Source organism: Euphorbia lathyris, chromosome 4, assembly GCF_963576675.1.
Source record: "Euphorbia lathyris chromosome 4, ddEupLath1.1, whole genome shotgun sequence".
NCBI classification, from domain to species: domain Eukaryota; kingdom Viridiplantae; phylum Streptophyta; class Magnoliopsida; order Malpighiales; family Euphorbiaceae; genus Euphorbia; species Euphorbia lathyris.
This window is the reverse complement of record NC_088913.1, coordinates 56,795,478-56,867,566: the sequence shown is the minus strand read 5'-3', so window position 1 is coordinate 56,867,566 and position 72,089 is coordinate 56,795,478. Positions and strand designations below refer to the sequence as shown.

At 36.8% G+C, this 72,089-nt stretch overlaps 3 protein-coding genes across 11 annotated transcripts; 1 reads left to right on the top strand and 2 right to left on the bottom strand.

The window, feature by feature from the left end:
- Window positions 1-35,274: 35,274 nt before the first annotated feature.
- Window positions 35,275-42,605, bottom strand: LOC136226332 (pentatricopeptide repeat-containing protein At1g26900, mitochondrial). 9 transcript variants are annotated; one of them, XM_066014768.1, is made up of 9 exons: window positions 42,475-42,605; window positions 41,682-41,817; window positions 39,401-41,112; window positions 38,864-39,072; window positions 38,379-38,527; window positions 37,562-37,661; window positions 36,049-36,129; window positions 35,785-35,933; window positions 35,275-35,688 (listed from the first exon to the last, which is right to left on the bottom strand). In XM_066014768.1, the coding sequence occupies exons 2-4, from the start codon at window positions 41,796-41,798 to the stop codon at window positions 39,048-39,050; spliced, it is 1,854 nt and encodes a 617-aa protein (XP_065870840.1). In that variant the 5' UTR covers window positions 41,799-41,817; window positions 42,475-42,605; the 3' UTR covers window positions 35,275-35,688; window positions 35,785-35,933; window positions 36,049-36,129; window positions 37,562-37,661; window positions 38,379-38,527; window positions 38,864-39,047. The 9 variants fall into 9 exon arrangements, with proteins under 9 accessions (XP_065870840.1, XP_065870839.1, XP_065870838.1 ...); XM_066014767.1 differs by having other exon boundaries at window positions 35,785-36,129; window positions 38,311-38,527; XM_066014766.1 differs by having other exon boundaries at window positions 35,785-36,129.
- Window positions 42,606-54,860: 12,255 nt separating this feature from the next.
- LOC136225960 (NAC domain-containing protein 78) lies at window positions 54,861-59,255 on the top strand. Its single transcript, XM_066014179.1, has 6 exons — window positions 54,861-55,325; window positions 55,474-55,751; window positions 55,837-56,040; window positions 57,487-58,005; window positions 58,098-58,218; window positions 58,566-59,255. The coding sequence occupies exons 1-6, from the start codon at window positions 55,154-55,156 to the stop codon at window positions 58,958-58,960; spliced, it is 1,689 nt and encodes a 562-aa protein (XP_065870251.1). The 5' UTR covers window positions 54,861-55,153; the 3' UTR covers window positions 58,961-59,255.
- Window positions 59,256-61,156: 1,901 nt separating this feature from the next.
- On the bottom strand, window positions 61,157-65,011 carry LOC136227395 (malate dehydrogenase [NADP], chloroplastic). Its single transcript, XM_066016045.1, has 14 exons — window positions 64,728-65,011; window positions 64,544-64,634; window positions 64,217-64,303; window positions 64,026-64,110; window positions 63,208-63,389; window positions 63,055-63,125; window positions 62,869-62,959; window positions 62,722-62,796; window positions 62,539-62,640; window positions 62,310-62,432; window positions 62,063-62,131; window positions 61,912-61,980; window positions 61,604-61,657; window positions 61,157-61,404 (listed from the first exon to the last, which is right to left on the bottom strand). Exons 1-14 carry the CDS (start codon window positions 64,895-64,897, stop codon window positions 61,351-61,353), a joined length of 1,323 nt encoding a protein of 440 aa, XP_065872117.1. The 5' UTR covers window positions 64,898-65,011; the 3' UTR covers window positions 61,157-61,350.
- Between the last annotated feature and the right edge of the window lie 7,078 nt (window positions 65,012-72,089).

Sequence of the window (72,089 nt, the reverse complement as noted above, 5' to 3'; positions counted from 1 at the left end):
CGGGGCGTACTCCCATCCACGTTGGGCGTGCCATGTGAAACCTGCATTTGCAATATGAAATCTTATTTGTAACTTGTGTATTTACGATTTTACCCTCGAACTTGATGTGTATAAATAAGAGTGATTAGCACTCATTTTATTCATGCAGATTTTATATGACAAAACTCTACCACCTTGAGAGCTTGTACAATTATTCCGCCACTCCGTCGAAGTTCTGTCCATCCTCTTCCACCAAGCTCGAGAGTTCCGCCTCCAAGACCTACGAGACGGCCTTGAGTCCGGTTAGCTAGTTCCAATGGATGATTCCTCTTCCCTTCTTACTTGCTAATTAGCTTGCACTCTTCCTATGTACTAGGCATGGTTGTATTCCGCATTTACGCGTTCCACATTTATAATATATGATCTGCAATTTCCGTTTCTCTATACGTGTTGATATTTATTGCTTGTTTTGATATTCGTAATTGATTATTGTGTAGGGGGACGCGATTCACGATACCTTTTGGGAGCCATATAGGTGCTGCCTTACCGGAATTGACACACCGAAAACCATAGGAATTGACAAGCCACGAAACTTACGGGCCCTAGTTTCTGATCCCTCGCATTAGACACGCCTTTAGGAGGAACCACATAGTCTAAGTACTTCATGGGTCGGTCGGCTACACGTAGTCGTCTTTGCAAGAGTAAATTATCAATCGTATATGTTCGGAGTTATTGTTATTATATTTATAACTTATCGTCACCCGTATCACTTCTTTGGAGTTTTGATTATATAAATCTGTCTCACCATAGTTTAGGAGTAGTTTGTAGTTGTCACCCAAACCAAGCTAAAGTATTCACCGCTTAGATAACGAATAAAACCGAGTAGTTTAATACTTGTGGTTATAAATCCTGCGGATTCGATACCCGGTCTTAACCGGATTATTATTTGATACGACGGGGTACACTTGCCCCTACGTAGTAGCGTCTAGTAGAGTTAAAGCATGTAGAAAGACCTTAATAATAGTAACACACACCATACTACTAGGCGCTGCATCCATCATGTCACTATTTAAATAAATGACGTAGTTCTACATTTTCATATATCAACAACAATTGATTACTTAAACTTGGCTCTCTACTATTACATACATAATAAGTGTAAGTTTTATCATCTTCAACTTTAACCCGAAAAGCTGAAGGCGATTTCCCGTGTGAGAAGGCAAATATTATATCCATCTAACATGCTCTTAAGATAAATATATACACAACCAATATACACATATATATCTTCAATGTATGTTCTAAAATTAATGAATAATATTAAAGCATGCCCAGATTACATTGTAGATATATGGTTAAACATGATTATTTCTTTCTACTTCAAGATATAGTACCATTATTCAGCAAGAAAATATATCCAAAAGTGAAATTTCTTTCCTCTGGATCTCTTCCATGATCAACATAGGTGAAATCGTCAAATAAAAATTATTTCCTCGATAGCACAATGGATAATCAGTTGTCCCTTTGAGATATCTCAATATCATTTTCACTACTTTCCAATGAGTTTGACATGGATTAGACTGCTACCTGCTTGTTATTCCAACAACATAGTAAATATCCAGTCTAGTACATGTCATTGCATACATCATGCTTCAAATTGCACTTGAATAAGGTTTCTTACTCATTTGTTCCTTTTCTTGTGGAGTCTTAGGACATAGTTTCTGGCTTAAAGGATCACCTTTTCCCATAGAGGTGTCAATGGGTTTTCAATCACACATGTTAAACTGCTCGATGAGCGATCCCTCTCCAATGATATATGCAACTTCACCCATAGCTTTCATTTCAAAATGAGATAACAATCATCCCTTAATTTCATTCACATACCTCTTTTTATTTTTCGTTATAAGAATTTCATCCACATATAACGGTGAGATCACAAACTTATCTTTTGATCTTTTTATATATACACAGTGATCTTGTTCGGTCATAGTAAAATTAAATGACATTGATGCATTATGGAACCGTATGTGTCGTTGTCTTGAAGACTTCTTAAGACCATAAATTGATTTCAAAAGTTTACACACCTTTTGTTTTTAGCCTTTTTTTTATGAAGCATATTGGTTGTTCCATGTAGATTTCTTTTACCAATTATGCATTGAGAACATCAGTATTTACATCCATTCGATGTAATTCAAGATCCTTACTTGCAATTGTAGCTAGAATTAGCCTGATAGAGGTAAACCTTACAACAAGAGAAAAAATGTCCTCATAATCTATTCCTTCTTGTTGTGTATATATCTATTAGCAACTAAACGGGCTTTCTACCTTTTGATACTTATATCATATTTACGCTTGATTTTAAGAGCCCATTTGTTGCCAATGGATTTATGTCCTTTTTGTAAATCAACCAATTCCCAAACTTGGTTTGATTCCATATACTTCATCTATTCTTCCATTGTTTTTATCCAGTTTTATTTCAAAGGGCATTCGAGAGCCTCATTTACATTCCTTTACTCTTCTTCATCTCGTGGAGTAACTAGAAAAGTTTCACCTTCAATCTCAAAATGACGAATGGGAATGTCTTCCCTATTTATTCATCGTAATTGAGATTCATCTATGTTACTCTCACTCAAACCAACAATCATAGTAAAATCCACTGTAGCAAGCTCTTATATTTTCGTTGAAACATCGTTATTATTTTCTGTAATGCTCCCACTAATAAAAGAAGGACCTACTTGATCATTAGAAATAATATTCTGCTCCAGAGTTTCATACAGAGACATATTTTTACCTATCTCCTCATTTATAGGAAAATCATTCTCTAAGAATGTAACATCTCGTTATTCAAATTCTATAGTGTGACCACCATCTTGTGTTCCTATAAACACATAACCTTTAGAAATTTCAAAATAGCGTATAAAAACACATTTCTTCTCCCTTAGACCCAGTTTTCCATATTTGTAAGAATATTCATGAACAAATACAGCAAAACCCTATGAGTTTAGAAAAGTTATGTTGGGCTTACGATTAGTCCATAACTCATATGGAGTAATGATAATAGAATTTGAGGATACTCAATTGAGGATACATGTGGCAGTCAAAGCATCACCCTAAACATAATTGGTAAATTAGCTTGTTCCAACATTGATCTCATCATCTCGATTAATGTCTTATTCCTTCATTCTACAACACGATTTTTTTATAGTATTGCCATAATAGATAATTGACATTGTATCCCCATTTCATCACAAAATTTTCTAAACTCATCAAAAAGATATTCACAACATTGGCCAGTTTGTACAGCTTCAATTTTTCTGTTTATTTGATTCTCTACTAAGTTTTTATATTTTCTGAAGCAAGTCAAAGCTTTAGATTTATGAAAAATGAAAAAGACATCCAAATTGAGTAAAGGCGTCTATAAAAGTAATGAAATAGTTAGCACATGTTTAGCTCTCACATTCATTGGACCACATGTCATAATGGTTACTTGCAATGAAAGATCGACCCTTTTGGTTTTTCCAAGTGGTTTTAGGATTGTTTTTCTAGCTAGACAATGTTCATAAGTAGATAAATCTACTTTTTATAGTTTTTCTAATAAACCTACTTCAGTAAGAAGTTTTATTCGTTGTTGGCCAATATGGCAAAGTTTAGCAGGCCGAATATTTACATCATTTTCAATATTATTATGAGAAGGTGTAAATAAGGAAAAACACATATTTATAGCAGTATGTTCCAAAACCATAATTACTTTTATCCAAGTACAACTTCACACCACACTTATTGAAATTCAAATGAAATCCAAGCTTTGATAAATCTAAGCTCAGAGTCCTCACATGAACTTTCATCACTCTAATTAGCTTTTAGTCCTGTGGACTTGAGCTTTTTGACACCATTTCCTTTTAATTTACGGATGTCATTTTAATCTCATATATAAATAGAGATCCAAGAAATTCATCATAAGAATATTTCGAGAGATCTCTAATTTCATCTATAGTAGTTAATTTCGGATCCCAATTAGAGGGCATAGTTCTTATTAACTTTTTAATAAGCTCCTCATCTGAAAATGATGGATTATCTAGATAACTACATCGGTATAGAGGTTCTCTTTAATCCAAAGGCCCCTTTTCATAATTCGCAATCGCGTATCCCGTAACCACATATTGCTTCAATTTCACGAGATCCTTTGAGAAAGCCTAATTTGGAGGTGCAGGGAAGGTCATTTGCGAAGGTCCTTGCTGGGAATCTGGATCCGACTCCTTGCTCGTCTGCTGTGATTTTTGATATTGGCGGTCTTCGGTCGGTTAGAATTTCTCAATCTGCCTATGATAGGCGTGCGGCCCTTTGCTCCTCATCTCTGATTGGCAGGTTAATCTTAAACAAAGGACATGCCCCATGGAAGGTTCTTTCTCTTAAGGAAACTTTAACAAAGGTTTGGGGTTTGAAGGATTCTTGGCGACTGATATCTATCGGGAGAGGCTTTTTTCATGTGGTTTTGGGATCCCAGGAGATCAAGAATCAGTTGCTAGCACGGGGCATTATCAATACTAAGCCAGGTACTTTCCGTTTGCAACCATGGGTTCCGGACTTTGACCCCTATGCCGAGAAGTCTACAAATGCTCAGGTTTGGGTTAGATTATATTCTCTTCCATGGGAGTATTGGGATCCTCAAATTCTTTCAGATATTTCAAAGGGTATTGGAGGGCTTATACGATTTGATAATACCACTCTTGAAGGTGAGTTTGGTCATTATGCTAGAATGTTAATTGATGTGGATTTGATGAATGAGCTTCCTGTTAAAATGGGTATTGAGAGAGAAGGAAAACAAATTTGGATAGATGTGGTGTATGAGAGATTACCAAGCTTCTGTAAAGTTTGTTCAAACATTGGCCACATGGCTTATGACTGCAGGAAAAATAAAAAACCATTGGAAAAGGTTCTAGAGGCTCCGGTTATTGAAAGAAAACATACAATGGTTTCACAGGAGAGGAAGTTTGTGAAAAAGTCTAATGCAATTCAGACCGAGGTGCCTATTCAACATGCCACTTCACGGATTGTTTTTTATCTTAGGCCTCCTACTGATACTGGTTGTGTGGTGGAGGTTGTTCTACCTGGAAGCCCGCAACTTAGGAAGGAGGATGAATACAGTTGTGATAAAACTGATAGGCCAGATTCACCTGGAATGGACAATATTCTCACTAGATATGAGGGAGCTGATTCAGCATCTGAATCATCATCCCATACTAAATCCTGGGCTTATATGGCAGAGGAGGATGACAATAGTTGGAACACAGTTAGCACTAAGAAAGTAAGGCGGATGGAAAAAATTATGACAACAACGGAGAATTTACCAGCTCGAAACAAACGAGCCAGTAAACCTCCGGTCCGTTTTAAATGATCTTTCTTTACTGGAATTGTAGGGGTATTCTTAATAGGGATACTCAGGGTTACTTGCATCGTTTGTGTTCTCTTCATAAACTGGATTTTCTTTGTTTAGCTGAGCCTATGGTGGAGTTCAGTTCTGTTAATGAGGCCTTTTGGAGAAGGCTTGGTTTGTCATTAATTGCTATGAACAATAAGGAGCTTCCAACTCTATGGGTTTTTGCAAAGATTAATTCTTCCATGGTTACCAATATTTGTTTCAGACATGAACAGTTTGTTATTCTGAGTTTGTCTAATTTAAATACTTTGTCTGCTTTGTTTACGGGAGCGTTTGGGAAAATAGACGGGTCACTATGTTTGATGATATTTTGGCTCATCAAAATAGGTTGAATGGGCATTGGGTGCTTCTTGGAGATTTTAATTCTGTCCTTGGATCTCATGAGAAATCGAGACGGGCTCCTGCTTTGCGTCCTTATAGGGAGTTTCGTGATTTTATTGATTCTGGTTCTTTTGTTGATGGTCCTACTCACGGGGCCTTCTTTACTTGGTCTAATGGCAGGTCTGGCTATGTGTGGGTTGAATGTCGGCTGGATAGAGTTTTATTATCTGCTTTATTCTCGCACTTCTGGGAATCGATTTGCAGTTTGGCTTTGCCGCGGCATCACTCTGACCATTGCCCTTTGATGTTTAGCTACTCCAAGGGGAATCGCCCTATCTCTAGATTCAGATTTCAGTCTATGTGGATTCTGCATCTGGGGATTAGGGAGGTGATTGCTGATTTTTGAAATGGAATGCATCCTAGCTTACCTCCTATGCAAGCTTTATGCGATAAACTTAGGCGACTTCGCCCGGTGCTCCGTCACTGGAATAAAGTGGTTTTTGGTAACATTGATATGTGTCTCACTGATGCTGAGATGGATCTGGCCCGTGTGCAGGCAGAAATCTCTGAGAATGGGTTTACTTCTGAACTACATCATAAGGAGATGAATGCTCATGCACATTTGGATAATATTTTGCATAGAAAGGAGGTCTTTTTGCGTGACAAGAGCAGAGTTAGATGGCTTAAGGAGGGAGATTGAAATACCAGCTTCTTCCATCGTATGGCATCTATTCGAGCTACTGCCTCTGGGATTTCGATGCTTCAAATTGAGGATGAGCCGGTCTTTAATTCGAATCAAATTGGGACACATATTGTTGAATTTCATTCAAGTCTTTTTAAAAATGATGAGGTGTTGCCACATAATTATGATCTAGTTTATGAGGTTGTTCCACATCTTGTCTCTGACTTGGATAATGATTTGCTTACTCGTTGCCTAGATATGAATGAAGTTCGTATGGCATTCTTTGCAATGGATAGCAGTAGTTCTTCTAGACCTGATGGGTTTTCTAGGGTCTTTGTTCAGTCTTTCTGGGATATTGTTGGTGCTGATGTGTTTGCTGTTGTCAAAAGCTTCTTTATGAGTGGCATGATACATCCTGGCCTGTGCTCCAGTATTATGGTCCTTATCCCGAAGGTGGAGGGTGCGATATCTCTTATCAGTATAGGCGTATTGCAATGAGAAACTTTAGTTATAAAATAATTGCAAAAATTTTGGCTGATAGACTCACTTCTATTGCATCTCGCATTGTTTCTCAGAATCAATTTGGATTTATTCCTGGACGAAGTATTCACCAATGCATTTCGCTTGCTTCTGAAGGAACTAATATGCTTCGTAAAAAGTGTTTTGGAGGGAACTTAGCCTTGAAGGTTGACATCAAGAAAGCTTTTGACACTTTAAATTGGAATTTTTTACTTGCCGTGATGGACGCTTTTGTTGGTCCCTTATAACGTTACAAGTATAGTTCTAAGGGGGGGTTAGGAACTATTTAAACTTTTTTACAGTTTAGGGCAGACTTCTTTTCCTAAGAGAAAAGGTTTTAACAGCGGCGCTGAGTAAACAGCAAGATACTGGCTTAGTCAACTGGTGACTAGGTCAGTTTCTTAACTTGAGTCGGGAGATAGCACTTAGAGTCTATTCCTGAGCTCAGGTGTTCGATGCGCACAACTCAGCTTGACCTCTTTACTTGGTCAGTTTTTGGTTATTTAAGCAAGCAATATATATAAGGAGTTTAAGGTAAGAAATGCGTTACTCAGCAGATTTATCCAGGTTCGGCTTCTAAGCCTACGTCCTATCCCCGAAACACGTTCCGAGCTTTCGAATCCTCTACTGAGCTCTTTAAAGGTAGAGCCTCAAACCTTTTACAATCTTAGCAACTGAGTATAACAAGAGTACCTTCCTCTATACCTATACTCAATCATAATCTCTCGCTGAGTACTATAACCGAGTACTCAGCCTCTCCTTTCTAATCTCTAGAAATGATAAGTGTTTGTCCTAAACAATGATTGCTAAGACACCTTAGATGATTGAATAATCACTCTAGACTTTTACACAAAAGATATGAAATTTAGTGTAAGATTGCTTTGCTTTTTGCTTGCAGAACTTGCGTAGAAATTTGGTCAGCGTAATGGCTTGATCAAGTTCTGTTTTGAATGAAGCTTCTGATGGCACTATTTATAGAAACGTCTGGACATCAGTCATTTCGAATTTCGAAATAACCGTTGGAGGGAAACGGCTTCCTGTCGTTGTCATCCTGTCTTGCTCAGAGCTCTTGGCCAATCAGATTTGAGTATCTTCTGTCCTCGGTCAGCTTTTGGTCAGCTCGGCAGAGTGTCTCTCCTTTTATGGTAAAGTCAACTGGACAGCATACTGTGTCGTCTGAACTTTACCCAAAGTGGAAACACTTTGTCTGGAAGTTTTCCTTAGTCAGCTGCTGTCTTGTACGCTTTGTCGAATCAACTCAGCAGCTTCGTTCCGAAGTTGTTCCCTGAAGGTCTTCTAGATCCTTCTTCCGCTGAGTTGCGTTTTGTCCATAACGACAACGGTTTGACATTCGCGGGCCGAGTTGTCTTGAATCGTTTGACTTGGGCTTTGACTCTTGTATTGGGCTTGGGCCTTTTAATCCTTATGTCTTATAAGCAATTTTTAACTCAACATTGATCAAACACATTAGTAGAATAAATCAAAGCATTTAAACTTAGTGTGTTTAGAATATTATATTTAAACAATTTTGTCAAATCAAAATTATGTGGAAAGGTGTTTCAACAAACTCCCCCATTTTGATGTTGGCAAAACTATTCAGCGAAGAACTCAGTATTGAGCTCCCCCATGATAGTTGACCTAATATTCTTAGCAAACTCCCCCGTAAGGGTTGAGCTACTGACTTAGTTTTACTCTAAACATTTAAAGGTTTAATCGAGTAAGTCTAAGGTCAGTTTTCAGATATAGGTCAGCTCATGGAACATATTCTATTTTACTCAATGTTAAGCGGAAGGTTTTAACATTCAGAGGGCTCATGGAACAACTGAGTAATTTGTTGTTCAATGAGTTTTATAAGACAATGTTACAAGTCAATGTCAAACATGTTATCAGCATTGGGTTCAATCAATAAATTTTATAAGCCTTTAAATATAGCTGATTTAATTGAAGATACATAATGACATAATACACAGCATCGTATAAAAATAATTCATAACTCAGGGTTTGAACAGAAGATGCAAGTATTGATATTTAATATAGGTAGTCAGCGTTTACAAACAAAAGTTCAAGACAGGCATAGAGACTACATACTTAGCCTATACTGAGCTAGCCTATATCTATTTCTTTCTCTTCTGTTTGGACTGACTAGACTCATGCTGTGTTCTCGCTTGTTCTTTCTCCCCCGTTTTGTCAGCATCGGGAGGAGGAATCCTAAAGGCGTCAGTTAAGACGGCTCTAGTCAGTTCTGTGGACAGCGCTTTAAGTCTATCGGCGCTTTCATTGACACCATCAAAGATAGCCACTCCATTATCTAAGACCTCGGAGGGTATATTAAGCTCAGCAGCGCTGATCATGCTGACTATGAAAGCTTGAGATTTACCTACCCAAGTAAGTGCATCAGTCAGACCAGCAACGACTTGATGGAATGTTTTGAGTAAGGAGGTGTCATAGTATTGACGCTGAACATTGCTGTGACGTATGTGGTTGAAGGTTTGTCTGGTGATAGATAGTATTTGATTTTGCTTCATAGCGTCAGTATCCATCTCTTGCTTGTTCAGATTCAGCAATCGAACGGCCTCACCAATTTGCTCCACTGAGCACTGAGAATAGGAGACCATTTGCTCGTTGGTTTTGATTTGCTCGGTGTGAAGCTAAGCAAAGAGCATTTTAACTTCATCAGAAGTAGCATAGCGTGTGTTCGCAGCTGACAGAGTCTGAATTTGTTCTTGAAGCGCGTTGAGATGTTGAACTGTTGTCAGCTGGATCTCAGCCAGCTTTGCGATGGAATCCTGCTTAGCTTGCTGTGCTTGAAAGGTAATGATGATACTCAGCAAGTCCTTGAATCCCTTAACTTTGTTGAGAAGCTGAGTTACTTGGGAGAGCTGAGTAGTCTCAACAGTAGAGGACCCAGCAGTAGGAGGAGTAGTTTGTTGAAGGTCTTTGATCAATGTCTGTACTGAGTCGATGATTCGTTTACCAGACTCAGTGACATTTATGTAGCTTTGAGAGCCTTCATTAAGTTGTCCAGTGACATCAGTATGACCGATTGGAAGAGGATTGAGTGGGATGACCTGGTCAGTGACTGGAGTTGTGTTTTCAATCTGCACTTGGTTAGATTGGGAAAGAGTTTGATCGGCAGAGATGTTGAGTGGAGAGGAAGTAATCCGGATGCTGTCGGTGCTAACTGAGACAGGAATGTTCTGAGTCAGCACAGTGCTTGGATTGACAGCATCGACGGGAATTGATTCCACTTGACTCGTAGAATTTGCGGAAGCATTCAAGTCGGCATGTTCCTTTAGTGAAGAAACAGAGGCTTGCTTTTCTAGAGAGGATGGTTGCTTTCTGAAAAATTTCAGCTTAAGTGCAGAAGGGTCCTTGGTTGGCTTCTGAATAACAAAGTTAGGAAGGGTTGGTTGTTGAACAGGAATGTCACTGACTGTCTTCTGACTTGCCTTAACCAATCTTCTTCTGCGAGGATGAGGGTCAGCTTGAATAGACTCTCCTGAGTGAGATGGAGAAGTTTCTTCTTGATCAGCTTCTTGATCAGCATTAAGCTGGTCAGCTTATTTTTGTACTTGATCAACATTGTGTTGGTCATGTTCTTGTTCTTCTCCAGTAGCCAACTCAGTATTGGCTTGCTCAGCTTCAATCTCACTAGCTGTCTCCTCGGAGTCAGCTTCATCACTGTTTTCTTCTCCCTGTTCCTCATCTTCTTCATCCTCCCCATCCAATTCTTCCTCAACTTGTGCAATGAACTGATCGTCCAGATGCACCTCATCTTCTTGATGCTCAGCTACAGTTCCTAGACACTGTGTGTGTTGGGGTTTAGTGTCCTATAGATAATTATTGCAGGTAGGGGTGCACACAAAAATCCGTAAAACCGAAAAACCGAAAAACCAAACCGAAACCAAACCGAAAATAAGGTTAACCGAAACCGATGGACTAGTGTACGGTTTTTAATTTTAAAAATAGTGGTTAATGGTTACGGTTACGGTTTTCATATTCTAAAAACCGCGGTTAACCGAAACCAACCGAATTCAATTAAATATATAAAAATATATTTATTTATATTTATATTTATACATATAATTATACTTTATCCCACTTAAAATAAATATACAGATCAATAGCAAAATTTAATAAGAAACACTAATTATTTTCGGTGATTAAGACTCAATAATAGAATATTTCATCCCAAATGTTGTGTACTATCAAATTTGTCATAAAGTAGATAATTAGTGAAATTAATATAAATGGATAGGGCTTAGTTGGTAAAGCACGGATGATAAGAATTCTAGTTCAAAAAACATAGTAATTTAATGCTTTAAAGAGTTGTTGTAAGGGAAAAATCCAGTGTCCAATCCATAGTCCACACGTACATAATGCACACATATCTCTCTATGTTGTTAATCTCTTCAACTCGCCATTAACCCGTCGTTCCACTCACAATAAAAATTAAAAAATTTATTATTATTATTATTTTATTTACTAATGGTTAGAAACCGAAATAAAAGGTTAACCGACCGAAATAATTGGTTAACCGATTAGTGGTTAACCGAATTTAGTGGACTAGTGTATGGTTAGTGTTTTCAAAAAACCGATAAAATGGTTAACCGACCGAATTAATCTTAATGGACTGGTTGTGCACCCCTAGTTGCAGGATACAAACTTAATGTAAATGAATTGTTCTTTATATCATTTGTTTTAATGAGATATATGTTTTATAACTATATAAAGGCAATCCCTTTTAAGCACTAAATAAAGTCTAATAAAAGGAAATTCGTAAGTTTGTTTAAAGTGATTATAAAGTGTTCATACAAGCATGAAGTGAGACAAAACTTTATAATAAACTAATAAACTTAAAACCACCCCAAGTCAAGTGATATGTTTAGGATTGATATATCACTGTTGAGACTTGTATGTAACAATGTCTTCTGTCCGACAGAAAGCTGATCTCACAAGCTTCATATATATAAATATCTGGACAGTTACATAGATCTGATGAAACATCGTTCATTAGGATTGGGGATCCGATTTGAGATAACAGGATGGGTAGATTCATCCTTGTCACCTGTTCATCTCATTGGTATTAATAGGTATAACTAATCCTCAGACTCAAAGGAATGTTAATTGGTCATCCTGAATTACTGAATGTGAGACTTTGATCCTGCGGTCCCACGATCATTAACAGAGATGACTCTGGGGTGTGAACTGCAAAGGTTGGGTGTCACAGGAGGTAATGTCAGGGTAGTTATACATTGGATTGAGCATTTATCACTCCCAATTAATGGGAGATACATCCAAGGATCGCTTGTGGAAGACTCGACTCTAAATCCTTCCAAGGTGATAGCTTAAGAGTAAGAAATACATATTTCACTTAACCTATCTTTTTGAGTTGACTCGGCCTGTACAAGTAAAACGAACGTCTCGCTATATGTGACTTGACATCATCCATAGTCATAAGATTCAGTTCAAGGATGTAGTTGATAAAGGATCGAATTATACTGTAACTAATACGGAAGGGTTAACGACAGAATCAACCTGTCTTCTTAACGGACTCTGGGGGAATGATTACAGACTTGCCAATAACATACTCAGTACATCATTCCGTTATGCAAGGATTAAATATAATTCTTGAAGAAATTAATTTAATAGTTGCATACGGCCAGAAGTAGTAAGAACCTAATGGATCACACATAAGACTTGGAACCAAAAGAGAGATGGATGTAATTAATAGATGGAAGCCCAATTGAGCCCAGTAAGGCCCATTTAAATGGAGGGGGCCGAAATTTATATATAATAAATAAAGGAATTATTTTAATTCCATTAATCCTAATTTGATTAGGATTATGAATTAAATTAATTAAGAGATAATTAAGTTAGGAGTTTTAATTAGATTAATATACTCCTATTATTATCCAATTAGGTTATTTATTATTATCCTAGATATATTAGATATATTATAAGATAATAATTGGGAATCCTATTCCGAATTGAATTCCTATTAAGTAACCTATTCCTATCTAACTAGGGTTTAGATACAAGTGATTATATATACTCCCTCTTCATGTGAATTTCGACCAAGCCCTAACCCTCCCCTCTATGTGATTTTCGAAACCTACATCTAGAGAGAGAAAAAGAATTTGCATCCCCTAGTTCGTGGACAAGAATTCATACGGCTTCCGTCGATTGATTAATTTCATTCATCTCCTTTTCTCTTTGATCTTGTGTTGGTTAATTAGAGGCAATCTATTTTGGTTGCATCTCATAAGGGTTGATTCTATCTTAACCTCACCGTGTTATATTTCGTGCTTGGGAATTCGGAGAAGAATTGTGGGCTCTTCTTTAACAACGGTAGATTGTTCTTCAAAAGGTATTCCTTCTTATCCCTCTTTATATGAAATAACGATTAACGGATCCTATGGTTAAAAGGAAATAGGCTAAAATTTTTATATTTCCGCTGTTATACCTTAGCCTCAATTTCCTTCAGTGTGTAGTGAGAATCACCAGGCACAACAATGTCAGTAGGGATAGCATCAATGGGAGTTAGTGTAGAAGACTTCTGCTTCTTTTGAGGCTGCACATCAGCATCTGTTCTTTCCTCAGTTTCAGGCTCATCTTGCCTGCTCCTTTTCTCAGCTGACTTAGGTCTCTCCTGACCTGGTTCAGCAACTGACTTAGGCTTCTTTGCCTTAGGCTCAGCCTTCTTTGAAGGAGTTAATGCGCCCTCACCTAAGTTGGGATGAAGACTCACTAAGGGATAAGTGTACCCCGTCGTTATCAAGTAATAAATTTCTGGTTAAGTCCAGGTTATCGTCCACAGGATTTATTTCTGCAAGTATCGAGCTACTTGGTTTCAGGAGTTATCTAGGCTTATGGGGGTTTGAGTTTGTTTGATTAAGTTAATCTACTCCTAGGTTGAATTATACTAATCCTAACTAAGTTATCTGATTCTAACTAAGTTATTCTATGCCTAATTAAGCTACTCTACCCCTAATTAAGTTAAACTACTCCTAATTGATCTTTCACTAGATGCAATTACCCGAAGGAACATGGTATGAACGATAATAATGAAGATAGATTGTTAGGTCTATTGAGTAAAAACCTAATCTGAGTCACTTAAATTCAAGGCGATTAACCCTACTTACCCTCCTGAGGTTCCTAGCGCGTGATTCCCTAAGGCCGAAACTAGGTTTAAGGCTCAGTAAATTGGCTCTTAATCAACTAAGAGGTTGTCAATCTCCTAGGCTCTGACTAGGTCAGATTCAGCTCGCAATATGTGCCTACTAGATTTTGGGGCTTTTGAATGAGTTAAACCAATTGAATAAAGCGTAAGACAGAGATTAGACAAATAATCATAGAACAAAATAAGAGCTAAATTATTATTAAAGGCGAAGAACAATGTCACAAGATACAATAAGCTAGGTTCGGCAACTGTATCAAAGAGTACAAACAAGGAAAGATAAAAGGAGATACAAAAATCCCTTTCAGGGAACCTGTTTACTCTGCAGCCGGCGACCTAATCTTAAGGACGAACCTTGATAATTCCTCGAGAAAAGCTTTGAAGGAGCTTCAATGGAGGTTTGAAGGAGATGGAGAGGAATTACAAGGGGAAAGCTAAAGTAATTTACAAATAAATGAAAGATACTAATTTACATTGGAAAAACTCTATTTATAGGCGTGGCTCGGCCCTCTTTTTGACCTATTTTCGTGTCCTTATGCAGGTAAGAAGTCGTGGGGTCCGTCGTGGCATCGTGGGGGCGGAATTGGTCTTTTTGACCAATTCCCGCAGGTCTGCTCGCCGAGCAGGCATGGCCTACGGAGGCCCGCTCGACGAGCATTCTTGCCCGGTATGCCCCCGCGTGCTTGCCGACTGCCGTCGATGCCTTTTTCGTCCGAACTTATACCTGCGCATGTACAGAAACTCCAGATAACATTAGTCCAAAGGCTAAATTGACCCGCCAATCGCTTATTTTGAGCAAACGCTTCGTTTGGTGCGACTTTTGACGGACCAATTAGCTTCAAAAGATAACGGAATTATACTATGCATGCTATTTTGGCCGTAATTGCCTAAATTGGTCATAAAACGAGCCTAAACAACGAAAAATAAATAAAACGTTTCCAATTCCTAACTAACTCACACAAAAGCATTTAAATGCGAGAATTGCTCGCTTATTAACTAAATAACGCTAAAAACCGTTCTAAAACCGTACCCAAAGATAGGGGTTTTTGACCCCTATCAGGAGTCTCAACAGCTTTTCTCTTACGGGCAGCTGGAGCCTTTGTCCTTCTTCTTTGCTTGGGAGCTGTTCCCTCAGCTTGTTGTTCACCAGCAGCAGCGGCTTTTGCTTTTTTTAGGGGCTGATTGAACTTTAACGCCCTCAGCGAAGCAGCTGTGATCTCAGATCCTCTAGCTTTAACTTCATCAGTCACGTCTATTTGATGATCAATGAGGATCCTGGTGATGAGCGAGCCCAGTTTGAGAGTTCCAGTGCTCCGTAGGAACCCAGCAATTAGAAATACTGGCATGTTGATCGGTTTGTATGTCAGCATATGCCATATGAAGCATTGCTCAAAATTTGTTGCTGAGGTGGTGCAGTTGATCTTGGGATAAATGAAGTAGGTCAGCAGATAGTGAGCCATCTTTTGGTGCTGACCCATAGAGGAACTGGAGACTTCTCCTGAGTGGCCTTCAGGTTTAAAGAAGGTGACTTCGTACCCAGTACCGTCATGATCTCCAGATCTTCTCAGCTTTGCTCCCTCATTTTTTAACTTCAGCAAATTCACCAGATAGTTAGGGTTGATGAATATGGTCTTTTCTCTTACCACAGTTGCCAGATAGTCCTGGTTATCATCAGCAGCTTGGAGATTGTTGTAGAACTCCCTTACGAGGTCAGGATAGGTGTGATCCCTAATGGAGAATAGCTCTGTCCATCCATTCTTTGATATCCATTCGCAGAAGGGTTGCTCGGATGTCACAAAGTCCTCAGAAACCCATCGGGAGAAATCCACTTTCCATTCGCTAATGTTATCAAAAACCTTGGTATAGGTCCTGGCCTTTGTCGGTTTTCCTTTGGAGGAGGCAGCTTGCCCAGCTTTGCCTTTGCTCGGCGTAGTGACCTTGGTAGTTTCAGGCACAGAAGTTTTCCTAGAGGATTCATCGGAGCTGGTCTTAGGGTGACCGGCACCGGAGATGTTGACGGAAACTTTAGTCATAGTTTCAAAACAAGTTTGGGAAGCTTTGAGAGTTTTTAGAGAGAAAGCTTTGCCTTAGAATTCGGTAGGTGTAAAGAAAATAAAGAATGGGGATTTACCCATTATTTATAGCGGTGAAGAGTGGATCTTATCGAATCCATATGTCAGTTTTGCCTTGGGATTGTCAACCGACAAAGATCCTGGCTTTTATGACACATTCGGCGCATACGTCATCCTAGGTGGCTATATGCGTGCTTTTGCATTTAATGCAACGGATCTAATACTCAGCGTTTAGGATACTAAGCGTTTTGGATTCTGAGTGGTCAGTAGTATATGAAAGGATGATTTCTCAGTTTAAGATTACTACTCGGTGTGCATATTGACTCAGTATTGATGTGTATTTTGTGTTAAGTACTCAGCATAACAATCACTCAGCATGCATTTGCATAAATCATTCAGCATAGAAATTCACTCAGCATAAATTTACATTTTAGAATAGGAATTTACTGAAGAGGATTAAACATACTAATGGCTTCTCTCAGTATGCTGAACTATTCATGAGCCAGTGGCTTTGTGAAGATATCCGCAAGCTGCTCATCCGTTGGGACGTAGGTCAGCTTTATCTCACCTTTGAGTACATGGTCTCTAATGAAGTGATGCCTTATACTGACATGCTGCTGTGTTGAATTGGGTTCTTTGATAGATCAATTGCACTTTTGTTGTCGCATTTGACCTCAATTGTCTTTGTTTGAACACCATAGTCTTCAAGCTGTTGCTTAATCCATAGGACTTGAGCAACACAATGACCAGCAGCAATGTACTCAGCTTCAGTGGTAGACAAGGCTACTGACGCCTGCTTCTTGCTGAACCAAGATACAAGACAGCTTCCTAAGAAATGACATCCTCTAGAGGTGCTTTTTCGTTCTAGCTTGTCTTGACCATAGTCAGCGTCAGTGTATCCAACGAGTGTAAAGCCATGAGTGTTGGGATACCATAAACCTGCATTCACTGAGCTTTGCAAGTATCTAAGGATTCTTTTTACAGCTATGTAATGAGATTCCTTAGGGTTAGATTGATATCTAGCACAGTAGCATACTGAGAACTGAATGTCCGGTCTACTGGCTGTTAAGTAAAGTAGAGAGCCTATCATACCTCGATACAATTTGCTGTCTACTGACTTACCATTCTCGTCAGCGCAGAGGACAGTGTCAGTGCCCATAGGAGTGGATATTGGCTTGCAATTTTCCAAGTCATATTTCTTTAATATCTCCTTGGCATATTTAGCTTGACTGATGAAGATGCCATTCTTTCCTTGTTTTATTTGAAGTCCGAGGAAGAAGTTGAGTTCTCCCATCATCGACATTTCAAACTCAGTCTGCATTTGTTTGCTAAATTCTTTGCACATTGATTCGTTAGTTGCACCAAATATTATATCATCAACATAAATTTGAGCCAGCAGGGTATCTTTACCCTTCCTCTTAATGAATAAGGTTGTATCAGCTTTGCCCCTGACATAATTTCTAGTCAGCAGGAAACTGGTCAGCCTCTCATACCAAGCACGTGGTGCTTGCTTGAGGCCGTACAGAGCCTTTTTGAGTCTATAAACATGGTTTGGGAATTTAGAATCCTCAAACCCTGGAGGTTGATTAACATAAACTTCCTCGTTTATAACTCCATTTAGAAATGCACTCTTGACATCCATTTGGAATAATTTAAAGTTCATGTAAGATGCATATGCACATAAGATCCTAATAGCTTCTAGCCTTGCCACTGGGGCAAAGGTCTCACCATAGTCAATACCTTCTTACTGACTGTAGCCCTAAGCTACAAGCCTTGCTTTGTTCCTGACTACATTTCCTTGCTCATCCAGTTTGTTGCGGAAGACCCATCTTGTTCCAATGGTCTTCTGACTCCTTGGATGTGGCACTAGCTCCCATACATCGTTTCTTCTGAATTGGTCGAGTTCCTCTTGCATTTCGCTCATCCAGAATTCATCTTCCTCAGCATCAGCGAAGTTCTTAGGTTCCTGAACTGAGACGAAGGCTACATTGCTGAGGTATCTCCTGAGTTGATTCCTCGTCATCAGGGTATTCCCAGCAGAATCAAGGATTGCACTCTCTGAGTGCCCTCTTGGAATCCTTATCTCTTTAGGTAGATTGATGTCTTGTGCTGTCTGTGTTTCAACAATCTCTGCAGAAGTAGACTGGTCAGTGAAAACAATCTTAGGTTCACTCTTACTCTTGGTCAGCCTTTTAGTGAATGACTCAGCAGCTGGTTCTTGATCAGCGGTTGCTGAGTGTGGATCATCCTCGGGCAGTGGCTGGTATCTACCTGCATGGTTAGTCTCGTCGAACTCAACATGTACTGACTCTTCTAGAACTTGAGTTCGTTTATTGAAAACTCTATATGCTTTGTTATTTGTTGAGTAGCCTAAAAAGATAGTCTCATCAGCTTTTGAGTCAAACTTTGCTAAGCTATCTTTGGTATTCAAAATAAAACATTTACAGCCAAAGGCACGAAAGTATCCAATGTTAGGCTTTCGTCCTTTCCAAAGTTCATAGGGGGTTTTCTTTAATATAGGTCTAACTAGAGCCCTATTAAGAATATAGCACGCTGTGTTAGCAGCCTCTCCCCAAAAATACTTTGGAAGCCTATGCTCATCCAGCATTGTCCTGGCTATTTCAACCAGAGTTCTGTTCTTCCTTTCAACAACCCCATTTTGTTGAGGTGTTCTAGGAGCAGAGAAATTGTGGTCAATGCTGCTGGCTTCACAGAATTCAACAAACTTTTGGTTTTTGAATTCTCCACCATTATCACTTCGGATGTGAGCCAATTTTAGGTCTTTATCATTTTCAAGTTTTCTAACCAAGTTTGAAAATGTCTCAAAGGTCTCATCCTTGCTACTCAGAACAACCCCATTTTGTTGAGGTCTTCTAGGAGCAGAGAAATTGTGGTCAATGCTGCTGGCTTCACAGAATTCAACAAACTTTTGGTTTTTGAATTCTCCACCATTATCACTTCGGATGTGAGCCAATTTTAGGTCTTTATCATTTTCAAGTTTTCTAACCAAGTTTGAAAATGTCTCAAAGGTCTCATCATTGCTACTCAGCAGGATCACCCAAGTGTATCGAGAGAAGTCATCTACAATGACCAAGGAAAATCTTCTTCCACCCAGACTCAGCGGCTGGACTGGACCGAAGAGATCCAAGTGTAGTAACTCTAACGGTCGCTTAGTTGAGACAATGTTTTTGCTGGGAAAACATTGTTTGGTTTGTTTTCCAGCTTGGCAAGCGTGGCATAATTGATCTTTTTCAAATTTAAGTTCAGGCAGTCCCTCAACCAATTTCTTTCTTGCTAATTTGGCTAGGAGGTCCATGCTTACATGACCAAGTCTCCTGTGCCATAGCCAGGAATTTTCTTCCTTTGATACTAAGCATACAGTTTTTGAAAACTTTTTCTCTAAGTCTAGCATAAAGACATTATCTATGCGAGGGGCAGTTAAAATTAACTCATTTGATTTACCCTCGTATATTTTATATCCAGTATCATCAAATATAACTTTTCTCCCATTGTCACATAGCTGAGCTACGCTGAGTAAGTTATATTTGAGTCCGCTGACTAAGGAGACAGATTCAATAGTAGGATTACCTCCAATGGTTCCTGAACCTACTATCTTACCCTTCTTGTTGTCTCCAAAACTTACGCTTCCTCCTCGTTTACGCTCAAACGTGATGAATTGAGTTTCATCACCAGTCATATGCCTCGAGCATGCGCTGTCAATATACCACATCTTTGACTTCTCAGCACACCTCAGGCTTACCTGCATTGTAACTAGTTGCTTTTAGGTACCCAATTCTTTTTGGGTCCTGGCTTGTTAGGTTTAACAGGTAAAACATCATATTTTATTTTATGGCGGCATACTTTGATAGTATGGCCATTCTTTCCACAAAAGTCACAGCTGACCTTCTGTTTAGGTTGTCTCACTGACTGGTCAGCACCCCAGTGCTGAGCATGCTAGCACACCTTTGTGGTGTGACCTTTCTTCCCACAGAAGTCACACTAGACATTCCGCTGGGGATTCCATCTCTGCTGAGTACCTTGGTACTGAGTTCTCAGAGGAATGTTTCTTTTATTTGGAACCTTTAATTGGTTCTGGATAGTTGTGACGTCCTTTCTCAGTTTCTTTAAAACTGATTGGACTTCAGAAAAAGACTCATGTATGATTTTCATGTTATCATGCAAAGTTGAGTTGTCCTGAAGAAGGTATCTGAGGTCACTCAGCTTGACCTCTTCAACCTCGTCACAGCGCCTGCTGAGTGCTCTAATTTTCTTATTACACTTTTTGACAAGTGTATAGAGATCACTCAGGGCATTACCCATTTCATTTCTGAGCTGGGAAAGTGGTATTACCTCATTTGATTGCTCCTCATCGTCAGATGCAACGGAGGGGACAGCATGCTCAGAGACGCACGGCTCAGCAAGTTCGTCAGCCATGAAGCATATCTTCATTGACTCGGTGGCCTCAGCTTCTGTTGACGAAGACTCATCACTGTCGCTCCATGTAGCCACCATTGCCTTTTTGCCGTTCTTCTTATCTTTCCTCAGCGTGGGGCAGCTTGACTTTATATGGCCAGTTTGATGACATTCAAAGCATGTAATGGGCTTTGAGTTGTCTTTCTTGTATTTGCTGTCGCTGGACTCAGCTTTATACTTATCAAACTTTCTGTAAGGCTTCTTGGAATATTTGTCATTTTTCCTGAACAGCCTTTTCATCTTCCTTGTGAACATAGCCATCTCTTCATCATCTGTTGTGCTCCCATCAGTGGAGTCAGCTTTCATGACAAGAGATTTCTGCTTCTTGTCTTCAGACTTTTCCTTCACCTCGAAGTTTTTCATTGATATCTCATGGGTCAGCAACGAGCCGATGAGTTCATCATATTTGTAGGTGGTTAAGTCTTGAGCTTCCTCAACATCGATCTTCTTTGCTTGCCAGTCTTTAGGAAGACTCCTGAGTATCTTTTTGACTTGTTCTTCCTCAGTGAAGATCTTTCCAAGTCTCTTGAGCTCATTTATGATGTTGGTAAACCTTGCATTCATGTCAGATATGCCCTCATCATTGTTTATCTCGAACAGCTCGTATAGTCTCATATGCTGGTTCACTTTGGACTCCTTTACTTTATTGGTTCCTTCTTAGGTGACCTCCAGCTTCTTCCAGATCTCTTGCGCCGACTCACAACCTGAAATTTTATTATATTCTGCAGCATCGAGCGCACAGTGAAGCATATTAATAGCCGAAGCGTGATTTTGAAGCTTCTTGAGATCATCCTCTGTCCATTTGGCCTCAGCTTTTACAACTGTTTGGCCAGCCACAACTTCGACAGGTACAAATGGGCCTTGTACTATAGATAGCCAGGCACTCATATTTGTAGCCTGAATGAAATTTTTCATCCTATTCTTCCAGAAGGTATAGTTAGACCCGAAGAATAGGGCAGGCCGAGTGATGGACAGCCCCTCAGGCAATATCTGAGTTGTTTGGTTTCCTGGGAGAAACCGAGTACTGTTTTCGCCCATAGTGGGGATCAGCTCAAGGTTGTTAAACCTTTTACAGTGAGCTTTTAGGCTCTGATACCACTTGATGGTCCCTTATAACGTTACAAGTATAGTTCTAAGGGGGGGTTAGGAACTATTTAAACTTTTTTACAGTTTAGGGCAGACTTCTTTTCTTAAGAGAAAAGGTTTTAACAGCGGCGCTGAGTAAACATCAAGATACTGGCTTAGTCAAGTGGTGACTAGGTCAGTTTCGTAACTTGAGTCAGGAGATAGCACTTAGAGTCTATTCCTGAGCTCAGATGTTCGATGCGCACAACTCAGCTTGACCTCTTTACTTGGTCAGTTTTTGGTTATTTAAGCAAGCAATATATAAGGAGTTTAAGGTAAGAAATGCGTTACTCAGCAGATTTATCCAGGTTCGGCTTCTGAGCCTACGTCCTGTCCCCAGAACACGTTCCGAGCTTTCGAATCCTCTACTGAGCTCTTTAAAGGTAGAGCCTCAAACCTTTTACAATCTTAGTAACTGAGTATAACAAGAGTACCTTCCTCTATACCTCTACTCAATCCTAATCTCTCGCTGAGTACTATAACCGAGTACTCAGCCTCTCCTTTCTAATCTCTAGAAATGATAAGTGTTTGTCCTAAACAATGATTGCTAAGACACCTTAGATGATTGAATAATCACTCTAGACTTTTACACAAAAGATATGAAATTTAGTGTAAGATTGCTTTGCTTTTTGCTTGCAGAACTTGCGTGGAAATTTGGTCAGCGTAATGGCTTGATCAAGTTCTGTTTTGAATGAAGCTTCTGATGGCACTATTTATAGAGACGTCTGGACATCGGTCATTTCGAATTTCGAAATAACCGTTGGAGGGAAACGGCTTCCTGTCGTTGTCTTGCTCAGAGCTCTCGGCCAATCAGATTTGAGTATCTTCTGTCCTCGGTCAGCTTTTGGTCAGCTCGGCAGAGTGTCTCTCCTTTTATGGTAAAGTCAACTGGACAGCATACTGTGTCGTCTGAACTTTACCCAAAGTGGAAACACTTTGTCTGGAAGTTTTCCTTAGTCAGCTGTTGTCTTGTACGCTTTGTCGAATCAACTCAGCAGCTCGTTCCAAAGTTGTTCCCTGAAGGTCTTCTAGATCCTTCTTCCGCTGAGTTGCGTTTTGTCCATAACGACAACGTTTTGACATTCGCGGGACGAGTTGTCTTGAATCGTTTGACTTGGGCTTTGACTCTTGTATTGGGCTTGGGCCTTTTAATCCTTATGTCTTATAAGCAATTTTTAACTCAACATTGAACAAACACATTAGTAGAATAAATCAAAGCATTTAGACTTAGTGTGTTTAGAATATTATATTTAAACAATTTTGTCAAATCAAAATTATGTGGAAAGGTGTTTCAACAGCTTTTGGTTTCTCTATTCAATTCAGAGACTGGATTCTGAATTTTTTATCTGCATCTCGGATTTCGATTTTGAACAATGGAGCCATTAGTGGATATTTCAGATGTTCAAGAGGGGTTCGACAAGGCGATCCGCTGTCTCCTATTTTGTTTGGTATTGTCGAGGACTTTCTTAGCCGTTGGTTGCTTCACCTCGTGGATACTGGGCGACTTGCTCCAATGCAATATACTTCTGCAAAGGTGTTTCCGACTCATTTATTTTATGCTGATGACATTCTTCTATTCTGCAGGGCCTCTTCAGGTAATCTAGCTGTTATTAAGGGTGTATTTAAGTTGTATGGATCTATCTCGGGTCAGTGTGTTAGTTGGAACAAATCTGAATTATTTCTGGGCTCCTTTGTTTCTTCTGGACGTGGCAATCGTCTTGCTGATATTATTGGTATTCGTCAAGGGTCTGTTCCATTTCGCTATCTTGGAGTCCCTTTGTTTTTTGGTTTACCAAAGACACGACATCTGACTAGTTTGATGGATAGGGTGCTTGCTCACTTTGCTAAATGGAAAGGGCATTGTTTGTTTATGGCTGGGAGAGTGGCTCTGGTAAATTCCGTAATTACTGGTAGCTTCATTCACTCTTTTAGCATTTATAAGTGGCCCTCTACGTTGCTTACATGTATGACTAGGCATGTAAGGAATTTTATTTGGTCTGGGTCCATTAATTGCAAAAAGCTTGTCACTGTCCCTTGGAAAATTTGTTTTCAAAACTTCAAGGATGGAGGTCTTGGAATCAAGAATATGTCTATTCTAAACAAGGCATTGAATGGAAAGATGGCTTGGGGTCTTCTTCAAGAAAAGTCTCTCTGCTTTAACTTACTTAGAACTCATTTTCTCAATAAAGCGGGACAGTCACGACATTATATCATGAATTCTTCTATTTGGGACTCGATAAAATCCATTTATTCTGAAGTTGAGCATCACTGTTTTTGGTGGATTGGTCAGCACTCTGAACTTAATTTTTGGAATGGAGCCTGGATGTGTCCTTCACTGGCTGCATATGTTGGCCTATCTGCTAGTCAACAGTGTCGTTGTTTTGATTTGGTGGAGGATTATTTGGATGGTAATAATTGGCATAATCTGCCTGTGTTACCTGCGGATGTGGAGAATAGATTGCGGAATATTAGGCGGGGTAGGGACGATGTTGATATTTGTGTTTGGAAGCCTGCTACGAGTGGGGTTTTAACTATTAAGCGCATGTACGCTTAGCTTAGATCTCCTCCTATCAACAGCCTTGGAGTCGTTTTTTAAGGTGTTAGAATGTTCCTCCTGCACACTCGCTTATTGGATGGCGGGCTTATCTTGGGTATTTGCCAACACATGATCAGCTTCAGTTGCGTGGCTGTCAAGTTATTTCTCGTTGCATTTTGTGCTCGTTAGATTCTGAAACGTTGGACCACCTTTTTGTCTCTTGTCGGTTTTCCAAATTTATTTGGCATGATGTTAGCTCATTGTTTAGAAGACGAATTTGTTAGTCCCGTGTGATTAGTTCCAAGGGGGGGGTTAGGAACTAATATAACTTTTTTTCAAATTTAATTATGCTGACTTAATATAATTTCTTGAGTTTATTAACTCAGCTTTGGTCAACACAGCCAATTGTAGCGTAAGACAGCTTTAGTCAGATGTTGACTAGAACTGTTTTACATATGAGTTGAGAATTGACACTTTTGTGGTCAGCTTCCAACTCAGCACTCTTATTTACTCAGTGTTAGTTTAAATAATTTATATGCTGAGTAAATATAACAAGCAACACATACAGATATATATATATATATATATATATATATATATATATATATATATATATATTGAGAGAGAGTTAGAGATTACTCAGTACAACTTATCCTGGTTCGGCCTCTCCGCCTACGTCCAGTCCCTAGAGTCCCTCCGGGCTTTTTAAATCCAATACTGAGCTCTTTAAAGGTAGAGCACAAACCGTTTACAAGGCAGTTGAATATGCAAGAGTACCTTCCTCTATTCGTCTACTCAACCCCTACTAATTGCTATAACCGAACACTTAGATTTCTCTACCACTGAGTATTTAAAACCAAACACTCAGCACAACACTCTCAATTTACAATTGATACAAGTTTGTTCTTTTCAGATGAAGAACACCTTAGATGATTACAAAAATCAATCTAGCTTTTACACAAGTATAGAAAATTGGTGTAAGATCTCTTTTTGTTTTGATGTGCTTTTGTTTGTATATTTTCTCTTGTTATGAAGCGGCATATGATCCAAGAATGATCATGTCCTTTTATAGTTGAGGTTTGAAGCATAAATGATTTGAATCTCGAATTTGTCCGTTGAATCCAAATGGTTCCTTTTTGAGACAAGGCTCTGGTCACCTTCAGTTTTGCAGGCCAATCCTGTCGTCTGAAATTCACAGTCGTCAGGTTTGTCTTCTTCTTGCAGGTTTCGTCTTTTTATGCCAGTTTGTCTTTTAGCAAAAGAACAGTTGACCCATGCATCTTGAAATTGGCTTTTGCGTAATTCCAAGGTTTCTATTATTGGTGCAGACAGTTGTCGGATCTTGTCTTTTAGCAAACGGATCATTCGCACTGTCCTGAAGATTACTCAGCTTGATCTTCGATTGTTGCTAATACAAATACTGAGTTCTCTTTTACTCAGCTTCTATGATCAGCTTCGTTCTGCAAGACTTAGTTCTCAAGAAGACTTTTCTACTTTTAATACTGAGTTCTGTTCCACTCAGCTTCGTTGATTAGCTTGATCTTTAAGCTTCTGTTCTGAAGATGACTTATCTTCTGTCACGCTGAGTTACATTCCACTCAGCTTGTGCTGTTTTCTTATGATGTCTTCGTCCTGTCTTATTTTTTTTATTCCTATTTCCATTTATATTTATGCTCAACATTGAACAAACATATTAGTACAATTAAATCAAAGCACTTAAATTTAAGGGTAAATTCAAAAAAAAAACCCTGTGGTTTGGCCGATTTCCAAAAAACCCTTGTGGTTTGTTAATACAAAAAAAAGACTGTGATTTGCGCCGTTACAACAATTACGGAAAATCAGAAAACGCCATTTAACTTAGTGACGTGGCAAATGGTAGATTTGTCCGAAATTGTTGGGGGACCTATATAAACTGCTTTTCGTTCTCTTCTTCCCCCAATTCAGACTTCTTCCCAATTTCTTCTTTCAATCAAAAACCTAAAATCGAAATTCTTTCAAATCATGTTGATTAATTAACTTGTTTGTGATTCTATTGAAGTTTCGAATGTAAACCCCAAGATTTGGAGTTCCAATTTCGCCAAAATCGTGTGGAATTTACAGAACCCTAAAAGCGTGAAGGTATGAGTTCATCGAATTCATCAAATTCGCAAATTTCATTCGGGCAGTGGCATGAATCTAACTGCTACTGTGGGATTAGAGCTCCAATCCGCCGAGCATCAACAAAGTTGAACAATGGAAGGAGGTTCGTTGGTTGTGCGAAATATCCCGATCGAGTTGCTTGTCGTTATTTTGAGTGGATTGATACTGATGATTTAGAAGTTTGTCGTGCTCGTGTGGATGAACTCGAAATGGAGTTACGGACCACTTCTGAGTGTAAGCAAAAGCTAGAGATGGAACTGTTGCAGGAGAAGGAAGTAAATGGAAGACTGAGAATTGAACTGTTGTAAGAGAATGAAGAAAATAGAAGATTGAAATCGGAAAATGGGTGTTTAAGGAAGAAATTAATTGTTATTGTGATTGTAGTGTTAATGTGGTTGCTTTTAATGACGATTTCCGGTATAGATAATGATAGTAGGATAGATGGCAAATTTGGGTTGCCTTAGTAGGATAGATGGTAGATGGTAAACTACACTGTGTAGTTCTTATTGTACTGCCAGTTACATGTTTGTTTAAATGCTTATGTGAAAGATGAATATGGAATGAAATTACTCACATTGGCTTGTGTTAATTGTGATTTGTAATTGTGTGAAACTAATTGGCTTTTAATCTTGTGCAACATATTGGCATGTCATTTTGTGCAAGTAATTAGCTTGTAAATTAGTGCAATTTTGTGCAACCAATTGGCTTGTGCAATATGTTGGCTTGTAATTTAGTGCAACATACACTATTGTAATTTAGTGCAATTTTGTGCAACTTATCCTTAGTAATGTTACTTGTGCACAATATACCTACAAATGTTAACAAGTTCATGTCACAGTATCTGTAAATTGCAAAAAATATTAATTGCATTCACATCCTTAATTGTCACAAAAGTTTTACATATAAGTCATGGGAAATATACCCATGAAGCCAAACAAAAAGTAATGTATCCATAAAGGTCATAGGTTGTGATTACCCTATACACAAAGTGGTATACCCATAAAGGTCACAATTCACAAAATATACACAAAATGGGTAACAAAAAGTATTGTGCCAAAATTCCAATCAAGCTTCTTAGTAATCTTCAACATTTCCAGTGAAATGGCCATGCCTCTTGGCTAACTCAGCAAGGTTTACAGCTCTTCTTGGTCTTTTTGGGACACTTGTCTCTGCTACATTTGGGTTGGCTCTTTTCTTGGATGTAGAAATTATTGGTGCCATGAAATTTCTGCCCCCTACCCCTACCTCTGCCCCTGCCTGACACCACTGGTTGCCTTTGTCCTACTATTGTTGGCTGTGTTGGGGGTGGCTGTGAGGCACTTCCTCTAGTAACATTTGTTGTTGGCTGTGATGGGGGTGGCTGTGAGGCACTTCCAACTACATGTCCTTGCTGCATCATATGACATCAAAAAATCATATAACTAAGTTAAACTATTTTTCCAAACTCATAACACAAACAACAAAATCCACAGATTTTCCAACTTACACTAGGTTGTGTAGGATTGGCATTGGTTGCATTAGTGACTTTTTTAGGTCTGCCTACCTTTCTAGGTGGACTACCCTGCAAAACAAAAGGAAATAAGAATTTGCCTCAAACATCCCGAATCGCTCTCTAATGTTGATTATACAAACATTATGAACTTACTTGAACTTGTTTACCACTCCTTTTGTTGGCTAATTTGCACTGCCTTCTTTGCCATGGGGTTTCACCTGTAATTCCAGCCTTGCAACCCCTAGCATTATGTCCAAGCCGTTGACACAGGCCACACTTAACACCACCACCTATTCTCGAAGCCTTATGAGGGTCCCTTGGCTCATCAGCCCTCATATTCCTTCGCTTCTTTGGTCTTCCAGGTGGTTTAAGTACAATGCCAGCATGGATGTCAGGTAGTGTTTTCCGTTCCCACTCCTCTTGCGATGGCACAGGCTTGAACACATGTTGATATACTGCCAAAAACATTGTCTTCAAAAAATATTCATGCACATATCGCTCTGGTTGCTCTCTCTGATAAATGATGGCAGCCACTGCATGCTTACAAGGGATACCAGAAATATCCCACATCCTACATGTGTAGGTCTTCTCCTTAAGATCAACAGCAACACTTCTTCCATAGTTATCAACTTCATACAATTGATCACCTGCTCGAGTGCAGAAACAGTTTCTACTCTCCACTTTTAACTTCTCAAGCATTGTCTGGTAATTTGGGAACACATTGCCATTGTAGTTCTTAATACCTATGAACTTGGTATACTGTCTCGCCATGAAGGCTTTCCTCATCCAAGTCAGGAGCAGCCTCATTGAAAGCAAATTCTACATCCTCATTGTCCATTTCTCTATTATGGACATTACATGTACCTTCATTTGGAACTTCATTGAACAAATTTCCCTCACTGTCTAAAGACACATCCTCACTGTCTGAGTTCTCAAAGCCTGAAATAACTTCAAACTCACTGTCTTCACCACTTTCCTCACTATCATTGTCCTCCTCATTGTCACCACTTTCCTCATCACTTTCCTCATCATTGTCATCACTTTCCTCCCCACTTTCCTCATCATTCTCCTCACCCCTATTTTCTTCACCAATATCCTCACCATCATTCTCCTCACCCCTATTTTCTTCACCCCTATCCTCACCCATATCCTCTTCAACCCTATCTTCTCCCCTATATTCACTTCTATCTTCACCTCTACCTTCACCACTAAAATTACCCATATAATTGTTAACAAAACAGTCTTCAACTTCTAGTTCATCCCAATCCATCTCTATGTCCAACCCTATTGCATCATCAACTACTTCCCCAACTGTTTCTACCCTATCCACAAATGGTTCTACCCCCTCCACAAATGGTTCTACCCCCTCCACAATTGGTTTTACCACATCCACAACTGGTTCTACCCCCTCCACAATTGGTTCTACCCCTCCACAAATGGTTCTTCTATATTCACAACTCCTTCATGAACTCTTTCTCCTTCAGACACAGTTACACCCTCAAATGGGTCTACACCTACATCTCCATCAACAACTGGTTCATCTCCATCCACACCTACATCTCCATCCACAACTGGTTTATCTCCATCCACACATACTTCCTCGGCTATTTGTACTCCAACCCTATCAGACATTACAGTTAAATCCTCTATCTCCCCTACCATCACCAACTCAAGACCACCAACTCTTGAGCACAGGTTATTATCTGAGTTGGATGCATTTGACTCAACAGGTGAATGTTCATCAACCAGATTGACAAAAACATCCCCCCTGATCATTGACACATGTTTAGGTAGAGATTCAAAATAAACATCCCAAGTATCCCATTTACTATTAACATCTGCCACACTAAAACATGATTTATCATCTGATATCTCCCAATAACTCCACTCACATGTAAGTCCTATCACATGCATCCACATCCTACACCCACCCGTATACTTTAGCTGCCTATAATAGTCCAACAATCTATAATAACCCAAGTAATCTTTATCTAATGTAATCTCAGCTTCATCTCCCCCTACATACTTCATGGAGTCATCAAATGAAGACCATTTGCCTCCATGATGAAATACCAGGGTGACATATCCAGCCATCTGCACCCATATCCAACATACCAACACAAACAAACAAACACCAATAAATATCTATCAAATAACTCAAATTGTATATGAAACCAGCAAAACCAACAAAACAACATTAATCGATAACTAAAAACAGAGAAATGCATAAGATGATCAATCGATAAAATACAATAACTTTTCAAACAAAAACCAAAACCAAGAAAGCAAGTTATATTGAACGAAAACACTATTACATGCAATATAACTAGTGCCGATTCATATACCCAAACAAAAACTCAAAAATCCCGATTATTAATCGCAAAAACGGTAAACCCTAACTTAGTCAAACAAAACCCGAAACCAAAAACGCATGTTACAGATGAAAAAATCGAAATTTCCATGGATATGGTTCACTTACCTTGGCTGACATGTAACCCCTTCGAAAACCTTCTACTGTTGTTGCGCTACCACTTCGAACAGGCACTTCCTACTTCTATCTACCTTCGTCGCTCCAGAAAACACTAAATTTCAGTAGTATAAATGATGATGGAAGTGTTCTTGAGACGAGTTCTTTGTCTTGCCACTTCGAATTCCGATTTTGGAAACGTTGAACCCCAACAGAAATATGAGAAGTCACTAAGCTAAACACAGTTAATGAACGAAAGGCAGTTTATATAGGTCCCCCAACAATTTCGGACAAATCTACCCTTTGCCACGTCACTAAGTTAAACGACGTTTTCTGATTTCCCGTAATTGTTGTAACGGCGCAAATCACAGTCCTTTTTTTTGTATTAACAAACCACAAGGCTTTTTTTGGAAATCGGCCAAACCACAGGGATTTTTTTTTGAATTTACCCTAAATTTAATTGCCCCTTAATCATGGATTAACTTAAATAATTTTGTCAAATCAAAATTATGTGGAAAGGTGTTTCAACAGAATTAACATAGACTCGACTCTTAAGAATCTGGTTGATCATGCTGTTATTCAACGTTTTAGTACTCAAATCGCTGATTTGTGGGCGACAGCAATTGTTAATACAATTTGGGCTATATGGCTTGCTCGTAATAGGTCCATTTTTGAGGATGAGAGGGTTGATACTTCCGTCACGCTGAGATGGATTTGGTGAGCTGTTCGTGAATCTGGTCACACTGGATGAGGCTCCGTTTGGAATTCGCTAGTTGAACTTCAAATCTTAGGTGAGCTCGGGATTGAAAAGCGTCTTGCTAAGGCTCTACACATTACTCCGATTTTTTGGCAACCACCTCCGAGGGATTGGATTAAGATCAATACTGATGCGTCTGTCACGGGTGCTCCTGGTCCTGCGGGTTGTGGAGGTATTTATCGTTCGCATACTGGCATGTGCCTTGGTGCGTTTGCCTTTCCGATTGAAAGTTCCTTTGCTTATCTTGCTGAACTATCTGCTGCTATTTTCACCATTGACATGGCTATCAGCAAAGGTTGGCAGAAAATATGGCTTGAAAGCGACTCAATGTATGTTGTGCAGATGTTCAAATCTAAATCTTGTTCGGTTCCTTGGTTGCTTAGACAAAAATGGTTCAATTGTTTAAATCAGATCGATTCTGTGGCTTTTGTGGTGTCTCATATTTTTCGTGAAGGAAATCATGTTGCGGATTCGCTTGCAAATTATGGACGGACGGCAACAGCTTCGACTTGGTGGGATGTTGTCCCGGATTTTTGTGGATCAGTCTTTTTTCATGATCGTGTAGGACGTTGCGTTTATCGCTTTTCCTAATTCTTTGGCTTCATTTTATTCTTTATTCTTTTTGTATTATGACATTTATTTACTCTTTTAATAAATTTGGTTCGGGGCTTTTTTTGGGTCTGTGGTGGGGGTGCCAGCATAGCTGGGATGTCCGCCGCTTACCCTCCCTCGCTAACCAATCTTTAATCAAAAAACTTACCTAGAGTTTTAAGACTATTTACAGCAGTGGTAAACCTTGTTTCATTTCGGAAATATTTTCGTTTACCTCCATTTTAAATAACTCATACTCTCTCATGTAAAGTTTCACTCTCAAATCTTTTTGTTTCTTAGTGTCTTCATATGTGACCTCTAGGTTGTCCTATATTTCTTTTGCATTGGTGCACCCTGAAACACGATGATATTCGTTAATATCTAAAGCACAATGTAAAACATTAATAGCTTTAGCATTTAATTACAAATATTTCCAATCATCGTTTGTAAATTCGTTTTTCTTTTTATCAATTGTTATTCTGTCAACAATTTTCAATGGAGTTTTGGATCATCCTTAATAATTTTTCAAACAAATATATCAATAGATTGAATGAAGTTTCTCATTCGATTTTTCCAAAATGTATAATTTGTTCCTACAAATAATGGAGGACTTGTGATTGATAAACCTTTAGGAATAAGTTGTGTAGACATATTCCCGGATAAATTTATATTAGTCATATAGAGCTTTCTTAGTACTCAAACTTTGAGTAAAAAGAGATCGACCCTGATACCACTTGTTGGCTCAATATGACAATATAAATGCTAGAGGGGGTGAATAGTATTTATTAGCCTTTTAAAAATTATATCTTTTGCTTATTAAAAAATATGCTCAATAGTATTAATTTGCACCCTTATACAAATATTTACGGAATAAATAAATGTGCAAACTACGTAATTTTTAATAAAATATATTAGTTATTGTCTTTTAAACCTTTTTAAGCAACTATGATACAATCTATCTCAATGAAATATTTGCACACGGAATATAAAGACAGTAAATAAAGAGAGTAGGGATAGAAAAGCTTAACCATACAATTTATCCAGGTTCGGCAACTACGACCTATATCTTATCTCTGAGAGAACCTCTCGAGATTTTCCAGTGTGATTCTTTTAACGGGTAAGAATCAAACATGCGGGCTTTTTACAACTTAAAAGCTACCCAAGTGAATATCTACTCGATATCCACTTCTCTCAAAACTTACTGAGTGTTTGAGAAACTCTCCTCTCAATTTTTAACAAGCTATACTGAGAAAAAAATCGCATCTCAATTTTACAGAGCTTAATTGAGAAACTCTTACAATCTTAAGCTTCCAGGTGCTTAAGAACCTAACACATTTTTACTACGAGATAGTAAGAACATAATCAAGACTCAAGCTACACACTTGATCTCTCACAAATATGAAAGAATGTATATTTGTATTCTAACACTCTTATCCTTTTTATCTCACTAGGAAGGAAAGAAGAATGAATGGAAGATAAGCAACGGTTTTGCACAATAATGGAGTTTTTCTTTCTTCACCAACAATTTTGAATTCTTTCCCCAACCTTCATATGAGAAGTGCCTCTCTATCTATAGGCAAATGGAGGGTGGTGATGTAGCATTTTTGCCAAGGATCCAAAGTGTAATTTATAATCATTTTTATTCGAAAATATCAGTTTTGGTCCCTACAATTTTGCACAATTAGATTCTGGCCATACAAAACAATAGGAAGATATCATTTTTTAATGCCATCTCCTCTTCTAACCCCTTCAATTCAACCTGCTTCCCATCCTTCTGCACCAACAACCTATTGTTACCAAAATCAAACATTACAGGGGTGTGCCTCCTCATCCAATCAGCCCCAAGGATGATATCATAATCTACTAACTCCAATGCCCTTAAAATAAAGTTAAATCTAACATTCTGCATAGACCAATTGCAATCATTGCATTTGGATGTAACTATGAGGTGTCTACCATAAGCCACAATCACAGGGGATGGTTTCACATTCACCAGTGGTAATTTAACCTCTCCTGCCAGTTTGATATCAACAAAGTTGTGGGTACTCTCACTATCAATCAAAATTAAAATAGGTTTCCTATTTAAGGTACCTTTAAGCTTCATGGTTGTTTCTGTGAGTCCGCCATCCAAGGCGTTGATAGAAACTAGAATATGTTCCTCCTCCGCCTGATCTTCACTCAACTCCTCAACAATCTCAAGGGTAGCCTCTGCTACTTCTTCTTCTTCTAGCTCCCCTTTAATGGAGATGGCTAGTAATTTCTTTGTGTTACATTGGTAGCCTAGAAAATAGCGCTCATGCACCAAGAGTTCTCTTAAGATTAGAGTTATATGCAGTCGATTTTATCGATTGATTTAGTGGGAATGGTGGTAGAAGAATTGGTTATGGATGGGTTCCAAGGTTTAGTGGTAGAAATTGGTGATCTGAAAATAGGTTTGGGCTTGACCACCTCTAGGATATCCTTGAGATGGTTTTCTTGGTGCTTAGCCTATTTAATGGCAGTCTAAACATCTGTGGGCTCATAAGATCGCACAGCTCATCTTAGTTCCGATTTCAGGCCTGCTATGAAAATTAAAGTGAAAAATGTTTCTGACATCTCAGGATGTACCTTTTCTAGCTTTTTGCTTCTTCAAAGAGATCTTGATAAGCCATAGCTATAGTTGTATGCCTCAACTGCGTGATTTGCTCAACTGCATCCACAATAGTAGTTTCTTGAACTCGTCTTTCCACCTCCTTCACAAACTCGCTCCAATTGAGTCTTGGGTGTGCAGGAGCCCAATTTTTATACCATTTATCAGCTCTACCATTCATACAAAGCCCAGGTAGCTCCACCTTCTTGACCTCTGGTACATCAAATAATTGGAAAGACTTGGAGCTCTTGTTGATCCAAGTTTCCACTTCAAAGGATGGCAGTTCACATTTGGGTAAAAGCTTGTTGAAATATGGGGCTTTCTAGTTGGATGGTTCTCCTACATGAGATCCCATGGGAGAGCTATCTGACAGACCTTTTTCTAGATTGGAGAGTGAGATGGGGTTCTGTTAAGGAAGGGTCCTGATTTGTTTGGATGAGCTTAGCAAGGGAGTTAAAGGGATTTGTGGAAGAGATCCTCTAAGGACTAATGAGAATTGAGTTGTTCTTTCCTCATCAAGGACTGCTCTAGAAGAATGGCTTCTATGCGGTTCTATTGAGCAGTTTGAACATCCTGGAACTAGCCATGCATCTTTTCCAAGCACTCCGCCATGGCCTCCGACCATTAGTAAAACTTTGCGGTGAGTTCCTTGAGCTGTTGGTCTAGAGCGTCCATGGTTGCTTGAGCTTTTCGCTGCTCTAGTTTTCTTAATATAATTACTTACCATTCACAGAATGGCTAGAGGAATGAAATCTCTAATACCATATCAGGGTAGTGCACTTACATGATAGAAATAGAATTGTTTAAGAAGGAAGAAGTTGAAAACAGAAGAGAGGCATAGAAAGAGAGAGAGGTTTGAAGAAAGAAAAGGGAAACTTGATAATTCTCATTGATACCTTTACGGTTACAAAACCATGACTTTATAAAAGAATAAAAGTGTTGCTGAATTTACAGCTAATATTACCTTTACAGCTGTAAAGTGTAACTTCCAAAATTAACAAAAATAATTAATTAATTCTGTAAAATGGGATAATTTACATATCTATTCTTAAACTTCTTATTCTTACGCTGATATGTGGCATGTGAGTCCGGTCGTGTCCCCAGCGAGTCGCCCACTGCGAATCCGACCCCAGAAGAGTCTGTGCTTCATAGGATACAACATATTTTAAGCCTTTTTGCTTTACTAGAAAGATGCTCAATATCTACAATTAAATTCCTTCAAAGAACCGGACATGGTCTTCAAATGTCTCCCCGTGCCGAATCTTGGAAATTGACCCATCGTCTTCAACCTATAAAATGAAACTGATGCAAATTAAACTTGGTGATGAGGTATGCAAATCATCAAGCTAAAGCCACAAACTTCTAAGGAAAAGAATCCTCCGTACCATATTTTACCAATAAGGGGACTTTCAAAAAAATCACAAGTTAATCCATACCCAGTATCCAGGTGGGCGCATCTTCAGATTGTATGTCGATGCCATACTCATGCAGTAAGCTCCAGCATGATGGACTACCGAACCTGTCACACCCGACCCTAAACGACCTCAATCGACATCGGGTGTGAAATAGAAAGATCATAATCAATACTTAGAAGTCTCCAATTTATCCAAAATATCATTATATTACAATTGCAAGACCAAAGTTCTAACCCTAATTCTAACAATAAGCAGCCAACTTCCAAACCTCGCCTAATCGGTCGATAGCCTTCTCTATATCCTGTACTTTCTCACCTAAAAACATTAAAATATTTAAAAACGTGAGACAAAAAGCTCAGTAAGAAACTATCAGCTATAAAAACCAACTTTACTTAACATAGCTACATATATACGTTTATAAAGGGATTTAATCAAAACCTTATAAAATATACTCAAAACTTAAGTTTATAATATAATCATCAAACCTTATAAAATATACTCAAAATATATAGTCAAAGTAGTAAACCAAAAACATATAAAATATATAATATTATATCCATCCTCGAATTCCACCCATGTAGATCATACAATCATAACAATATCGAGATATCTCATTTATATCTCGTTCCTTGCCTAACAGTTAGGACTACCAGCCGTGCACTCTGGCCATATCGCCATTAGATATGGTCTTACAAATACAACTCCTACCCCGGGCAATCCTAGATGGACAAAACCATTAAATCTTTCGAAATATCACAACTCATAAAAATCATATATGGATTTCAATCCAAAATAATAACAACAATAACCGCAACAGCTTTCTCAGTCCAAAACCAATTCGTAAGAAATCATCAAATTCATTTTATTCAATATATATATATATATATACATTGAAACCAAAAACATATATGTATATATGTAAATCAACCAAATTAAGCCTTAAATCCACATAATCAAGTAAAATCTGAAATTCACATAGAAGCATAATCAATAGCTTCATTTGAACCGTAATTTCACAATAAAAAGCAAAATCATGAAAAACCCCAATTTTACAAAATTTCTGCATAACCCTAAAATATCAATTTCTGAAAATTCTTTGATTATATATATTTCTATATACATAAAACTCAAAATATAGTTGATAGTTACTTACCTCGGTTAAAATACACCCGTTCAATTCTTGTCTAAATCCTGTCTAAGACGTTTCGCTCCAAACATTGCCAAAACTCAAAAACTCTTCGGTTAGGACTTAGATCTATGTATAAGGATGCTATGGTTCCAATTTCAAGTGATTCGAACGGTCGAATCTCCGTAAATCAAAGAAACGGTGGAGAAACGGTTCAGAGAAAACTGATGATAAATATGAAAGGAAAAGAAAAAGAAAAGGAAATAAAATTGATAATGATCATCGAGTATATCAACATCCTCTGGAACATTTGAGAAAAATTTGACCAATATCATGTTTGATCCTCCATCTTTCTATAATCTTTTAAAAATTACTTTAAACTTTTAATTTACACCTCAAACCATCGAATTAACCCCAAACTTTTCCTATAACACCAAATTAATATCACACACCCAATAATTATAATATATACTAATATAAATATATCAATTCTAGAAATTTAGACACGGACGTGACAGAACCGGCTCCCTATAAAGTAGAAGATGAAAGAGGACATTTAGTGCAACTCTCCATAAGGAGGCTGCAAAATCGGTACCCTGGAGGGAGTTGGAAGTTCCCTACCCTTTCCTAAGAAACCAGCAGATTCAAAGACAGGACCGACCACACCAAAAGTTGAAACTGCAGCATTAGATGATTCTGGAGAAACAAGTTCTTCTATGTGCTGCAAAAATAAAGGAACGGTCAACTTTGACACAGTCAAATAAAATTTACGTAAGAATAACTATGTAATATACAAATACAAGAAGCATAGAAGGGGCTGGCTGGTTGAGGACTCAAGCATCCTGATATGCATTATACTGGAAGCTAAGAAATATGAGCTTTTCCGTGCTATTAAACATAATCATTACACTGGAAGCTCCTTATGCCCAGACACTTACTAGATATGCATCGTACAGACTAGACGAATAAGTTAAGCCATGCTACCATCGATAACAATGAAATTTTTAGTTCCATTTGTTTTGACACCAGTCACCCTGTTGACCAGGCAGGACGTGTTTGCAATTAGTGATCTCCCTGGTTCAATGATGAGATTGAGATTTGGCGAGAGCACCAATTCTTGAACCTAACTTGGAATCAATTTTTAGTTCCATTTTTTAATGCTTTAACACATCAATTAACATAAATCATCACAATGATTCCAAGTACATAGTTCTATTAAGCATTATTACGTAATCAGATTCTTAAAGCATATATAATTAATTGTATTGGAAATTTAGAATCATTTTCAACATTGCATAACTCGTACACGTAAAATTGATATCTATTGTCTATAGATAAAAGCGCCCAACCAATTAAATCCATATTCTAACCTATGATGCATAAATTCGAACTTCCATTAACTGCAGGAAAGTAAAATAAGAAGTGCTGAAAAGGTAACTTGGTAATGGTTGAGCCAAGATGGCAATGTGCCCCAACAAGCTTAAGCTCATTAAGGTGTGGCTTTACATCATCCAGAAACCATTGCAGCTTCTCATTTCTAATTCCAAATTTCGAGTTCTTATTCCCAGTGGCAACATAAGGATGAACCTGAAGAACATATAAACAAGATATTATATGTTCACAAGTCACAAGAAAGATTTCAAATACACCAACTTCAAAGAAACTATATCTTTTATTTGGTTTTTGATAGATAATCAGCATGAATTCTGCCTATGAATGAAAGGGATAAAGACCCAGAAAGAAAAAAACAGACGAAGTGAATCTCTGACGCCAAATAGTAATCTAGGCTTAATTTACAGATAAACAGACAAAGAGTAAAATGATAAACAGGGTCAATCCACATGAAATTTTAACAGGAAGCAAACAGTTGATATCAGATCATCAGCATAAATGTATGGAAGTATATAAAATGAATTCACTAACCTTCCCTAACACACTATCAGGGAAAAATTCCTGGTGGACATCTTCAAATCAGCAAAACTGAAGCTCTTCAGATTGGAAGATTGCAAGATCTCACCTTCACTCCGAGGAGCCTGTGGCATTGAAGCTGATGACACCTTGCTGCTTGTACTTAGATCATTCCCATCTGTGCTAACGCACTTCGGACTCAGCCCTCCAGAAGAACCGATTGCCTCACATATTTCGTAAAATCATCATTCAGGTTGGACCAAAATGATAGAGAAAAACAAATAACACTTAACAGAAATAACTTAGAAAGAACAATAGAAAGGAAATGAAGATGGTAGATATATTAAATAGGGAATGGAACAGTGTTTCCTTCTCCCCCTTCACTGAATACAGGAAAAGAGCAAGAATATAGGTCAGTAAGATATGAGAAGAAAAGACAAGGATATTTGCTTCTATTCACTCATTTTTTAAATAAAAAAATAATATTATGCTTTAATCAAATTCCTTGGTTGTGTACCTATTTTCGGCAACAACGCTTCATGAAGTACTTACCATTTTAATTGATGCTTCATCAAGTGATTGTCGATTTCAATTGTGCTGCATCCAGCTTCCTTAACAATTCTTTCTCTACTACTAGTACTAACAGTGTGTATATTAAATCTCTCTTCTCCTGTCTCCCACCATCTGCTAAAATCTGGCAACCTTCCAACAGAGGTATAAATATTGGAAAGAAGAATTGAGTCAGTAGGGTGTTTATCGCCTATTTCTACCAACATCCTCGTTGCACGTTCTCCTAGTACAACATTTCCATAGACTCTACAAGCTGCAAGCAATGCACGCCAAGCAGTAGCATCACTCATAATAGGCATTCTTTTTATCAAGTCATATGCTTCCTCTAGCAAGCCTGCACGACCTAAAAGATCAATTATGCATCCATAGTGCTCTATCTTAGGTGAAAAGCCATATACCTGAACCATCTTCTCAAAACATTTCATTGCTTCGGTAACCAACCCACCATGACTACAAGCACTTAAAACTCCCAAAAAGGTTACTTCATTCGGTCTAAATCCTTCCTCCTCCATCCTATATAAGAGATCGACAGCATTTCTTGCTCTCCCATGAACTCCATAACCTAAAATCATAGCTGCCCAAGATTTTACATCTTTGTCCTTCATATTATCAAAAATTCCAATAGCCTTATCCAAAAATCCGCACTTAGCAAACATATCCACTAAAGCAGTTCCAAGAACTGCATCCAACTCCATTCCTTCTTTTTCTATATAGTCAATAAGATACCAGCCTAGTTTTATTGATCCAGATGTAGCACAGGCTGACAACATACCAGCTAATGTAGCAGAATTTGGTTTTATTCCTTGGAGTTTCATGACCTGTAGTAGAGCTATAGCTTGTTCAAGCAGCCCCAGCTTTGCATACTTGTCTATCATACAATTCCATATAATAATATCCTTTTTAACAACCAAATCAAAAATTCTTCGTCCTGAATTAATACGTCCTGTTTTCGAGTACATTTCTATCAAAGCAGTGCATACATTTATATTTGAACAAAATCCAAACTTGATGCAATACCCATGAATTAACTCCCCCCCAAATGAATCTCCCAAATCAGCAAAAGCAGATAACACATTCAACATAGTGGCAGCACTCACTCTTAACCCACATCTAACCATTTGCATAAACAATCGGGCAGTCCCAGCAGGTTTAGATGCTTGTAAATTAGCACCCAACAAAGAATTCCACGAAACCAAATCATTCTCTTCAGGAAATTCTTCAAACAATTTATACACATCTTCAATTCTGCAACAAATACTATAGAAATGCAAGAGCGTGTTCTTTACATCGATAAACAATAAATGCCCAGATTTGACAACCATCCCATGGATCTCCTGACCTTTCTTGACAGCCAATTCACGAACACAAGCTTTAAGAACTGTAATGAAAGAGAACTGGTCCAGTGAAATCCCATGGGTTCTCAATTTATTGAAAACAACAAAAGCTTGTTTTGGATCATTGCCAACAGAACATGCTCTAAGCATAGTATTGAACATGAAGAGATTCGGGTTTTGGATATCGTTGAAGATTGAGGTTGCATATTTAATGTCTTGTATTGCAGAAGCAAGAAGCTTGCTTTTAGCAAAAGAATCATGGTCGATGCCCTTTTTTACCATAAAGCCATGAATTTGAGAGATATCAGAGGTTTGTTTGCATGATTTCAACGAGGAAATCAGGTTGACAAAACTAGCAATCTGCATGCAATCAAAACAAAAGGGAAGAAAAGTTCACCAATGATAAGAAGTGGAACAATCCAATGCATAAGAATTTACACAAAAATTAAGATTAAGCTTATGACAAATGAAATATGAAATTCCTCGTTTTTTGGACCAGCGATATGTTCTCTGTATTTAACAACCGTGCTAAGATATGACACATTTACCCAGTGCAAAGCAACGGCAGCTTTCATCTATATAATTGTACAAAACATGAAAAGAAAGATCGAAGTTCCAAATTAGCGACAGTAGCGTTCACATGGACCTTGAGTGTTTGGTCACTCACCATTAGATCTAACCTTATTAAGTTATTAGAATCCAAGGGTGGAAATTAAAATCATCCTAAGACTTAGATTTAATAAACCCAGATCTAACATGAGTGACCAAATTCATCAGGTCCATGTGAACACTACTGAATTAGTGAACCTAGGGGGAAAAACTAGTGAACCAGGAAACGAGGCTGTAGGTGATGAGAATGTTGAGAACAATGAGAATGGATGAAACCCCAATTTGTATCACAAATTCTAAATTTATTGATTAACCCTTACCCCGTAATATTTGCAGCCAAAAAATCTTCTTCCTGGGTTAGCTCCTGTCCAAGAAGGTCTTACAATTGCGACTCCTCCACATCGACATACATGACTTGAGCTCCTTTCGATCTCCATCCAAAGAAGAAACACTATTCTGCAACAGACAGTACTGCAACTCTGAAGAAGTGTATCTATCAAGTTTGTAAATTGAGACCTTAATCTCTCACTTTTACACATCAACTCTTGATCATTCACAATTCTACCTTGATCCTTTATTTACTAGTTTAATATATAAGTGGAGAATATAGCAGCAATTGGAGTTCAATAATAAAATTAAGGCAATGTGTGATTTATGAAGATCAGAGCAAGCTGATATAGAAAATCAATTTCCCATAAGACACTGAGTAATTTCTACAATATAAATATGGAATTATCTTTAATTTCCCATAAGATAAGACACTGAACAATTACTACAATATATCAGCAGACGCATGATACAAGTCAAAAGTTGATGTGTCAACATAACTCTAAAACAGAAACTTAAGCATCGAAGAGCAAGAAGTGTCTCCCTAACTCTAAAACAGCAACTTAAGCACCAAATAGAAGAGCAAGAAGTGTCAACATAACTCTAAGTAGAACCAGAAACTCGTAACCCCAATAAGAGCAAGAAGTATCAGATGAAATCACATGGCATTGCTCAATTGGTTTTTGAAAACAAGTTCATATATAAGTGGGCACATCAGCACAATAGAAACAGAAATTCGTAACCCAGTTAAGAAAGACAAGAGAAGAGAAGAGGGGAGGAGAGTACCTGGAGAGCGATCGTTCTCGATTGTGGGGAGGAGAAATTCCCTACTCTTTCGTTTTCGATTCCCCCTTTCTCTGTTGCTGTTCTTGCTTCAGCGATCGATAGCTTGATTGGACGAAGAGTACGGAGGATGGGTTAGAAAAATAATAGAAAATAATAAAAGTAATTACTCAAATAATATATACGTTACTATACGATTTAATAAGGGTTTTGCTATTCACCACTCCTAAATTACTTATTATCGTTCACCGCCTCTAAATTACTTATTATCGTTTTCTCTTTTACCTTTTCGTCCTTTTCATTATTTATATCCAAAATTCAAAATTCTTTCTCTCCTGAGCAAAAAATTTGAATTTTACAAAAATGGAACGAAGCAATTCCAAAGTAGACGATTTCGAACACGAGGTAATATTACGATTCTACAATGAAAAAGAATTTCGAAATCTGAAATTTTTAAATTTTTTTACATGGTTTTTGCCTGAACGGGTGGGCATGTTGCCCGTTCCATGGGCCGGACGCATGAACCACCCGTTCAGCCTATGGAACGGGCAGCATGCGCCACCCGTTCCACCTATGGAACGGCCAGCGCGCGCCGCCTGTTCCACCCGTTGGACGGGCAGCGTCCGCTGCCCGTTCTGGCTTGTGGTGGAACGGGTGGCCTGCCCGTTTCCCTTAAAATGGGCCTGAAACACATTCAAACTTAATTTTTTTGTATTTTTTCAGACTATATTAACAATTGTTATGCATTTTTGCATATTCAGGAACCTCTAGAAGATTGGAATCCCGATAGGATTGATTACAGTTCCCGTTTCATAACGGACACCGTTTTCCCTTCGTGTCAAGATGTTGTTGATTGGGCAAAACAGGTAGCTATTCAGAATGGGTTTGAGCTAATAATATCTTCACACAAATATGGGGGGCAGCAGAAGCTGTTGAGATGTTCACGGGGTGAACGCTATAGAGGTGTTCTTAGAACTTCTGAAGAGACTTTAATAAGAAAAAGTAAAACTAAGGCGTGCAGATGTAAATTTCATATTAAAGTCTATCAATATACAGACCTTTCTGGTTGGGGTATACAGACTAAGTCTCGGTCAACTAGTATGCACAATCATACATTACGTGTGTATGCAGAGGGAAATCGGAAGATGAGTGGACTCAGTACCGCATCTAAAATAATTGTGAGTGATATGAGTTCGACTCAAGCAAAGCCATGTGCTATTTTAGTAGAAAAGCATCCAGCAGACAACCCAACAACTAAACACGTCTATAATTACAGGGATAATATGAGAAAGGATGGGTTCGAAGGTAGAGACCTGGCTAGTCAATTCTACCATATTGTCGTCGAGAACAGGTATGTTAATTATACTCAGGCTGATCCTGATTCTGGCATGATAACGCATGTGTTTATGGCACATCCAGAATCAGTGGATATATTCAGGACCTACTACTGGTATATCGGTATTGATTCAACGTACAAAACTAACAAGTACAAAATGTCATTTGTAGAAATTATTGGGATGACGCCATGCAATAACAACTTTAAGATCGTGTATGCGATAATTAAAGACGAGACTAAAGGGATCTATTGTTGGGTCCTGCAGCGACTGGGGATTTTGATGGGGTTTGATCTTAACTCGACTGTTATTGTTAGCGATAGGGAGTTGGGGTTGTTGAAGCCAATCCAAGAGGTTTTTCCACATTCAGTACACTTGTTATGCACTTGACATATAAATAAGGATGTAGAAGATCGGGTGTACAGACTTATGGGAGATAAGGTACATGCCGCTAAATTTAAGAATGGAAGATGGAAAACAATTATACAATCCTTAACCATTGTTGAGTATGACATAAAGCTGAGCAAGATGAGGGATGCGATGTCTAGGTACCAAAATGTTATCTCGTACGTTGAGGAGATGTGGTTGGTGCATAAGGAGAAGTTCGTTGTTGCTTGGATGAAGGATTTCCTACATTTTGGCAACACAACTTCTTGTAGAGTGGAGAGCGAACATGCGAGTCTAAAGCAATGGCTAAATACAGCCACTGGCTCCCTTGATACGGTATGGAAGAAGGTTCACAAGCAAATAGAATCTCAAGCAACTAATATCAGGTATTTGCAATTTGTTCTACTGCAGTTAAGTAATTTGCATTTATGAATATATTTTATAACTAATAGTATGCTTATCTTCTTATTAGGTACATGCTTGAGCAGTCAAGGCTTCGTAAAGGAGTCATGTACTCCGGATTCCCATTTAACTACCTGGTCTTTAATGTCTCCCACCACTATATACAGTTGCTCAATGATGAGTTAGAGCGCATTAGAGGTTTGAGTTATAAAGTGAACGTGCGTTGCGGTTGTGTATTGAGAACCTCTCATCAGATTCCATGTGCATGCGAGCTCAAACGAGCTTATGATCATAACAACCCGATCAGTATTGAGAGTGTTTATGTGTTCTGAAAAACACTTTTAATTAATTATGGTGGCACTGATGAAAATGTAGGGTGTAATGATCAGACGAAGGATCAGAGATACTTTCAATCCTAAGTCGACCAGGTCTCTAAAGGCGACCCAGCCTTTATGTGGAATATTTTATTACTAGTCCATGATCAACTACACTCGAATCAAGCGCACTATACAGAACCAGATGTAAAAATTCACGTGCGAGGATGACCTAAGGGGAGTAAATCAACAAAACGTATATCGAGTGCATAGGAGTATAATGACACTGGTCGTGGATGTGCTCGTTCTTCTAGTTCGTCTTGAAGTCGTGGTAGAAGTGGTAGAAGAAGCTATTCATCATCGGTCCATAATGCTGCATCAACAGGTAATGTTTATTTGATAAACCCAGTTCTGTAATGTTTTGCAATATCTAGTTCATTTACAACCAAAATAAGTCATACAAGCTTTACAATATCTTATTTCACTCACTGCAGATGGAAATATGTTTGACGTTTGTGATTTTACACATTCTGATAAAATAGTCGGCATAATTAAGCCATACGTCGAATCATATCTCGACGTCATTGGTGATGGCAATTATCAGTTATGTTACATTTATGTTTAGTTATGTTACAGGTTGATACTATTTGAGTTCTGTAATGTTCTGGAATGATTCAATTATGTTACAGGTTGATATTGTTTGAGTTCTGTAATGTTCTGGAATGATTCAATTATGTTACAGTTATGTTACAAGTTGATACTATTTGAGTTCTGGAATGATTCAGTTATGTTACAGTTATGTTCAGTTATGTTACAGGTTGATACTATTTGAGTTCGGTAATGTTCTGGAATGATTCAGTTTGAGTTTCATAAATAAGTCTTGATATGGAGTCAAAAGTGTAAAATATAATCCATACAAATATAATAAAAAAATAAAAATACAGTCACAAATCACTTGGCTAAATGCCAAGCAACCATAATCTGCTCCAACGACTATCTCCACTCGGCCGCATCCTCCTCATCATGCCCTTTCAGCACATCCAACACACCTTCGCCCCAGTTAGCCAAACGGCTAACCCACTGACAGAAGAAAAAACAAATACTTAATAAATATCATTTCATATTTGTAAATCAGTAGATTAAGACCAAAATCACTTACAATCTCACTTTTGGTCGTGTATGAATAGTCGATGTGGGTCCAGTAATCTCCGGCAGTAGATGAGGATGTGAATGACGGGTGTACCAATGCATGTACTGATCCTCACAGTCCGACAGAATTCATGCTGGCGTGAACCTAGATAATATCAACATAGCCACCTCGAGAAACGAGTCCCAACAATTCTATGCCATCACATGTGGCACCTCTACCCGATACTTCAAACTAGACCAGGGGCATACGGCCTTAGAAGGCCTCAAGGTCGGTCTAGGGATGGTCTGCGTGTAACCCAGCTGGCGAAGGCATCTGCCCGACATGTACGGCTTGATCACATCCCTGTATCGTATCCATCCGGCGTATGTCGTCCTCGGGGTACCCGTAATGGCATCAGGACCATACGGCATCCATATCACCTACATATGTAGACAACTAAATTAACATACAAGTAAATCAAAATATTTAAATTGCACCAAATTTATAAATAAATGGAAATTGTACCTCTTTCGCTGTCAATCTATCAATCCGGGCTCGATATGATCTCAACCGATCATCACTCTTCTCTAGCGCGATGGATGGCCATATGGAAGCCCTAGGAAGATGGGGGTCCACGGTAACTCCCTCCCGATGAGGCCTGAAGCACGAGAAGTACTCATAAATTCATGCCTAAAGCAGTGTTAGACAACCAGTGATCTGGCCGCAGTCTCCTCTACTAGCAATACCTAAATGACGGTATAGATATGCTAGTGCAGCCGAGCCCCATTAGAATCCCATGGCTCCAGTTGCCGAGTCCTGCACCTCCAGTAGGCAAGAAAGTCGAGTGTAGTCACCACTCTTGTCTACGAACAAGGTGGAACCAAGCATCAGCCACGTCCAAGCTGTAGCCTGGGCATCAGGAATGTGATCTCCTCGATAATACTCCATGACGGAAGCCGTTCGTATACCGCCGGAAAAGTAGTGACCGACCAGCAACTCTGCCTGAGTCATCCCAAACAAGTCCATCACGCATGACTGCAGCTCATCCGAACCCATCTCAGTGGTCACCATGTCCCTATTTATGGGGATACACAAAATCTACCACACGTCATGCAACAAAATGCTCATCTCACCGAACGACATGTGGAATAATGACGTGCCTAACTGCCACCGCTCTGCAAAAGCTGTAATCAAAGGCATATCGATGTGGCCGTACATAACTACTGGACGATGGGCCTACCCAGATGACTCGATATGCGACCAAATATCCTCAGAAGCACCGATGTGCCATAACACCAGCCTCCCGCAATAACCTGATCTGGTCTGGCACCTAAGGATGCCCCTATCCTACCCGCTTCAGATAGCACATGCAATATGTCCCAGAAAGCTCGGGATCACAGATGCATCAACTGGACCCCTGAGGACCGGGGCCTTCACGATCTAGTCGTCCTCAATAATACTCTTGGAGCGTTTGCTGCTACCTCAAAATTACAGTACACGAATTACAAAATATTCTTGTATTTTCTATTAATAAGGAGTAAATCATATAATAATAACTAAATTTAGCTAATACAAGAATAAATATATAATGTAAGTTTAAATTTCTTACCAAAAGACGACCCTGTTGCAGCAGTAAAACGTCTGTCTCGACCCCTCGTCATTATTCCAGGGGGTACTAGGATAGTATCAGCACTCGGAGGAGGCAGAGAGTCATCTGCGTCCATCTCTACATCATCAGCCTCCTCTTGATCTCCAACACGCGCCTCGTGTGCATCGTGTGCCCTCTGTGCGTCCCCCCATCAATCTCTGCTCGGTCCCAATCCTCCGAGCAGAGGTAGTAACAGCACGTCTGGATGTATGCCGGTGTCCAGAACCACCGTCAGCAATGTCTGCCTGTAAATTAACAAACAAACCAATTAACTACATTTTTTATTTCTAATATTCAATTGTACGTTTTCGAATTTTTTTACTATTTCGGGTCTGCCAACTAAAGTCCCGGTATCATTTTTTTTTTGAAAAAATAAAAATAGCCCATTTTTGGTCTGGCCGGGTGACTCACACCACCTGGCCCAGGCCATAGGGCGGAACAGGTGCGGCGCACTAGTTGGCCATACGGCCAAACGGGTGCGCCACCCTGGCTCCCCCTTAGGTGGAACAGGTGGGGATCCCGTTCCACCTATGGGATGGAGGGGTGTGCCACCCATTCCCACCTCCCACCTAAGGTGGGAATGGGTGGCGATCCCGTGATGGTCGTAGGGCGGAATGCATAGTTCATACGTTCCGCCCTACGACCGGAACGGGTGGCGCACATGTTTACCACATTATTTCCGAATTCCGCCTCCGATTTTGCAGGCGGAACTCGTGTTTTCGAACAAAATCTAACAAAAAAACTTACCGGAATGCTCATTAAGCCTTTTTCCATTCCGTATTTTGGTACTATGACGTTTTAGGTCGGGTTTTTGAAAATTCAAAAAAAAGCTTGAGAGGATTTGAGAGGTTTGTGTATTTTGAGTTAAAATTATGAGAAGGACAAAAATGTCAAAAGGAAGCGGTGATAAGTAAATTAGAGGCGGTAAATAGCAGTTCACTTTGATAAAGAGGCAATGTTGTAAAATAATTTTTTATTTTTTTAATGGAAATGTTTATATTGTGATTACATCAATAAAAATAAGTACAAGGAACTAAATCGTTATAAGATTTATAAAGGGACTATAGAGTGGGGATGTAAATAAGTCGAGCCGAGCCGAATCTAGGTAGGCTCGGTATTAGCTCATTAATATCTCGAGCCGAGCTCTTTTGAACCGAGCTTTGATGAGCTTTGACCGAGCGAGTTTTTATCGAGCTTATAACGGGTTTTAACCAAATTCATCATACATGCATAAAATAAGTAGTGTAGAAAACAAAAAAAAAACCTTGTAACATACTCCATATGAGTTTAAAATGTTTATACAGAAAAACAATCAAGGGTTAAATCTTATTTGAGTTATAAATTGTGATGAAAACAAATAATAACCAATAAAATATATATAGTAATGAAATATATAGTAATTAAAAGTAATTGAGCCTGCTCACGAGCTTTTGAGCCAAATCTGAGGAAGCTCGGACTCAGCTCGTTAGTGCTTGAGGTGGTCATGAACTCGAGTCGAGCTTCAATCGAGTTTTCACCGAGCCAAGCTCAAATAGTTTGTGAACTACTAAGGCTCGTTTACACCCGTACTGTAGAGAGAGAAAAAAACTCATAAAAGATATATATAAAGAAAAAAGGTTTAAAACGTCATTTGCTCTTTCCACTTGTCCAAAAAGCTTGATTAGCCCATAAACTCTTAAAGTATCTCGATAACCTTCTGAACTTGCATAAAATATTCAGTTAGCTTTCTCAGCTTGCGTAAAATATAATCAATTGATTACTCGGTTGTAAAAAAGTAAGTTAAACGCAGAAGATGTATAGTCTTAGAATGTTATTACATAATTCAATAATAGATTAAAAAAGGAAGTTATTACTTGTTCAACTATACAACTAGTGTTCTCTAATATTACAACCACATTATTCCGATCTTAGTTGTTTTATTTTTTTAAGACACATGTAATACATCTTCCGTATTTAACTTATTTTTTTACAATTGAATGATCTATTGATTATATTTTATGCAAGTTCAAAAGGCTAGCTGAATATTTTATGTAAGTTCAAAGGATTATCGAAATATTTTAAGAGGTCAGATGATCAAAAGTTGTAAATTAAATTTGTTCTGGAAAGAGCAGATCATATTTTGCTTTGTTTTAATTATTGTATAATTGATTATGTTTTATTTTTCGGGTAGAGAGAGAGACAGTTATTGGGATCGAAACTGACGTAATTGCATTCGAAAGAAGAAAGTATTTTGAAAATGAATTGACAGTTATATCCTTCAGTTGGAATTTGTCCTCCTTATTTGCAACAGAGTTTCTTGTGGTTTCATTAGATGACACGTAACTTGTTTATTTTTTCATTTAAAGATGTGAACAATCAAGTAGTAATTTGAATGTATCTTATCTAAATCTACCCCTAAATATATAAAACCAAATTTTACACTCACATTTTTTTAAATTTTAGATATATCATTAAAATCTTATCCTTTAACTGTTTCTAATGTCAAACAAATTTTAGATCAAACAGTTAATATTTAACTTCAAAATAAAAACAAACATAACTCATGAATTAAGCTTATCTTTTTCTACTAAAGTGATGTATATTTTAATTTATTCTAATAAATTGATATATATATCAATTAATTGATTATTCTGTATTTCTTCAGAAGTATGGCAAAATTCTCACAATATTTATTGGATTTTAGGTTTGTTTGTTAAAAAATATTGTGTTTAGGAAAATAAGTATTTTTTAATGCTTGACTATAAGACTCGAAAACAGAAAGAAATGGTGAGTTGCTATTATTTTTAAAAAAGTAAAAAGGAATGAAGTTATATTTCAAAAATTTAAGTAAATGTTTTAATCTTTTTGAAGAGTATATTTTCCTGATAAACTTTCCTCTTGACTAATTTAAATTTTTTTGGTAAGCTTTCCAAAATAAATAAATACTTTCACAAAAATATTTCTTGCACAACAAGTACAAGCAGTCCTGTTTTTTTTTTTTTTTTTTTGTTCCTTTTTATATATAAAAATGCCATATTTTATTCATTAAATTAAAACATACAAATACAGTATGAAAATAAAGATGAATAAAACATTGTATCCATTAAGGCAACAACTAGTATAATATCCGCAAATGGAAAAAAAATAGACTATAAAGAATAATAAAAGAACTACAGATAGTAATAAAAACCATAAAAAGTATAAATAAATAAACATAGAAACCATATTACCGCTATAATCCATGTTTTATCATTTAGTCTCTTCCGAACATTCGGATCTGAGTCATTTCTGTTATTGTAACCAGCTAGAACGAAAAAATTGAAGGTGATAATGGCGGTAATTGTGAAATAAAGAATAAAAGGGAAAAAAAAAAAAAAATAGAGACAATCTCAGCCCTGGTCTCTTTTATTTGAAAAAAGATAATTTACTGTGTGAATTGACTTTAATTGAATTTATAAAATTCAGAGTAAAATATAGTTAATTATAATTTGTTTATCTCAACTTATGTTAATATTTATTTATTTCAACTTGACAAGCAGATGTTGATTTTTTTATAATATTATTGTTTTGCTTTTTTCCCCCTAATTACAATCGTTGTTAAATTTTACTGAAATGAAAAAAAAAAAAACTTTTAAGTCTGCAATTTCTTTTTTAATTATTGTAGCGACTTATTTACTATATTGAGAAGAAATAGAAAACAATAGAAGTATTGTTAATATTGAGTTATTTCTTTTCTATTTTCAACAATTCTTGTAAGTTTTAAATAGTAAAAAAGAATTATTCTAAGTTTTTTTTATTCAGCTTTAATTATCTAGTTTGTTCTTGAATTCAGTTGCTTTTAATTAATTTCATCAAATTAAAATTCATTGCAAACTTAAGTGGTGTTGTAGGACTACTCCCTCAAACAAAAACCGTCAGCGTTCTTTTTCCTTTCTTCTCTTTTTTTTTTTTTTTTTTTTAACTATTTTCTGTCAAATCTTCAAATCTTCCTCTTATGTGGATCTAGTACTGAAGAGAAAGATTAAAATTCTTTCTTCACCCTCTCATCAGATTAGATTTATTATATTTTTTTATTATATTTTCTTTTTAATCAGCATTTATATATTTTTTTTTGAATCTCTTTATCCGTTTGAATTGTACATGCTTTCTTTTATTCTGTTATTTATACATTTTTTGAATTTAGGAAGAGCAGAAACGATTTATTTTATCCGTGGATCAATATATCTACGTGGTTGCAACAAAAGAAATGACTCAGATCCGAATGTTCGGAAGGACTTAAATGAAGATTCAATTACAGATGCTTTTTTACGAATTTGGATTTCCATTGTGGGCTTTGTAAGATTTTTTACCTTTTTTGTTTCTCGTTGTATACTAAGCATTTTGATCAGAATTATGAAAAAGGCAAAAAAGTCCAAATGTGAACAGCAACTAGTAAAAAAAGGACGATATTTAGCAATCCACTTAAAAGAAGCAGCTGAGAAACTCTCTTTTTCTTATCCAGTCTTGGAGTTTTCTATGTGAAATATCTTCTTTAATTTTCTTTTTTTTTTGATTTATCATACATCAAACCTCTATAAATTAATAATGTTGGGACCGTGAAATTTTATTAATTTATAGAAATACTAATTAATCAATAAATTAATAATTATTAATTTATGAAGTTGTGGATGATTTGGTACCTTTAGGACCAGTCACAAGAAATGAAGTAATTATAGCATCAACCATTCTTTACAAATTTTTTTGTTACAATTTGACAAGGGTACACCAGAACTTTTGAATGCACTGAGAATAGTTAGAGATGAAATTATCTAGATTTAAATTAAAAAATAGAGTAATATTTTGCTAAATTATCCCAAGTATATATCTATATATACTTGCATATGTATTTGAGAAATTATTAATTTATAGAGATAATAAAACAATGTATTTATAAAGAGTTGTTCCAAAAAATTATTATCTTATTAATTTATTAAAATTGATCATTTTTTGAACTGGCCCAAGTCGAGACTAGAATAAATTATTATTTTACAGATATCATTAATTTATCGAGTATTAATTTATGAAGGTTTTATTGTAGAATGATATATTTTTTTTTAGTTTTTTCTTTATTTATATTTTTTTTTTTTGGTTATTTCTCTCTATATGGTTGGTTGTGGTATGTTAGTCCACAAAATAAAATTTCGCACTTATATTTCCTTTATTTATTCGCAATAACCTAATCCGCAACAGCTTTAAATAGTCTAGCAACTTAGAGCATCTCCAATAAAGGATGCTTTAAAGAGTGCCAAAACTTAACACATCATTCTAAAATACCATATTTTATTAACTTAATCGTCCACGTCAATCTTGACAACTTGTGTTTAAAAATGCTCTAATAGTAAGCAACTTCAAAAGTTGCCACAATGACCTCACAAATCATTACTTTATATATAATTTATTTTAGTTATAAATATTGTTAACGAACAGTGAAATGAGAGAGTGACTCATAAAAAATGTACACCAATAGTAATCAAATAAATCATTTTTTTATATTAAAATAAAGTTCGGCAACCTTCAAGCAAGGTTGTCCAAAAGTGGTAACCTTATTTAACACATCTAATGTCATATCATCCGACACTCTTTTAAGCACCACCTATTGAAGATGCTCTTATAACAGCACTAGGAACCCAATATGAATTTTCCAATCTTTGCGTACCTTGCCAATCATTTTGATTAAATTTCAAGTATTGTCGTGCAAATCTATAAACTTAATTATTTATATTAATTGAGAATTAATTTCTCTAACACATCCGCACCAAACTATATCTGACGAGATTGAAATTAACATTATTTGAAAATATCGTTAACAGTATTATTATGGAATACATTTAAAATTAGCGGCACATTTAAAAAAATATTATTATGGATAATCCATTTTAGGTTATTGTAATATATTTTTTAATAAAAATTTGTAGGCCTAATACATCAGCAGGTCCCTGAACTTGTCCATAATAGTAGATTGGCTCCCTGTACTTTGCAAGCATCTCACCAGCTCCCTAAACTTGCTTATTTCGTATCACCAGCTCCCTAAACTTGTCCATAAAAATTGATTAGCTCCATGAACTTTACAAGTGTCTCACCAGCTCCCTAAACTTGTTTATTATGTAACAACTAAATACAAAAACCATAATACTAACTCGGGTTAAGGTGCAAAAATACTCCTAACGTTTTGGGTCAGGAGTAATTTTACCCATAACGTCTAAAATGGTGCAATTTTACCCCTAACGTTAATAGCCAAGTGCAAATTTATAAATTTGGTGAATTTTTTTGTCCTATTCGTACAAAAGACAGTATATTTTTTTTTATTTTTTTCATATCCCAATATATGTTTGTGATTTGTTACTGATAAAATGACACATGTATGAAGTTTAGATGCCAAGATTCATGACCGAGAAAACAGTTTAATGAATTATTTCTCAAATTAACCCAATTTATCAATGTTTGGGGTAAAATTGCACCATTTTAGACGTTAGGGGTAAAATTACTCCTGACCCAAAACGTTAGAGGTATTTTTGCACTTTAACCCGAGTTAGTATTATAGTTTTTGTATTTAGTTGTTACAGAATAAGCAAGTTTAGTGAGCTGGTGAGACACTTGCAAAGTTGAAGGAGCTAATCAATTTTTATGGACAAGTTTAAGGAACTGGTGATTCGAAATAAGCAAGTTCAGGGAGCTGGTGAGACATTTGTAAAGTTTAGAGAGACAATCTACTATTGTGGATAAGTTCGGGAGCTGCTGATGTATTAGGCCAAATTTGTAGTAATAGCTTCATTTAGGAAGTTTTAAAGAATTATATATATAAAAAATTGTATATGAAGGAGAATTGGGTATATATGTTATTCAGTTGCGTTCACATGGATCCTAATGACCACGTAAATTTGGTTATTCACCGTTAGATTTAGACGGATTAAAATCATAAGGTAGAGATTCAAAACATCCTAAGGCTTATATTTAATCCGTCTAGATCTAACGATAATGACCAAATTTACATGGTCAGGATCCATGTGAACGCAATCATATAAGTATTTTGAAAAATGATTGAAGAAGTGATGTAATTTTTTACCGCCTTTATTAAGTCAAAACTTTGGATTTAGGTGAGTTGAAGTCGCCACTAGGACACGTCTGGTAGTGTTAAAAAACCATATTATTGATTGTGAGTTTAGCATTTCCGAGCCACCTTCCTCTTCAATCCTCCCTCGAAAAATCAGTTCCCGAAGGATTATTAGTAAATAAAAACCCAACCTTTTCTTCTTCCATTCTACTTTTTCAATGGCTTCTCTCTCTTTCTTTCCTCTATTTTATTCTTCTTCCATTCAACTTTCTATCACCGATTGAATCCCGATTCCATAAACCCTAACCCTAATTTCACTTTCACCTCAATTTCTCTGTTCCTACTCTCTTTTTGCTTGATTTTTTTTTTTCCAATTTATTCTCGCTTTGGATTTGGTAGATGGCCCGGGGTAATAAGTCTTCTGCTTCACTCGCTCCCGGATTCCGATTCCACCCTACTGATGAGGAACTCATCAGGTATTACCTCAAAAGAAAGGTCACAAATAAACCCTTTCGGTTTGATCCAATTGCTGTCGTCGACATCTACAAGTCCGAGCCTTGGGATCTTCCAGGTATGCAATTTTTCTTTCCTTTTAATTAGTCAGTGATTGGTTCCCTAATTGTTCCCGTCAAATAGGAGGGAATCAGTTAGAATTCAAAATAAAAGAATTGTCAATCGTGCTTGAAAGTCCTTTGTTTCCTCTTTTGGATTTTTTTTAGATAAGTCGAAGTTGAAAACAAGAGATCTGGAGTGGTACTTTTTCAGTATGCTGGATAAGAAGTATGGAAATGGATCCAAGACTAATCGGGCAACTGAGAAAGGATACTGGAAGACTACCGGGAAGGACCGTCCTGTTCGCTGGAATTCACGAACCGTCGGGATGAAAAAGACCCTTGTGTATCATCTTGGACGGGCTCCACGTGGTGAGCGCTCCAATTGGGTAATGCACGAGTATCGTCTTACTGACGAGGATTTGGAGAAAGCTGGGGTAGTCCAAGTGAGATCAATTTCAAATTGTTGAATTAAATTTTGTTTTATTTAGTTTTGGATTATCACTTACTATTGTTCCTTTGGTTTGGTAGGATGCCTTTGTGCTGTGTAGGATTTTCCAGAAAAGTGGGACAGGGCCAAAGAACGGAGAGCAATATGGGGCACCATTTGTTGAGGAGGAATGGGATGATGAAGAGTTGGTGACTCTATTACCAGGTGAAGAGATGGAGATGGTGGTGTCTGATGAAGTTGTTCTTGAAGATGATGCTTATGTGGAAACGGATGACCTTGACCAGGTTTTTATTTTCGGTGATCCTTGTCATTAATCATGTTTTATCCTTTAACTTTATTGATTTCATGAATGAATATGGATGGAGGATGTTTTTTTTTTTATTTAAATAGTAGTTATATAAACATTAGGGTTAGTTTATTCTAGTCTAGAGCAATGTCGCTCTGGCAGTTAACAGTTATAGGAAATGTGGTTTGCATATCTGGTGGGTTAGATGGTCAAAATATTACGAATTGAACAGTTGAAGATTGGACATTGAAGAAAAAATTTTAGGCGAAGGTTTGTGAATTGAATTAGATAGATTTTATCGATTATTGAGAATGAAAAGCTCTGTATCTTATGTCCTCCTAAAAACTTTCTGGCAGCAGCGAAATGTTAGTTTTCTATATGCATTCTTTTGCAACAAATATTTTTAAGAGATGGAAGAGGTCTGATTACGAGTTAGAAATCAAACTAGAAAATTATGCTATCATAACATTATGTGTGGGTCATCAATAAAAAGGGCGGCCTGGTCGCACTACGCGTCCCCGCTGAGCGAGGGTCCGGGGAGGGGTCTCACCACAAGGGTGTACTGGGGGCAAGCCTTCCCCTGCCAATTTATTTGGCAAGAGGCCGCTCCTAAGACTCGAACCCGTGACCTCTTGGTCACACGACAACAACGTTTACCGTTGCGCCAAGGCTCGCCCTCCATGTGTGGGTCATCAATACGAAAAAAAAAATACCAAGGATATGGTGTTGTTCGATGGTGCAAACTATGGACTGTGAAAAAAGCGAGAAATCAGTTTGTACGCTTTGAAAAGTTTTTAGAATGTTGGATGTTATTTTTTTGATTAGTTTTAGGGCTGTAATCGAGCTGAGCTTTGGCCTCCTCATGCTCGACGCATTAGAAAATTGATGAGCTCGAGCTTGAGCCCAACATTCTGATCGTGAGCTGCTTATGAGCTATTCGCGAGCTTGTTCACAAGCTTTGCTCGTGATCGGTTCATTAATTTAGTTAATGAACTTCGCTCACGAACAACTCATTAATTATGTTCATTAATTGGTGTTGATTTGATATTTATTTCACATAAAACGACATAGTTTTGAAATCTACAAAACTACTTTGTTTTACATTTCCCCCTTTATAGAAATATTACTATTAAAAAAAATCTAACCAAGCTTGCTCACGAGCGTGTTCATGAACATTAGAATTGAGTTTGCTCATGGATCTATAATTTAGCCTACTCGTGAGCATTTATCAAGCCGAGCTTTAAGGCTCGGTTCATTTACAACCCTAATTAATTTAGGCTTTGCGGAGAAAAGAGAAGAAAGATAGATGAGGTTTTAGCAGTGGAAGGATGGATTAATAGGATAAATGGAGTTTTATGAAGACTAAGAGAATAATTTTGAATACTTAAATTAGCATCTTGCGAAATATTGATTTTCTTCTTCTTCTAATCGGTGTCTCTGACAGAATTATGATGTTGGAGTTGCACCTGAAAACGCCCTTCCTGTGAATTACTACCATGGTGAAACAAGCAACTATCCAGAGCACTCTGGAAACACCGCTGGAGATGATCATAAGCCTATAATTGACAGGGGGGAAACTCAGTATGTTTCTGATCTTCCTAACGGCCAAAACTTATTTATTTTGCCTGGGCAATATGAAATTGATGCAAAATCGGTAAGACATGAATATATTGCTGAATCAAGCAACAAGGCAGATGCCGTGGACAATGACTACCTGCTAGATGAGCCATTCATGGATGCAAGCAATGATCCTCCATTTAGTGAAGGATTGTTTCTGGAAACTAGTGATCTTTCGAATCCTGTGGAACCTGACTCTGCTAGGGATTCTACTGTTTTCGACATGGTTGATGAGTACCTAAATTTCTTCGATGCTAATGATGATAACCTGAGTTTTGATCCTTCTGAACTTATGGGAAGTGAAATGATTGTTTCTGAACAAGTTCCAGTTCCAGTTCCTGAAAAGGTAAATGTTTAATTGGAATTGTTTTTTCATTTCTGCTCATTTGAATGGTGTTTTGGAGGTGCACAATCAATTATCTTATTACTTTACAACAGGATGCGAATGGAGGAAATGAGGAAGTGCCAATAGCAACCAACAAACTGGTGGAAGCACACAATGACAGTGATGCATCCTCGTCCAAGGAATATAAGCCAGATTTTACTAAATTCGAGTCAGGTAAATTTGAATCTCATTTTGTTGTCATTTCGTATTTCTATCTAAAAGTTTACTTTTCCCCACTGTTATTTGGAGAAAGGGTAAATTTTTTAGCCTTTCAAGTTGGCTCTCTGGATCAACTTTGGGTATTAATTTGAGTCCATAACTTGGCATTTTGTGGTCAACATAGTCCAAATGCACGGAAGCATATGATTGTAGAATGCTGACACGTGCCATCTTGGACTAATTTGCCAGTTTAAGGATCAAATTGGCATCTAAAGCTCATTTGGGGCAAATTGACATGCGTATTTATTTGCTGTATTTGTGGATATGAAATTAATTTCTGTTTGAACTTGTATATTGTGTAGATATGAAGAAGTATCCGTTCATGAAGCAGGCCAGTCACATGTTGGGTGGCATTTCGGCACCTCCTGCATTTGCTTCGGAGTTCCCTATGAAGGGATTAAACGGGGCACAATCATCAAGTTCTATTCGTGTTACTGCTGGCATGATAAGGATAGAGAACATAAGTTTTGGAGGCAATGGGATGGATTTGTCATTCAGTAAGAATGGGAATGTGAATATCGTGCTTTCGTTTGGCATGTCTGAAGAGAATGCAAGTCGAAATGGGGTGAGTTTAGGGTCAATAGGGTCAGAGAAGATGTGGTCAGTAGCATCGTGGGGGTGGTGCATGTTAATGTTGTTCTGGGTTGTGATCCTTTCAGTGAGTTACAAAATAGGAACATGTATTAGTGCAAAGTAAGTTATATATGAATGAAACTATTTCCTCCCCCATTTTGGATATGGTTGGGTTGGGGTTATCCACCCCATTTTATAGGACAGAGACAGAAAAGATTCTTTATTTTCTATTTAGATATAGTTGGGTGTGTTATGACTTTTAACACTAGTTGATTAAATGTATTACAAAACTGCACACGTCAAAATAGTAGTTGGTAGGATAGAATTTTTATTTGCTTATATATGATATATGTATAAACAGGCACTGTGATTGATGATCAGCAAATATTTTAATTGCAGAAAACTCAGTTGGATGACTATATTATATATGTTCTTAGTGTTGATAATTGAGGGATGTTTTCTTCTGGTATTATTTATATGGATGAATTTTGGGACAAATCTCTTTTTGCTTGACATCAAAGCCTATAACTAATACTTGGATTTTATTCATTTACCACATGATCTATAGGGTTCTTAAGGTGAAAGAGTTATGCTGGTTTGGAGAGGTAAATAATTCGCAATTGCATCAATGAGCTAAATTACACTCATGGCCATTGAACTTTATTGCTACTAATATTATAGTTATTAGGGTTGAGTGCAAAAATACTCCTAACACTTTGGGTCAAGAATAATTTTACCCTAACGTTTAAAATGATTTGACTTTACCCATAATGTTGGAAGTCGAGCAATTTTATCTCTAACGTTGGTAAATTGGGTCAATTTGAGAACTAATTCATAAAATTGTCTTCTCGGTTATGTCTTATCATCTACACTTCACATGTGCATCATTTTATCAGTAACAAATTACAAACATATGTTGAGATGTGAAAAAAAATAAAAAAAATATATTGTCTATTGTACGAATTGGACAAAAAAATTTTTTTTACCAAATTTATAAATATTAATATCAAATTCTATTTAATAATTATAAAAAACATGAAACTTATTTTTAGAACGAATTGATATACAATTCGTGCAAAATAAGGAACAAAAATATCTGTGTTTTATAATAGTGTCTAGAATTGATCCAAGTTATCAACGTTAGGGGTAAATTGCACCATTTTAGACATTATGGGTAAAATTGCTCTTGACCCAAAAGGTTAGGAGTATTTTTGCACCTTACCCTAGTTACTAAATATTGAAACGTAACATAAAATAACTTTACACTTTGTAATATTATGATCAAAATTTAATTAATGTCCATAAATGACCATTGAGAATCTTAAAATAGAAACGTCCAGTATTTAAAATTGTTTAGAACTATATTTACTATCTAATATTTTTTTATTTTCTAAAATTATAACTTTCAAGCATTTGATTCTTAAACATTCAATTTATCTCTTCTAATCAAACAAAACCTAAATGACATCGATCGAAAAAGTTGAACAATCAAAACCGCTTAGAATGTCTTTTCCCTTAGTTGATATTGACCGAGTTTCATGTAAGAATTGTAAAGTTGAGTGATTTTTATGTTATATTTTAAAGTTTAATGACTATAAAGTTAATCGGGTAATATTAGTGGTCATGACACATCAATGTGATGTTAATAATGAATTTCTCCATGATGAATTATATGAGGAAGTCTACATAAAGCCTCTATCTGATTTGATTTCTTCGTCTTTTAGTTTGGTTTGTGAGCTCCGATGTTTTCTCTAAAAATTGCTAAAACAAAGTCACGTGTAACAATGCAAGAATTATATAGCAAAACGACCCCTCTAAACAAACATTTTACGTAAATTCCTCTAAAAATGCCATTACTCTTTTTTTTTTTTTTATCTGAGGCGTATACTACCATAGAACTTCTCGAGTTAATTAGCCATAAAATGACCACAAAGCATATGGTTTAGGCGGTTAAAGAACTGAATTAATTAAACCATTCAATATTGAATGGTTTAAATATTGCGAACCAAATGACCAAAAAGCACACGGTCTAGACGGTTAAGGAACTGAATCAATTAAACTATTCAACAAAAGTTTGAATACTGCGAATAGAATAGAATAGAATAGAATGTAAATGTAATTAAACTACTCGTTGGATTGATTTTTTTTTTTTTCGCTTAAAATATTTGCCCTCTTGATTAATCGAGGGCCTCAAGAATGTTTAAACTGATGATCGAGTTTCAGACAGAATTAGCACACCATTATCTTGAAAAGCAAACATCAAGTTGAAAAATGCTTAATCATAGACAATGTAAATAAAAATAGCTAAACCTAGGCAAAAGGAAGAAAAATAGATGACAGTAATAATATCAAACTACTACTAGTATCACAAAATTTATTACATTTATTGAAATTTGACAAATTTCTAATACAATACAATCTGTGTTATTATTGAAATACAACAAATATGACGTTTTAATTACACCTCCTCCTGCCTTGTACATTTCAGTAGAAGAAACAACTTGCTGATTTAGATTACATTTCTCCAGGAAGCATTGTGTCTTCTGGTAGATCACAATAAGCAATCCCCTGAAAACAGTCAAACCAATTCCAATTATTTAATCTAGCACATATAGCATAGGAAACATGATTCAAGATCAGACATCTTTTATACTGAATACATGAATTTCGAGATGTTAGCTTAAGCAATTTGAGGCTTTCTAGACTTAGTAAAGTCCGGTAGAAGAGTAAGAGAAACAGATTATATATAATCATACATAAAGTTTACCTCTCCAGTAAGGTGGGCTACACACCTCTTCTCAGCTAGCAACTCAGCTTCACTCTGTAAATAAAAGAGCAAATTGAATGTGCAACTGATTGAAATTCATCTAGTACTAAAGACATAACAACTAGTTTTTCCACTAGGACTCCCCAAAAGGAGGCAAAACTCCCCCTATCAACTGTTTTTTCCATGCACAAAACTCGAACTTGAGACCTTACTTAAGTGGAGGAAGCTCCCGACCACTCCAACCAACAACTGGTTGGTACACATAATATGTTCAACAAGTGATAGCATAGCGGATAAATTATGCAAACCTTAGTGATTTTCTTGAGAAGGTAGTCATCAAATATTACATCCTTGACAAGTTCATAATCACCATCTCCCTGCCAATAGGCAATTAGTTTTCAGTAATTTCAGAATCATAGAAAATGGAAAATATAAAATAGCTTCCATGAGAAAACTTACTTTTGATCTACATGGCATGCTAAAAACTAAATCTTCTGCTATGCCATACGGATTCCCATTAGTATAAACCTGCATTTTTGTGCAAAGTATGAGACAGACAAAAGCACCAAGAAAAAGGAGCCTTTTTAAGCTTAGTACCCATTATGAATCTCTTATACCATACGACTCTATTCGAGTCAATACATCCTTTCAACTTGGCTTGCTAGGTAAAATTAGATCAAAATGAAATGACGTGAAAAGAACTTACTCCTGTGGAAAACCAATCACCCTCAGGGGTGGGAGTAACAAGAGACTTCATGGCATCAGCAATGGACACAGCAGTTGATGCAGCTGACGATCGTCCCCATTTCTGAATAAGCACTCCACCTCTCTGCATATGTTTAGGGCACACTACACATTGATTAAAATCAAATTCCGGCAGTAAGACAAAAAGATCAAGACTCAATTATTTATGATGATGCATTTGCAGGATTTACCTTCTGGACCTTCTCAGTGAACTCTTCTTCTAACCATTTATGATCTTTGATAACCTCTTTAACAGGTAAGCCATTGATTCTAGCATTTAGAAAGTCAGGAACCTATATAAAGTCGTAGAGTTTTTGTTGAGAAAAGTTCAGGAGAGTTGAATCTGTGGATATGTTTTGGAGCAGAAAATTCACCTGAGTCGTTGAGTGATTCCCCCAGATGGTCATATTTGACACTTTATCATAAAAGACACCAGCTTTAAGGGCAAGCTGCAAGCAAACCATGAGGAATTAATCTATAGAGATAATATTTATGAGGATCATTTAGAATGATATGTTTACCTGGCATTTTGCTCTGTTCTCATCTAACCTAGTCAAAGCATGGAAATTCTTTGCAGGTATATTTGGAGCATTTTTCAAACAAATTAAAGCACTGCACCACATAGAAAAAAATATATGAATAAGACCCATAACAAAAGCTAGGTAGGTGTCAAGGAAAGCAGTATGAAAATAAGACATGATTCTTACTTGGTGTTACAAGGGTTGCCTACTACTATCACCTTAACATTAGGGGATGCAACAGCATTGAGAGCTTTTCCCTATTGCATTTATATGCATGATTAGTACAATGGCTTAAATGACAAAAAAACAAAAGAGAAAGATGGAAGCTTGAGGGGGCACCTGTTCAGCAAAAATCTGTCCGTTGATATCTAGTAAGTCAGCTCGTTCTATGCCAGGACCACGAGGCTTTGCACCGATCAAAAGAGCCCATTCCACGTCTTGGAACACCTCATAAGGGTTTATTCCGATGATCACTTCTCTCAACAAAGGGTACAAAGAATCCTCAAGTTCCATTGCAACTCCTACACATATATATAACCATCACACTTTCAGAGCTTGATGAACTAATATAAATTGAATGCAACACGTACTTAAGCTAGAAAATATTATCAAATATTAGTCTAGAAATGCAATTTTAATGTCAAAAAAGCAATCATATCAACCAAGTATTTGCAATTCAAATCTAATGCAAATGCAATCCTAATAAAACTAATTCACAAATAAGGCTGTTTAATAAATTAGTGGAGATGGAGAGTTTGAGCTTCTGACTTTTTTTTTTTTGCTTGTTGTCAACTTGATAATGATGGAATGAAACTAGTTTGACTTGATAACTTGATAAATAACAATCGGACTAGAGGGTAGTAGATTTTAGTAGTTAGTGTTATTGAAGTTTTTGATGAACAATGATGAAGATCCGAAATAGAGATGAATCGAATCGAATCGAATTGTGAATTGTAAGATTCTGTTACAATTTAGATTGGGCTCAAAATAAGCTGAATTGTAAGATTCTAGCAACAGTAGGGCAGTGCATTATAGTATGCATGTTCTATTATACTTTTTCAGGTGTAAAGCTCCATTTATCTGAATATGATCACTTGTTTCTTACACAAAAAAAGGTCTATTCGATCAATTAAATGAACATGAAAATCAAAGTTTACCTTCAAGAGCTAGAACTGATCTCTCAGATCCCAATAGTTTCAATGCTATTGGCTGATCTGGCCCAAAAACCTCTCCGGATGCAAGCTGGCCAAATAAAAGAACCAATTTCACATTGATTAAAAACTAGAACTAGGATCTAGAAATATTAAGTTGCATCTTCCATGAATCAGAAACATGAAGAAGACCTTACTTTAAAAAGTAGATGGTTAGATATCATTCCAGCAGCACCAGAAACTGCTATGTTAATCAGTTTCTTCCATGATTTTGTCTCCTCCTCCTGCAATCACAAGGAAACATAATACTTGAGCCATATTAAATTGTCCCAAAGTAAGGAATTAGACATTAAATTACAATTAACACGTGGAGATTTCAAATTGTACAACTACATATCTGAAAAATAAAGTCTTTATCCAATCAATAAAATGATTTCATAATCAACAAAACAACCAATGAATGAACATTTAAACAAACACATAGATGGCATATGAAATATAAAGTAAAGGTAAAAAGCTCATACAGCAAAAAGGTCATATGTTTGGCAGAAAACACCAAAGCAATCAGGTTTTTCTTTAGTCTGAACTGGAACTGGAACTGGAGCTTGAACTTGACTGTAAAAGAGATCCAAAAATGGAAGTTAATACGTTATCCATTAGTGAAATTATTGATGGAATATCAAAATCAAAATGAAAGTAAAAACTTACTTGACAGAGCAAGTGATTTTAGTGTTTGTAGGCCGGGAAAGGGGTCGAACAGAACGGCGCAGGTGGAGAGAGAAATGGGTGGATGAGAGTGAGAGCTGAGAAGAAGAGTTAATACGAGTTCTAGTTTGGTTATATAAAGCTGCAGGTGAAGTAAGCTCTGCCACTGCCATGACAGAGAAAATTCCTCACACAGAATGAAAAAAGATCACTTCTTTCCACCACTCTCTCCTGACAGAAAAGAGAGAGAAACAGAGGGAGAGCAGAGAAGAAGAAGAAGAAGAGGGATTATTTGAAGAGACGAGAGAGTAATGTATTATAAGGCTATACATACGACACTTGTCAGTAAAATGTGATCTATCAAATCCTATAGTAAATTTAATTATTTTTTATTTAATTTAACCTATATTGTCACTAGAGTGTTAAAAAGATGATTATATTTTAATATTATAATTGAATTTTCATGGCATAAATGTCCAAATTGTAGCTTGAAAATTAATTAGGATCCTAAATTATAAAAGTCACCAATCAGATTCCTTTACTTACTAAAAATCATCAATCGAATTTTTATTCTAAACAAAAATCTTCAATTGAGAACTTATAAATAATCATTTCATTGAACAGTTTTAGACATTTTTCTTCAAACACATTTTGACCAATACAAAGAATATTACAGTTTATATTAAATAATCACAATTTCCGACTTTAGGATAAGATAGAGATTCAATTGATAATTTTTACTTAATTCAAAAATCTAATTAATAATTTTAATAGTTTAAAGTTTTAATTAACTTTGAAGCTTTACCCATCCAACTAAGTGTAATGCCAATTTTCATTGACAACTAAGAAATTAGTGAACATAACAATAAAGGAATTCTTTCATAAAAAAAAGAAAGTCATATTTTAATTTATTTAATTTAATTACTGTAAAAAATATTAGGCTTAATATATTATTTGGCATATTTGATACAAGTAGAAAAAGATATCTTGGCACTTTGAAAATTTAAAGAATTAATTAAGCTTTCTAAATAAGTTTAGGAGATAAATGATATATTAAATCAAAATATTATTTCGTTATTTTTTTGGTTTGTCGCATAGGAGACATATGTTTGTTTTTTTTAGTAGATTGCTATTTACGCCCTCCAAATTGCTAGTTACCGCTTCTTATTAGATAATTTTGCCATTTTCATATTTTTCTTTTAAAAACTGAAATTTCTTTCTCTTCCGATCAAAACTGCAATTCTGAAAATAATAGATGAGTTACAATCCGAGAACCCCAGGAATGGATGATTACGAGTCAAAAAAATTGGACGAGATACATTTTTCGTGAAAATATACGTTATTGAATGGTTTATCTCTTCCAATCAAAACTGAAATTCTGAAAATAATGGATGAGTTACAACCCGAGAACCCTGGAAATGGGTGATTACGAGTCGGAAAAATTGAACGAGGTACATTTTTCACGATTTTTTTTTACCCTAGACAGTCACAATTTCCATCTGGCCTTTTGTGACCGTCTAGGGTAAAATAATTCGCAAAAAAAGATAAAATTTCAGTTTTGAAAAAAATATAAAAAGGTAAAATTATACACTAGAAGGCAATAACTAGCATTTTGGGACTGTAAATAACAACAATTTTTTTTATTTTTTTTGTGATTTTACATCTAAAGTAAATCCTTTCCAAGCTTAATTACCATATTTCAATGTATTTTATATATTGATTAAAATGATTTTATTAGAATAAAATAAATTAAATAAAGTCACATATCTAATTTAGGTATTATTTCACGTATCAAGTTTTCAATTTGCTTTCTTATCAGAAAAAGAAGATAAAAAAAGAAAATCATTAGGGAAGGAAAAGAAAGGCTCCTAGAGAGAAGGTTCTCTCTAGGATTTACATACCCACCCCCCGCCTCCCATCCATCGCTTTCTTCTTTCTTTTTCTTTTTTCTTCTTTGCTCCAGCTGAATCTGTCGATCTTCCCGTTAGCTGTCTTCCTCTTTGCTGTAGTCTAGTTGAGGAGGAAGAAGGAAGTTTGTCTTCCTTCTTCCTCCTCCCACCATTTTTATTTTTTCTTTGCTTTTTGTCTTTGTAGTTGTTTTCTCCTTTTGTTTGTGTTGGTTTTGTTAGTTGGATCCTATATCTTATCAAATCTCTAGATCTGTTGAATTTGCATCTGGTGGCTACAATCTTTATTTTTGTAACTTTTTCTGTTTTAGCAAGAACAGAAACGGTAGATCTTATCCGTAGATCACTGGATCTACGTGGTTGCATAAGAAAAGACTTAGATCCGAAGTTTCAGAATGGTTCAAATGTTGAAGATTGGTCTACAGTTGCTTTACGGCGCACTTGGAGCTATGATAAATATATGTTTCAACTGTTGTTTATGTTCGATGTGCATTTGATGGCCCTTTTTGCTTTTAATAGTCATTTTCTTGCCCTAGTGGACTATGTATTAGGCCCAGTCTATATGTATGTGGGGTTTTATGCCTTACTGGTCTTATCTTGTACTTGCAATTTTACTACTTAATGAACTATTAGCATTATTATAAAAAAAAAAAAAAAAAGAAGATAAAAATTACTTGTCAACCTTATCGTTAGGGAATTTTCTAAATTATTCATCACATGAGTGGTCGAAATTTTCCCATATGTATGAGGTGAATTCTCCGTATACTTTTTTTTTTTAATATAAAGTTGAAGCAAACATTTCTTAAAAGAATTTTATCTCTTCAAATTGAAATTAGAGGTTCAATTATTTTTGTGCAATAATTGAATTAAAAATTAAAAATTTACAAACAATAACTATAGAAAATGTTAGAAATATTGTTTTTTTTAAATGTAATTATTTTATTCATAGAAAAAATAGTATATCTCGATATAAGTAATTATAAAATTACAATCTTAAAGTACAAGAGTTTGAATCTGCATCTTTAAGATCATAGATTATGATAGAGAAATAGTAGATAGTGCTTGAAACGGTTTTTGGTATAGCTGCGAAAACACGCTGTTTTTGTTCAATATTTATTATAAAATATATTGATAAAAGAAGTTTATAAATTTGTTTAAAAGTAGAATGACCTATTAATGTAATTGATAAAATTTTAATAATAATAATATAATTTTGAATGAGTAAAAGCTAGTAGATGGTGGAATGTTTGAATTTGCAGTAGGAATTGATGGTATAAGAAAATACAAGTACACCAAACTCATTCAATTTTCTCTTTTAAGTATTAGAAGTTTGTTGTTTAACTGTCTTTCAAGTTCCTTGTTCAAATTTCGATTTATTTTTATTCAATTATTATGCTTGGCATATGGAAATTAAATATAGGTAAACAGATAATATTAATTCAAAAAAAATAGAATAACTGTATTAAATGAAATTACAAGAGTTATAAAATATTTGCAACTTTCTATTTGAAACGAGGTTTGTATTAGACAGACTTTGCCTGTTACGGAGCCTTTGACTCCCAATATACAACAAGGAACTTGATCGAGCTTTATTATGTGCAGAGAATTATCACCAAAATAAAGAAATAATAGAAGGTAAGGAGGAAAAAATTTATGTAGACAGTTTTTGAAAGCTTAATTTTATATTTTTTTCTACATCTTTATAGGAAGAAGATGAAGCCTATAATATATGTATATGCAATGAAAGAGTATGAAGAGTGTCATTTTCCTTGCTTAATAATAAGCGTCACTCATTTAATTAAGGGGCACTCGGTTAATTACAAAGGACAACCTTCAAAAGTCAAATAATAAACAGATCTTGAAAGCCCAAGTAAAAGAAAACTCACTTTCAATTAACAATCCCCCACAAAATGAAATAGAAGGCGAAATGAATTCAATGTGGTGATAACTCTCTACAATCGATATTTGCATAGGATAGGTAAGCAACAATTCTTGAACCCTTTCCTTATGAACATATATTTACTTTACTGAATGACTAGTAGACGCAATGTTCTTGAACTATTATTGTTTGTGTAAACGATAATATACCTCGCACGAATACAAACATAACACGGTTTTGGTTCTCATGGTTATGTTCATTATGACCGTGAACATCTTCTGGCTCTGCAAGAGCTTAAGATAAATATGCCTATTAATCTCCTTTGAAGCGACCCACTTTACTATTACATATGTGATTACTTTTGCTCAAACTTCTGACACACAAAGAATCATTAAGTATGACTTTATATTTTTCCGTTTGATATCACTGTTTACATCATAGGAATGAATTAGGGTTGACACCTCATAGTGATGTTATAAGGTTGTAATTAGATTGGTTTTTTGAACCTAGATATTATGATCTTTAATCAATAAAGTTGAGTTTTCCTTCACATAAAACTTTAAATTCTAATTGGCTTTAATCCTATTCCTTTCGATGTCTTTTCAACTTGATATCAATTTAACCATTTAGTTAGTGGATCCGCGGTATTATCCTTTGATCTTACAAAATCAACAAAGATGGCACTATTAGGCATGAATTTGACTATAATTTAACATGTTATTTGTACTGAATTAAAGGTGTTTTTAGGGTTAAATTACGAGAAAGAAGGTCTTATAAGTGTTTTTGTGCAGATGAGGAAAGATTAAGTCGAACAGACTGTAAGCAGCCTGTTTCGCGCATACCAGGAGGAGTCGTGCAACCTTTGATCCAGCGGTCTAACGCTGCAATTTCTGATGACGGATAGCGACAGGACAAACAGCAGGAGCGGCAGGCAGGAAAGGCGGATAAGAGCAGTTAAAAGTAGCATGATGACAAGAAAGTTTGACCCTTGAGTGTTCAAGGGTCAAACGCATCTTAACCACTTCTAGCATTCTAGGATTTGTGAACAATTTGGTTGGTTTTTGTAATATTTTCTCGGATACTTTCAGTACCGTGTTGACCTTTTCTTTTCCCTTAAATAGACGTAGTGGGAGAAGGGAAAGGGATCTTATCTTTTTGTGAACTGAAAAATAGACGTTTTAGAGAGAAGAGCTCTCGAGGAAGATGACTCCATTGATGGAGCTCTGTAGAATGGAAGCAGACTGTTCACTCGGCAGTATGAGTGAGTAGTCATTTTGAATGGGCTAGGCCAGCAAGGGCTGGTTATGTAAGTTATCTATTTCCTTTTTATGAATGAATGTTAATATATGTTGATGTGTTTGATAAAGTTCTCATCAGCATGATTATATGCATCTATCCTAGTGAATGATGAATGATAGGGAACTGCTTTCATCTTCATGGATCTTTTTATCAAACGTCCAAACCCCGACACAGGAATGTTAGGGGATTGTATCAAGGGTTTTCTTAACAGAAATGTTGTTTCAATCGTAATGCAAGAAAGAACCAACATTAAGGACGTTTAACGTTGTAGTACATCTTAGAATCTTAAGAACACACGAGAGTTGACTTAAGTGAGCCTTAAAACAGAGACCTTGACTTCACTTTGTGACATTCATGAATAAATAGGATCTTAGATGCTGTACGTAGCCTATTCCGCTTTGGCTTTCCCTGTTCTCTCTTTTTATCATAACTAAAACACATTTTTCCAAGGTTTAATCTTTATATTTAGTATTTCTCAGTAATCAGATCAAAATCATTTCTCAACCAAAGAATTCATACACCACGAACACCCTGTTCTACAAGGTTTTTCTTGTAAAGTTTGGTCATCAATCCCTGTGGAGACGATACTCTACTTATCACTTTATTACTTGTATCTAGTGCACTTGCTAGAGTCTGTTCAGAGGACAACATGCACCATTGGAGCTCAATTTTCTAAAGGTGTTATGTGTTGAAACACCTTTCCACAAGATTTTGATTTGACAAAATCATCCATGATTAAGAGACAATTAAATTTAAGTGCTTTATTTTAATTGTACTAATCCGTTTGTTCAATGTTGAGTATAAATATAAATAAAGATAAATATAAAAAGCTAGACAGGATGAAGTTAGCATGAGATGAACAAATCAAGCTGAGTGGAATGAAACTTAGTATCAAAAGACAAAGACATAAAAGCCCAACAAAGAAAAGCGAAATAAAGCTCGGCATAAGAAGCCGCAACAACAACTGTCTTACGAAGCTGAGCTGACCAAAAATATACTCAGCTTAGAAATTGCCGAAGACAAAGACTTACGCAGTAGAAGCTGAGTGATCCCTCAGGACAGCATGAAAGAGTCGTTCGTTAAAAGACAATGATTACCGCCCCTCTGTACCAATAATTGAATCCTTGGAAATACGCAGAAGACACATTTCGAGATGTATGGGTCAATGGATTATTGGTAAAAGACAACTGGCACAAAAAGACAAGCCTGACGTCTGAAGGAAAACAGAGGAAGGGAATGGCCGGAACAGTCAGAAGCTGACCAGAATCTGTCCCCTAAAAGAGCCGTTTTAACATCAACGGCTAAATCATTTCAAAATGATCCAACACAGATTTTCCCCTATATAAGGACAATCAAACTTCTTGGATCATTGCCGATTCACAAAAGAAAAGTATAAGAGAGAAAAGATACAAAAGCACTTAGATACAAAAAGAGATCTTACACCCATCTTCTATTCTTTGTGTAAATGCTAGAGTGATTACTTGTAATCTTCTAAAGTGTTCTTTATTTGAAAAGGAACAAGTGTTTATCAATTGTAACATTGAGAGCGTTGTGCTGAGTGTTTGGTTGTAAACATTCAGTGGTAGAGAAATCTAGGTGCTGGGTTGTAGCACTTAGTAGGAGTTGAGTAGACGAATAGAGGAATGTACTCTTGCATATTCAACTGCCTTGTAATCGGTTTGTGCTCTACCGTTAAAGAGCTCAGTATTGGATTCAAAAAGCCCGGAGGATTCTGGGGACTGGACGTAGGCAGAGAGGCCGAACCAGGATAAGTGATACTGAGTAATCTCTAAACTCTCTCTCAAAATATATATATATATATATTGCATGTGTTGTTTGACATATTTACTCAGCATATAAATTGCCTAAACTGACTCTGAGTAAATTAAGGTGCTGAGTTAGAAGTTGACCCCTTAAAGCGTCAATTCTTAACTCGCAAGCTTGATAGCCTTAGTCAACATCTGACTAAAGCTGTTTCGCACTAAGCTCGCCCAAGCTTACCAAAAGCTAAGTTGACCAATTCATCTAAAACATACAAGTCAGCATAAATAATTGAAGAAAAAGGTATATTAGTTCCTAACCCCCCCTTGTAACTAATTACACGGGACCAACATTATGTTGATGATGCATGTGTCAATTTTATTGTTATACATCACGTTATGCGCTCTGTTGATCGTTGCTTGATTATCGCAATGTATACAAATTATGGGAACATGCTTTGGCCATACAGGAATATCCTCTAAGAAGTTTTGTAGCCACTCGGCTTCTTCTCTAGTTTTA

Excerpts from the sequence above, each read along its gene's own strand:
- LOC136226332 (XM_066014767.1), bottom strand. The coding sequence starts at position 41,798 with ATGGAGATCGAAAGGAGCTCAAGTCATGTATGTCGATGTGGAGGAGTC. Across the intron at positions 41,113-41,681 it reads TTGGCTGCAAATATTACGGG|ATTGCTAGTTTTGTCAACCT; the intron begins GTAAGGGTTAAT and ends GATTGCATGCAG. Across the intron at positions 39,073-39,400 it reads ATGAAGCATCAATTAAAATG|GCAATCGGTTCTTCTGGAGG; the intron begins GTAAGTACTTCA and ends GAAATATGTGAG.
- LOC136225960 (XM_066014179.1), top strand. The coding sequence starts at position 55,154 with ATGGCCCGGGGTAATAAGTCTTCTGCTTCACTCGCTCCCGGATTCCGA. Across the intron at positions 55,326-55,473 it reads CGAGCCTTGGGATCTTCCAG|ATAAGTCGAAGTTGAAAACA; the intron begins GTATGCAATTTT and ends GATTTTTTTTAG. Across the intron at positions 56,041-57,486 it reads AAACGGATGACCTTGACCAG|AATTATGATGTTGGAGTTGC; the intron begins GTTTTTATTTTC and ends TGTCTCTGACAG.
- LOC136227395 (XM_066016045.1), bottom strand. The coding sequence starts at position 64,897 with ATGGCAGTGGCAGAGCTTACTTCACCTGCAGCTTTATATAACCAAACT. Across the intron at positions 62,132-62,309 it reads GTGATTGGTTTTCCACAGGA|GTTTATACTAATGGGAATCC; the intron begins GTAAGTTCTTTT and ends ACAAAAATGCAG. Across the intron at positions 61,981-62,062 it reads GCATGCCATGTAGATCAAAA|GGAGATGGTGATTATGAACT; the intron begins GTAAGTTTTCTC and ends GCCTATTGGCAG.